This window comes from Scyliorhinus torazame, chromosome 5 (assembly GCF_047496885.1).
Source record: "Scyliorhinus torazame isolate Kashiwa2021f chromosome 5, sScyTor2.1, whole genome shotgun sequence".
Lineage (NCBI taxonomy): Eukaryota > Metazoa > Chordata > Chondrichthyes > Carcharhiniformes > Scyliorhinidae > Scyliorhinus > Scyliorhinus torazame.
In genome coordinates, this window is record NC_092711.1 from 259,399,014 (window position 1) to 259,471,102 (window position 72,089).

The 72,089-nt window shown below is 46.6% G+C and overlaps 2 protein-coding genes across 4 annotated transcripts; both read left to right on the top strand.

Annotated features, from left to right (window-relative positions):
- Positions 1–16,437: 16,437 nt before the first annotated feature.
- LOC140421077 (claudin-2-like) lies at positions 16,438–55,186 on the top strand. 3 transcript variants are annotated; one of them, XM_072505431.1, is made up of 4 exons: positions 16,438–16,548; positions 47,188–47,788; positions 47,867–48,011; positions 55,059–55,186. In XM_072505431.1, exons 2-4 carry the CDS (start codon positions 47,308–47,310, stop codon positions 55,066–55,068), a joined length of 636 nt encoding a protein of 211 aa, XP_072361532.1. In that variant the 5' UTR covers positions 16,438–16,548; positions 47,188–47,307; the 3' UTR covers positions 55,069–55,186. The 3 variants fall into 3 exon arrangements, with proteins under 3 accessions (XP_072361532.1, XP_072361530.1, XP_072361531.1); XM_072505430.1 differs by adding an exon at positions 46,075–46,267 and having other exon boundaries at positions 16,451–16,548; positions 47,188–48,011; XM_072505429.1 differs by having other exon boundaries at positions 47,188–48,011.
- A 4,656-nt stretch (positions 55,187–59,842) lies between these two features.
- On the top strand, positions 59,843–60,992 carry LOC140422774 (claudin-2-like). Its single transcript, XM_072507701.1, has one exon. It carries the CDS (start codon positions 59,976–59,978, stop codon positions 60,681–60,683), a length of 708 nt encoding a protein of 235 aa, XP_072363802.1. The 5' UTR covers positions 59,843–59,975; the 3' UTR covers positions 60,684–60,992.
- The last annotated feature ends 11,097 nt before the right edge of the window (positions 60,993–72,089 follow it).

Below are 72,089 nucleotides of genomic sequence, written 5' to 3' on the forward strand. Positions count from 1 at the left end.
CACTCATTGCAGGGGGGGGGGGGGGGGGGGAGAAACAAATGTCGTCAGCAGACGTTATGACACCAAGCATGATATAATTTATTTAAATAGGTGGAAATCAGGTTCACACACAGTTTACAACACCGATGGAGGGTGGGGGTAGAGAATATCTTAAACTGAGACCTCGCCGACGCAAATGCCGTATTTGGGAGCTCGTGAGAGTTAGCTGCCATTACATGATTTGCACCTATGGTTAACGCTGCCGCTAGGTCGAGCCCAGAGCGTCTGTCAGTATCTCTAAAAATGTTCATCTCCCACTCTGATTAAGGGCTATAATGGGTTTTCTGGTGGGATTTCCTCTGTTCACAGTAATAACGGAGCAGTCGGAAAACAAATTGGAATGAAGGGGACTGAGCCATTTTTGGTGGATGATGAGGCTATCATTACATGCATTTCCTCCCGATTACAAAAAGTATACAATATATAGTTTATAATACAAATCTGATCAACATCGGAGTGATGGGCTCTATATGAGGAAACTAAATTCATGGAAGAATTCATAGATAAACTCTTCCAGTTTCTGAATAAAGCCATTCAGCTCCAAGGATGGACTTGGATGTGGGTATGCCACATGATGGCAATTGAGGGCAGGGTACTGAATGCCGGTCATCTTCCTGCTACCACGCCAACCTGCTAGCCAACAGGGAAGGTATGGATGACCGTATTCCCAAAGGTCAATTGAAAATGAAATGAAAATCGCTTATTGTCACAAGTAGGCTTCAAATGAAGTTACTGTGAAAAGCCCCTAGTCGCCACATTCCGGCGCCTGTTCAGGGAGGCTGTTACGGGAATTGAACCATGCTGCTGGCCTGCCTTGGTCTGCTTTCAAAGCCAGCGATTTAGCCCTGTGCTATGAAAATGTAATGGGCAATTAAAGGATCCTTCTCACCGTCCGAGGCATATAGCCAGCAGGGCTGTTGGCGTGGGGTTTCCTCCGTCACATGGGGAAACTCGAAACCTCCCAGCGGTGGGGTGCTTCTATTACTTGGACACTCTTTGGCCCCCATGTGGCAATGGCTGCACCCACTGCAACAGTGCTACTAGCCTTCGCTAATTTCTCCTCTACCCTTGAGGGGATCTGTCTGACTGTCCCCTGTACTACCTGATCCCATTTACCTGGTTGGGAGAGCACAATCCTCTCATGGCATCCTTTTCTTCCAGGTAAACTACCAGCTATGGCCACTGCTCCTGGTGGTGCTGCTGAGTCTGTTGAGTTGCTGGCTCTCCAACGGGCTACCAGCTCTTGGGGATGGGCTGCTGCTCTTAATTGGGTTCAAGGTCCTAAGAGCAACCAATTGGTTTTCTGCTGTCTGTAAAATGTAGCCCCATGCCCCACAGAACACTGAGGCAGGGTCACCTGCCCCCACCTGGGGCCTGTTCGGGTGGTGCATGTTGAGAGAAGAAAATTCCAGCCTAAAGTTTTTTTTTTGCACTGGCTCCCATCAAGCTGCACCAGGACCCCATTGTGAAGATCACCCATGGTTTCATCTTCCAACATAGATTCACCAAGCGATGGGTGCAATCGCCAAAAGGACCAGTTGGTAGGAAGAATTAAGGAGGGCACATATAACTGAGAAAATAAAAATCAGATGGTAAAGAGGAGCAGAGAAATGTGGGAGTATAAACACACAAAGCACAAAAAGTAGCCATGTAGGTTAATATGCCCTTTAAAAAGAAACAAAGTACTGGATTCAACCAGAGAGGGATAGAATTGAAAGACAAAGAAGGTTAGATATGTTAAGAAATAAAAACAGAAAACTTTGGAAAAACCCAGCAGATCTGGCAGCATCTGTGGCGAGAGAAACATAGTTAATGTTTAGCATCCATATGATTCTTACTCTGAGCTAAAGAGAGGGAGAAATGTGATGAATTTTATACTGTATAACAGTGTTTTTCAAACTATTTTTCCTGGGTCCCACTTTTGCCGACACCAAACCCATGCTATGTTTGCTTACTTTAATGTGACAGGAGAGCCTGCTTGGTCCTCACGATCTCACTCCATGGGCTTTGCATCCGGTCTCGCCCAACCATCCTCCCTCAGGCTGGGTGAGACAGGAGGATGGAAGCACGCCCCTGGCTGCATCGGGGCAGAGTAACTCTAACGCATAGAAGGCAGGCATGCCCCCCTCTCTGTCTCTCTTGCTCCCCCTCCCCACAATGTTTGGGCTATCCATAATCATTGCAGTTTCACTCTCTCCCTGTCAATGTTCATCTTCCTACAAATTGCTCTGCATCTCCTATTATATATGATGGTCTTCATCTCCCCTTTTCAATGTCTCTCTTATGCATTGCAAGTCTCTTTTCTCCTGGGTTTTTCCTAATGTATGACTCCTTTTCCTGTTGTTCCCTCCATCGTCAAGAATTTATTTGTTTACCTTGGCTGGAATTGTCTGGACATTGTCATTCACTTTTCCCGTCAGCAGTGCACCCCCTCCAGCAGCATGTTCTGGGTTCAATGGGAAATCCCATTGACAAGCGGCGGGAAGATAGAATCCTGCAACCAGTGAACGGCGCGCTGCCGAGAAGCACATGACTGGGGAACAGGAGAATCCCGCCCATCTTTCTCATTCTGTTCCTATCTGGCCCAGTCACTCCCCCTCTCCTTGTTCAGCTCACTCTTTTTCTCCCGGTTCCCAAACAACTCTTTCAATTTGTCTCTATCTACCAACTTTGTTTTTCCTTCCCAGAATCAAATCTGTCTCAATTACTTCACTCAGCACTCTCATTTATCAAAGTAGAATTTGAGTTAAAAATGTATGTAGGGAGACGGATAGAGATATTGAGAAGTAGCGATATTGACAGAGAGACGGAAGTTAAACTATTCCCTTCTGATAATACTTAAAAACTCAAGAATAGAGTGCTTCAAAATCGGCCTACCCCATTTTAACTGCCTGTCATTCTATCTCTCACCTTATGGTGTTCAAAGCATTTTTGCCTGGATGTGGAATGGACAGAGTCACAGCAGTTTATTTATGGTAAGGCTGTGGTTTAAAAATTGGGATTTTTTGTTCTGTGGCACCAGAAATGCCCTTCAGCACAATAGCAGGGAAATGAGCCCATTGCCTCCAAGTGCCTAGTAATACATCTTTATTGAGAAAATTATCTTAATCATATGCTTCTGAAACAAAAGAGACTGCAGTATTGCTTGGCGATGTGAGTGGAAACAGAAACTGAATTGATATAAATCACAGACCTTTGTAACAAGGCGTCGCTCGCAGAAAAGGGTTACTTTCTCTCTGACATGTGGGCATCGTGGTTCACAGTTATGGGTAGATAACAGTATTGTGGCTGTTTTAGAACAGCGCGGCTGGATGTGGTGCTAATCGTAGAGCTTTAATAATAATAATAAATCTTTATTGTCACAAGTAGGCTTACATTAACATTGCAGTGAAGTTACTGTGAACAGCCCCCAGTTGCCACATTCCAGCACCTGTTCGGGTACACAGAGGGAGGATTCAGAATGTCCAAATTACCTAATAGCATATCTTTCGGGACTTGTGGGAGGAAACCAGAGCACCTGGAGAAAACCCACGCAGACACAGGTAGAATGTGCAGACTCTGTACAGACAGTGATCCAAGCTGGAATCAAACCTGGGATCCTGGAGCTGTGAAGCAACAGTGCTAACCACTATGCTATTGTGCCGCCCACTCAGCAACTTCGCCAGGATCTTTCAGGAAAACACAGTTCCACGATCCTTCTAACACCTGCCCGTGACCCACCCACGGGTCGAGACTTGCACTTTGAAAAACTCTGTTGTATAAGAGGAGTAAAAGCAGGTGGAGCAAAATACAAGGTCAGATACAGGTGGGAGCTAAGGCGAATTTTGACAAAGGTGTCATGGGAATAAGACAAAGCGAGTGCTAATGTAGTGTTAAAGGCAAAAGAAGGTGCTGATAGTGGCATAAATGTTAAGATTGCAGAATGCGTTAATAGCAGAAGAAGTATCAGCAGTCTATGGAAAAAAAAAGCAACTTAAGAACAAGAAACTGGTGGCCCTGGGAGGGGTTGGGGAGAAATTGGATTAATAATAGGGGTCAAGATGGAGCAGAGAGTTCATGGTCCGAATTTGTTGAATTCAATGTTAAGTCCAGAAGGGTGTAAAATTCTTCATCGGAAAATGAGGTGCTGTTACTCCAGTTTATATTGGGCTTCACTGGGGCATTGCAGCAGGCCAAGGGAGGCCACTGTGGGCATGACAGAAAGCTGGTGAATTGAAATGGTGAGTGACAGGAAACTCAGGGTCATGCTTGTGGACTGAGTGAAGATATTTCGCGAAGCAGTCTGCATTTAGTCTCCCAATGTAGAGGAGACCGCATTGGGTGCAGCAAAAACAGTAGACCAAATTGAAGGAGCTTTGATAGCAAAAGCACCAGCAGTGCTATGGAGCCAACTTTTGTGACTATATGCAACTTGAGAGTAATTCATATTTTGATGCAGAGTTGTTCAATTTTTCCATATTACTTTGTTCCACAAGTTTCAGACTGCCATTTGAGTGTTCTGAGTTCCAGCAGTGAACTCCTTTACTTTAACAGAATGCAATTGTGTTCTTATAATTTAGGCATGGCTGTTGCAAATGATTCTTTATGCAAATACTAAATCTGCAGACAATTGTCCTGATACCTCTCTGTTGAGGAATTAATTTGTCCTTGATTTAGTGGATAAAAATAATTGTTGCTCAGTCTGACTTTGGGGCAGTAAGAATAACCATTTGATGAAAAGAACACTGAATAGACAAAACTCACAACAGGGAATACCATATAATCAAGGTGAACAAGTAAATCACAAGTCACAGAAGTGTTCTAGCACAGAAAGAGGCCATTCATTCTATCATGTCTGCACCAGCTCTCCAAATGAGCATTATGACTTAGTGTATTGTTCTGCCTTTTCCCCATACCCCTACACATTCATTACTTAAGTAATCATCGAATACTCTCTTGAATGCCTCAATTGAAGCAGTCTCCACCACACTTCCAGGCAGTGCATTCCAGATTCAAACCTCTTGCTGTGTAATTTTCGCACATTCACATTTACTTCTTTTGCAAATCACTTTTAAGTCTGTCCCCGCACATTCTCCATCCTTTTACAAGTGGGAACAGTCCCCTCAAGATTTTGAATTCCTCTATCAAATCTCCTCTTAGCTTTCTCCACCCCAAAGGAGAGCAATCCCAACTTCTCCAATCTATCCTCATAACTGAAGTTTCTCATCCTTGGAACCATTCTTGTAAACCTCTTCAGCACTCTCTGCAATGCATTCACATTCTTCCCATAGTGTGGCACCCTGAACTATACACAGTACTCCAGGTCTCAGGTCCAACTAGTGTCTTGTATACATTCAGCATAACCTACTTGCTATTGTACCCAATGCCCCTATTAATAAATCCCAGAATACTATGTTTTATTAACTAGACACTCCATCGGTCATGTCACCTTCAATGATTATGCATGTTTACATCCAGTTCCCTCTGCTCCTGTACCCACTTAAAAATTTTACCCCTTACTTTATACTGTCTGTTCACATTCTGTTATTGAAAATATGGAAAGATGTGTCATTTGAAACATGGAAGTCTGGCAATACCTGGTCTGAGAGAATACAAAGCAAGATCCCATGAAGGGTTAACAGCATCTGCAAAGAGCAGGATTATAAAATGCAGATTCCTTCTCCCAAACAAACAAAACAGGATTTTAGTATGAAGCTAAAAACAATGGTTCACACCTTCATTGAAATAAAATCAGCAGATGGAAAAGAATGACTAGGGAGGCAAATATATGTGTCAAATTCTGCTAACACCAGGTAAATTAAAGAAAACTGGAGACTTATCAGTCTACGAGAAACATAATTTAAAGCCAAAATTATGAGCTGGGGACACAATTGGAAAATGAAACTATAGAAATGACAGGAACCAAACCAAAATTCACACCTCTATTGAAACCAAAGCATTTTTGAATATCACAAAGGAACTTCAAACATCACAAAGGAAACAATGTAATCAGAGACCTGGGGTCATGTCAAAATGAATACTTAGTCGTGTTAGAAGAATTTAGATTAAAAAGGTACCTTTTATAATCCAAGTGAAATAAAAGTTACTTTACAATAAAGTCACAAAAACCTAACAACTGTTAGAAAAATATGTAAACCCAGAGACCAGAGCAGGAACTACCAGAACTCAAGAGAGAAGCAGAGAAGAAACAAGAGAAGCAAGCATAGTCAGCTTACAGTCAGCTCAGTCATGGGATAAGACATAGCAGCCGAGCTAAAACAGCTAATACATCTAAGGAAGACTAGAATTTAAAGAGGAGGCAGAGTCAGCCAGCAGAGCCAGCTCGGTACATGGGAAAGGTACGACATAGCAACAGAGCTCACCAGCGAATACATCTAAAGAAGACCAGATTTTAAAAAGAAGATTGATTGTCAAGTTGGGCCTGAAGGTCCCTTCAACCAACCAGAAAGATCCAGAAGCAAGATCCTTTTACCTTTCTGTAAAGACAGTGATTGAAGCTTTTAAAAGAAAAAATATAATAATAAAATAACTTAATTTAACCTGAAATAGTGGTTATTCCAAAGTCTACTTTACTTACTTAGCAATGCGGGACCCAGGATCGATGCTACTAAGTGGTAAGTAATAAATCTTTGGTGAAGGTATGTGTTATACCGGGGGATAACTTGAAAATATAGTTTGACCCAAATAGCACCCAGCGAAGCCTACATCAGTCATGGAGTGAGAATCCCTGTTCACCATTTTGAATGTTGGCCCTTTTTGGTATAGGGGGACTTCCAAGAATAGTGGTGAGTTTTCAACAACAGTTCTTCTACCAAAATGCATCACCTCACACTTCTCTGTATTGAACTTCATCTACCACCTATCCGCTCACTCCACCAACTTGTCTATGTCCTTTTGAAGTTCTCCCAGTTTGCAAATGCTTCCAAGTTTTGTGTCATCCATAAACTTTGTAATTGTCCCTTGCACACCAAGGTCTAGACCATTAATAGCAGGAAAAGCAAGGGTCCCAATGCTGACCCCTGGGGAACTCTACTACAAATCCTCCCCAGCCCGAAAGATATCCATTGGCCATTATTCTCGGTTTCCTATTATTCAGCCAATTTTGTATCCATGTTGCTCCTGTCCCTTTATTCCATGAGCTTTAACTTATCTTACAAGTCTGTGGTGTGGCACTGTATCGAATGCCTTTTGAAAGTCCATGTAAACCACATCAACAGCATTATCCAAATCGACCCTCTGTTACCGCTTCGCAAATATTCCAGCAAATTTGTTGAACATGATTTCCTCTTGAGAAATCCATGCTGGATCTTCCTAATAAATGCACATTTTTCCATGTGACTACTAATTCTATCCCAAATAATTTTTCCTCGAAGCTTCCCCACTGAAGTTAAACTGTAAGTGCTGGGCTTATCCTTACAACCTTTTAGGAACAAGGATGTAATTAATGTCTCCAATTCTCCAGTCCTCTGGCACCTCCCCGATTCTAAAGAAAACTGGAAGATTATGGCCAGTCCCCCTGCATTTCCACTCTCACTTCCTTCAATATCCTTGGATGCATCTCATCCAGTCCTTGTCAACTTCAAGTACTGACAACCTATCCAACACGTCCTCCTTCTCGATTTTGAACTCTAGTCCTGGATAGCATCTACCTCCTCGGTAAAGTCAAACGCAAAGTAGTCATTTAATAACTCAGCCATGCCTCCAGCCTCCATGTGTAAATTCCATTTAGGCCCCTAATCAGCCCTACTCCTCCTTTTACTATTTATATGCCAATAGAAGACTTTGGGATTCCCCATTATGTTGGCTGCCAATTGTTTCTCATCATCCCTCTTTGCTTCTCAAATGTGCTTTTTCATTTCCCCTCTGAACTTTCTGTATTCCTCTTGGTTCTCAACTGTAATTTCAAATCTGAATCTTAGATGGGAAAATTATGCCCTTGCTAAGCTACTTAAATGGAACATTGTTGTTTGGATATTCGCTGGAAGCTTGGCTCACTCTCCTCGGCAGTCCCTCGAAATCAAGGATGATTTGCTTGCACTCTTGACTTGGTGGGTTGATAAATCCAATGTGTGATCTGCAGACTCTTGTCACCTGGGAGTAGGTGATGCTTGAAGAGGCGGGCAGATGAGGTACTTGGAGGTAGTGTATGCTCTGTGACACCTCAACTTCACTTCTGTCTGTGCTCCTGCTGAGGTGTCTCAATGTGATTGGTGCCTTTCCGAATAAACTTCTACTTTGGTCAGACAGAACCTGCGCCCGTGAGTAGGTTGGGCTGTTTGATTATTCAGGAATGCTTTGAGGACATCTGGAAAGTTTTTCTGCTGTTCTCCTGGTTGTCTTCTGTTACCATCGAGTAGAAAGTTTCTTCATAACTCTGGTGTCAGGCATCCGACTAACATGTTGCATCCAATGAAGCTGGTTTTGCGTGATTAGCGCCTTCCTTCATGCTGGGTAAGTTGACTTGCGAAAGGATGCTGCTGTTGATTGCCTTTCTTGCCACCAGATTTGGAGGATCGTACAAAGGCACTGTTGATGATACATCTCCAGTGCTTTGAGGTCCCTGCTGTAGATTGTCCAAGTCTCAGAGACACATAGGAATGCAGCGTTCAGAGCTGGCCAGTAAACCGTGACCGCAATCTTATGTTTGAGATCCTGGTCCTCGGGGGCAGGATTCTCTGATCCGGAGGCTAAGTGTTGATGCCCTTGTAAACGTCATTGCGTTTGACGACGGCGTCAACAGGAGCAGTGATCCTGCGCCCTACAGGGGGCCAGCATGGCACTGGAGCGACTCACGCTGCTCCAGCTGCCGATACCGGCTTCAAACGGGTGCCGCGGGTCACCGGAGAATCGGCGGACCGGAGTCAGGGCAGCGTCACGTGAATCGCGCCCGGCCCGGCGATTCCCTGACCCAGCCTGGGGTCAGAGAATCCCGCCCCCTTTTCCTCAGTCAGCCAGAGGTGAGCCGTTCCATTGGAGACAGTGCTGAATTTTGCTATCTATGGCTGCCTTCATCCAGTGGAGACTGCCAAGCTATGAAACATGGTCCACATTTTCCAGGATATTGCCATTGATCCTTATTAATGGGGTGGGGAGGAGGGGTAGGTGTTGTGCTGTGAGAGCAAGTTGGAAGAGGATCTTAGTTTTCTGTGTGTTTAGTGAAAGGTCCATTTTCTTCTATGCTTTGGAGGTGTTGACAATGTGCTGGAGCTCGGTTTGAGTTTCTGCACACACAAGTGCCATCTGCATACTGGATGAGAATGGAATGATTTTGGTTTTGGGTTGAAGGCAGCATAGGCAGAACAATGTCCCGTCTGATCTGTAGATTACCCACAGACATGGAGACAATTTTCCGGAGGTGCGGTACAGTATTGTAGTGAGGAAAATGGAGGCTTGTTTGACCCCAATCTTCACGGAGATAGGATGTGAGGAGATATCGTTGGTAGGAATCCCAGCTTGCACGTCATTATGGAAGAGGCTGAGGGTGGCATTCTGGCAGTGCTGGTAGTTTTTGAAGATGTAACATTTGGACAAGTTTAGCTACAGAACCAGGCAGGGCCTGGTAAAGAAAAACAAAACAGTTAGGATGAGCCAGTAATTAATCACAATGTTACATATGCATCAATGTCAAGTATACACAGGGAAAACCTGTTGAATTCTGTTGAACAAGGTTAGATGTTTAGAAGCACTGAACCAGATACATAGGTACATAGAGTCATATGCTCTAGCTTTTCTCTGATAAAAGGTTTATAGTTACAATTGTCCATTTCAGATTTGAACCAATATATATTTGGCCAGCTCTTCTGATAACCTGCAATCAGTAAACTAACCACAGTAATTCCACCTCATCACTTTCATGTACAACCTACAGAAGATGGTGGAAAGCTGGGCCCTTGTGTCTTTTGACTCATTTTTACTAGTAAGTGTTTTCTATTCTGTGGTTCGTGTTCCATCTCTTAGCTCACTGGCTTAAGGTTTTGGAAACCTGCTTCAAATCTAATGCAGTGTTTTCTGTACAATGCAGAAATTATAAGATTGAAGTAATGGAGCACATGACAGATGTCATTTAAACATGCAGCAAAAATGCTTGCCGCTGGATACTTCATTGAGGAACAGCAGCATTCATTTCACATGCTGTAATAATTGAACCATTCATGGCAATTCAACTGGAACAGTTTGACAAATGTGAATTAATCCACTTATGCAACTGGCTGCAAATATCATGATGTTAACTTGACCTTCAAACCTGATGGCATGCAAACCAAAAGCCCCTTTATATCAAGTTTGATGTCATGCCAATAACTAAATGTTCATACATTCATTTTTGCAATAAATAATGATTTATTGTACATGGTGGTTAAAAATGAAGTCTATTTGACGGTTAGCAAATAGATGTTTATGTAAAGATTTGTTGATAATGAACTCCATTATTTTGTTTAAAGCACTGAAACATTCTGTGCTATACTTTCTCCTTTGAGACTTGGACTGGGTGACCTAATGTTGACCATGAGTATTTAAAATTAAGGGTCAGCACTTCAGGACCAACAGACAGAATTTGTGTTCCCAGGTTTCAATCCCTCTAACAGGATGAAATGCAGGTCAGGAATCCAGAAATACCGGCAGTGTCACCCTGAGGTAAATTTGAAGGAGGCAACAAACTAAGTGGCCGCCACTGGGAGCACCGTCTAATTAGGACTTCAGGTAACCTCAGGGGTCTGGATAGCAAATGCAAGGCCCTGCAGCATTGAATGATTATCAGCGTCAATGTCAGAGATGTGGGCACTGTTGAATTATGGATGGTTGCACGAGGACACTTCTGTTCCCAGTTTCCAGCCTCAAATGGAGGATATGTAAAAGATCAAGAGGCTTAATTCAGCTCTCAACTGGCTTATTTGGCTACACTCCCAACCAATCCTGCCATCACCCCACCTCCTGCAGATTCTATGGAGGTGGGAACATTCCGTGGGGCAGGCCCAATGAGATTTCCCTACTGTTTTCAGGACTTTCCTCCTCGCCTTTACAGGTCCTTGAAAATTCTGCCCTTAATCTCCGTGTTTTTGAACAACAATCATTACCAAGCAGTCAATCCCGCATCAATGCTACAGAACATTCATCCAAGTAGGTCAAAAACATGAAGTACTATGGGCGGAAACTTACCAGAATTTAGCAAAGTGTCAGGCTCGGACTGAAAACTGCTGTGTAACTCTCCAATTGCACCGACCACCTTTCTCTCCAAAACATTGAGTCTCTTTAAAGAAGAAAATTGAGTGGCTGTGGTTTACGCTGTCACTCTGGTGTGGCAGGGCCTGACAGAGCAAGCAACTGATGCCACTGAGATCAGGCACCTCTATCAGCACTCTAACATCCCCCAGCCACCACCATCGAGGTATCGCCTCCCCACATCGGCGACAATCATTGCCGGCATCTCCCCCACCGCTTCGGAAGTATCGCCAGCAATCCCCTTTTTCAATACCTGCTCGTCCCCCCCCCCCCCCCACAAATAAATGAACCCCCCCAAATGGGGCTCCCACCAACATTCACCCCTGCTAACCTGTGCCAGGATGTTTACCTCTGCAAGAGGGTACCCGTGACAAATTCTCGTTTGCCGAAAACTATATTTAAATCAGGTCCTGCATCCGGAACCACTGAACATTGCTCTTCTTCTGTGCCCTCTTGTAATAGCTAGTTTCTCCACCTTTACTACATCAGCCTTCGATCCAGGGTTGGATTTCCTGCACCTGCTCCCGCTACCTGCCCCACAGGGTTCTGGTTGATCACTTACCATCGTTAAATCGACCATAGAAACAAGAAGCAGAAGGAGGCCATTTGGCCCGTCGAGCCAGCGCCATCATTCATTATGATCATGGCTAATTATCAAGTTCAATACCCTGATCCCGCCCCCCCCCCCCCCCCCCCCCCCCCCATATTCCGTTAGCCCCTTGAGTTATTCCTAATTCCTTCTTGAAATTGCACAACATTTGGCCTCAACTACTTTCTGTGGTAGCAAATTCCACAGATTCACCACTGTGGAGGTGAAGAAATTTCTCCTCACCCCAGTCCGGAAAGGTTTACCCCTTATCCTCAAACTATGACTATGACCCCTAGTTCTGGACTCCCCCACCTTCGGGGATAGTCTTTCTTAATCTACTCGGTCTAATCCTGTTAGAATTTTCTAAGTTTCTACGAGGTCCCCTCTCACTCTAAATTCCAACAAATATAATTCTAACCGATTTAGTCTCTCCTCATATGACCATCATGGGAATCAGCCTGGTAAACCTTTGCTGCACTCCCTCCATAGCAAAAACATCCTTCCTCGGATATGGACACCAAAACTGCACACAATTCTCCAGGTGTGGCCTAAAATTCCCTCTATGTATAACCATGTCTTTGGCTCATACTACATCTTATGAATTTTATAAAACTAGTTTGATCAAGATGGGATTACTCTGCCTACCACCCACCCAAATGTGTGACATAAATCAAAATGTGTCCTATTATGTCTACCCTTCATGCCATCTAAGGCAAGATCAACTTCCTTGATTAACTGCCTCACAGACAACAATTTTGGGGGTCAGGAAAATGCTCTCCAGGATACGTGGTGAGATAAAGGCCAAGAACCTTCCAGCTATTAAAAAATCTGTTTGACTGAATTGTATTTAAGTACATTAATATCTTTAATGGGACAGAATGAACATCATTCGTAACTGTTAAATGGGGGAAATATTTTAGAGATCGAGTTATTCTGATCTCCGGCTACAGCTTGGAACTTAGTCCTGGGACCTTGTTATAGGTATTCATGTCATGTATTCTTCACGCTAGCCTCAAACAACCTGACTGTATTCATTATCATTTGGACATAATAATCACCCTCGAAAGAAAGATTTAACTTTCAAGTCAGATTCATATTCTCAATGCCAAACACATTATAGTGTTAGCAACTATTCGAGTTGGTTGATTTTTGATTGAGGAGGCGCTGTCACTTCCTGTTGGCACCACTATCGAGTGTCTACATGGCAATCACTGCAAGTTCTTCAAATCAGATGAACCATGCTCAAACATAACTCAAGGAGAGCTTTGAAGCTGCAGCGTGCAGTTATTTTTTAATTTCAAAATGAATGTCAAACAATGAGGGGGAAAGCTGTAAAATCTAAAAGAGCAAAACAATTTTATTACAAAGTGACGTAACAGTACAACTTCTGAAAGTAATTTGGCTTTGAAGAATTATAAATAAATTAGGAGACGGCTATAACGGCAGGAAGGGCATCCAGCTTTAAAACCGCCTGTCAAATCCAAAAGAAGCTCTTTGTTGATATGAAGGGTGACTAGCTAGCATTGCAGTGACCCTATGTAACATGGGAAAAGAACAATAATTGTTAATTATTTTGAAATGTCAGTCTTTTCTGAGAGGTAGCACTCTCACCCGAGTCAATGTTCATGGGCTCAGAGACATGAACATACATTCTAGGCTGTCACTTCAGTAAAATACAAGCTGGTGCTGCAGTATCAGAAGTGCCCTTCTTTTGGATGATACATTAAGTTAAGATTCCATCAGTCCTTCGACACTGGATGTCTTTTTGTACAAAAGCAGAGGCATTTTCCCAATGTCTTGGCCAATATTTAACTCTCAACTAACGCCACTAAAACAGATTCTGTGGTCATTTATCTCACATTCATCTGTTGGATTTTGCTATGCAAAATTGCCTGTGATGTTCACCCATGTTACAAGAGTGATGATGCTTTACAAATATGTCATCTGGGACATCCTGAACAGGTGAAAGAATCATAGAATCTCTACAGTGCAGAAGGAGGCCGTTCAGCCCATCAAGTCTGCCCCCATACTATCCCTGTAACCTAACCTAACCTTTTTTGACACTCAAGGACAATCCACCTAACCTGTACATTTTTGGACTGTTGGAAAAAACCGGAGCACCCAGAGGAAACCCATGAAGACATGGGAAGAAAGTGTAAACTCCACAGTCACCCGAGGCAGGAATTGAACCCGGGTCCCTGGTGCTGTGAGGCAGCCATGCTAACCACTGTGCTGCCCTATACAAATCAAGTCTGGGTATGGAGACGGGAGAGTAAACAGCCTGAACATCTGCCCATTTTTGCCCTGTTCTAATCTTTTCTGGCCATGAAAAATACCTGTCCAAATACTCAAGGGAATATTTAAATAAGTCAGTATTATGGAGTGACTTCATATACCACTGATTCCATCACCATGTGCTGTTAGTCTTATTGAGGTTTGATTTGTGTAAGAAGGAGATTTCAATTTTAGCAGAGGTTTATTCCAAATAAAATTTGGCTGGTAGGCTTCAAGATTTCTTCCACCAGAAGCTTCTGCAGGCATGACAGCATCGCAATCTAATAGGAACAGCAGTGCTCCTCTACAATTCTCCCTACGAATAGTTGAAAACATCACCCTGAGCCTCACCAAAACAATTTACATGTGCTTGACCCATTAAGATTCTCCAGAGTCAACAGCGAGTCAGTTGGGTGGCAAGGCCTTAATGTTGGTGATACCAGGGTGAGGTCAACTTGGCAATTTCTGCTCTTAGTAATATTGATAGGATAAATGTTAGTTTGGATGTGAGGCGAACTTCCTGTTCTTCATCAAACAGCAACATGGAATCTTTAATATCCACCTGAGCTATCAATCTAAAATCTAACCTGAAGGACAGCACCTCTGACAATGTAGCACTCCTTTCGTCATCCCATCATAATATTCTCCTAATGCATGGTGTGAAATCACACTGGAATGTGGCAACTAGGGGCTTTTCACAGTAACTTCATTGAAGCCTACTTGTGACAGTAAGTGATTACCAAGCTTACACACAAGAGAAAGCAAGATGCGTATATAAACAACACAAAGTTGGATGTAATCACTCAGTATGGTGCATTATATAATCTGGGCTCTCTGCCTTAACCAACACTTGGTTGTGTGTTGGGTCACCTGTTGGGAGAATCAAACTTGCAAAACACACTGGGCGCAATTCTCCGATCTGGAGACTAAGTGCCGACGCTGGAGTGAAAAGCGGAGTGTTTTACTCCGGCGTCGGAGGCCGTTCCCAGACCCCGATTCACACTCCCCCGGGGGGCTAGGAGCGGTGCCGCATCATTTACGCGCGCCAGGCCTTGGCGCCATGTAAAAGCGGCGCCGCGTAAATGACAGGGCCGACGCCGCGACAATGACGTCAACCGCGCATGCGCGGGATAACCGGCGGCAACCCGCGCGGTGATGGCGGATCGATCTTGTGGGGCAGCGGAGGAAAGGAAGTCCTCCTTCAGAGAGGCTGGTGGGCGCCGATCGGTGGGCACCGATCGCGGGCCAGACCCATTTTGAGCACCCCCCCAGTGCAGGAACCCACCTCGCCCCCCCCCCCCACAGGCCGCCCCCCCCCCCCCACCCACAGCGTTCCCGCGGTGTTCACGCCAGCAGCGACCAGGTGTGGATGGCTCCGGCGTGAAGCCGTCATTTTGGGAAGGCCGCTCGGCCCATCCGGGCCAGAGAATATCGGGAGAACAGAGAATAGCCATTTTGGGGGTCCCGGGCGATTCTCTGGCCTGTGCCGCGCAGACCTCGACGGGGCCGTTCCCGCCGCTGGGGTGAGTCACGGGAGGGCGTTGGACCGGCGTCGCAAGTAAAAATGGCGCCCCAGGTGATTCTCTGAAACGGCGCGGGAGCAGAGAATCGCGCCCACTATGTACCAGCCCAAGGAGGTGCACCCCATCACACTACCAACCCATCTTTTCTGTTTTCAAAAATTCCATTGAGGATTTTGCCAATGCTGACAGGGTTTCATCTATTACCCATTCCTAGTTGCCTAATCAAGGCCGTGATGAGCTTTCTCCTTGGGTTGTCATGGTTCTTATGGCAAAGTAACTCCCACAATAGCCTTGGGTAGGGAATTCTAAGATATTGAGCTAGTGTTGATGAGGGTGAGTGTGATGCATGTTGAAGTCAGGATGCTATGTGACAAGGAAGGAATGTTGGAGGTGATGGTGTTCCAAAAACATGACTGCTTTTGTCCTTCCTGATGAAACAGGTCCAAAGTGAAAGAGATACTGTCAAAGTAATCTTGGTGAGTTGCTGCATTGTAACCAGTAGAGAGTGGTTTTACAGCCACACTGAGCCGATGATGTAGAGGGTGGATATTGAGTGCAGTGGTTGGGGCAGCAATCAAACAAATTTCCTCAAAAAAAAAGTGGTGCCTTATATTGATAAAATTTAAAATTTTAAACACTTACAAACTAAAATTGGGTTTTCATATGTTGATCTAATCAAAGAGAGGTAGCTAGGGCAACAAGGTGTCAGGCGAGCACCAAGAGCTTGATTAATAAGTACCAGATGAGCACTGGAGCGGAAACTAATATAACAGTGCCAAGTGAGCATGGGACAGGGAGTCACAGCAAAGAACAACGTTAAACACAGTTTGTGCAATAGTGGCAGAGTATACGGCAGAGTATACAGCAACCTTGGAAGTTGTAAGAGCTGGAAGGGTATTGAAAAAGGTAGGAATTAATGCTGGAAAAATTCATTTAAAGAATGATAAACTAAATTAAATTAAAGCTTGGCAACAATTCGACGCATGCAACAAGTGAATTGAAGCATTTAATGTTAGAGTGCATTGCTACCAGTATGACATGCTATAGTTTGATAGTAACTTACCAACCTGTCTGTAAAACTAACACGAAAACTCTCATTTTAACTTGGCGTGGATATCAGAGACTGAAGTGGGCGGCAATCCATCTAGTTAGAGGAGGTTTGAAGTACATTCTTGGCATGATGTTCGAGAGATTTTAACTCCCGGCCTCATTTGAATGTTCCAATACTGACTACTGCCCAAAGCTGATGGGGGGTTAAGTTAAGGCCAGTGGGTGGGAGTGTAAATCCGTGTTAGGGGGTAAGCAAGTGGGGGCAGGGGTTTGGGGGTTCAAACGGGCTGCTGATGGAGAGTCAAGGAAGTGGTCCAGTAATTGAGGAAAAGGGGAAAATGGATAAATTACACAATCAGGGAAGTACCCCGACTCCACCCAACCCAAAAGGAGCCTTAATATAATTGAGATACCTGGGCACATGTCAACTGTCTCTGGCAGATAGAGATTGTGTGGGCCTTCGGTAATACACGGTTAAAATAGCATGCATATCTAATTTCAAGCAAGCTAAGGTGATAGAGCTTTTGAAATGCACAGATTTCCCTTTTGTGTTCATTCAGCTCCCATCCACACCTGTTACATAGAGGAGGTTTAAAGTACATTCCTGAGATATGGGCCGGGATTCTCCAAAATTTGACGCCGGCGTAAACAGTGTTTCACGCCGCAACAACAGGCCTCTTGGCCCAATGATTCAGTGGCCCACAGGGGGCCAGCACGGTGCACGCAGCTCCGGCGCCGATACGCGGTCCTGCACTGCCGGCACGGGTCCGCACATGTGCGTGGTGGCCGTTTTCGCGGCAGCGGCGCGCAATATGGTGTAGCAACACAGCAGGCCCGCGCAGAGGTAGTTAGGTTCCCCCCCACCCCCAGATCGCGCGCACCCGCTGATCGGTAGCCCCCCGATTGCAGGCCTGGCCGTCGTGGAGGCCCCCTCCCCCAGAGTCTGATCTCTCCCCCCGCCCCCCCCCCCCTCCTCCCATCAGGATGGCCACCGCGGCCGCGAGCTTATGCCGGGTGGTACCATGGGCGAGATTCTCCGACCCCCCGCCGGGTCGGAGAATCGCCGGGGGCTGGCGTGAATCCCGCCCCCGCCGGTTGCCGAAGTCTCCGGCACCAGAGATTCGGCGGGGACGGGAATCGCGCTGCGCCGGTTGGTGGCCCCCCCCCCCCCCCCCGCTTGATTCTCCGGCCCGGATGGGCCGAAGTCCCACCGCCAAAATGCCTGTCACGCCGGCGTAAATTAAACCACCTACCTTACCGGCGGGACAAGGCGGCGTGGGCGGGCTCCGGGGTCCTGGGGGGGGCGCGGGGCGATCTGGCCTCGGGGGGGGGGGGGGCCCACAGTGGCCTGGCCCGCGATCGGCGCCCACCGATCCGCGGGCGGGCCTGTGCCGTGGGGGCACTCTTTCCCTTCCGCCTCCTCCACGGTCTCCACCATGGCAGAGGCAGAAGAGACTCCCTCCACTGCGCATGCATGGGAAGCTGTCAGCGGCCGCTGACGCTCCCGTGCATGCACCGCCCGGTGATGTCATTTCCGCGCCAGCTGGCGGGGCACCGAAGGCCTTTTCCGCCAGCTGGCGGGGTGGAAATTAGTCCGGCGCCGACCTAGCCCCTCGATGTTGGGGCTCGGCCCACAAAGATGTGGAGCATTCCGCACCTTTGGGGCGGCGCGATGCCCGTCTTATTTGCGCCGTTTTGGGCGCCAGTCGGCGGACATCGCGCCGTTTCCGGAGAATTTCGCCTCTCATGTGAACAACGGTGGCGGAACTCGGCGGTCGACCGCGGAGAATCGCCGTGGGTGCCGCTTTCAACGGCCCCCGACCGGCGCTGCGTTGACCGCGCGTTTGCGACTGGCGCCGATTCTCCGGTCACCAGAGAAATGCGTCCCGGTGTTGGTGCAGCGTGGCAGGAATTTGTCGTCGTCAACGGCAATTCTCCAATCCGCCGCGAGCTCAGAGAATCCCGGTCGAGGACACATAAATACTGCAATGTGTACAAATGTTCTGCTACTGAACTCCCCATTTTCAGTATATCCAGTCTGGATTCGATCCTTTTCAGAGCACATAAACAGCCCAAGCCAATGCCTGGAGTGACATTGCCTATGAATATAACTGCTTTATTACACTTTGGCTTTCTCAAACTTTCCACAGCCACCAATACCATTGACCGCAGTATCCGTCAATGTTTCCCCTCCATCATCCTGCTCCATCAAATTGAGCATACATGGTTCCATTCTTACCTAATTGAATGCAGCCAGCACATTTCACGCAATCACTTCTCATATCTCAATAATTCCTCATATCTCTCAATAATTCCTCATATTAGATTTGAGCCTTTACACTGAACTCCTTACTTCTTCTACATTTCCAATATCGTCCGGTTATTGAAAATTTCATACATATATTGCCTATTTCCAAACTCACAATCTCCAATATCAGCCTCTATCACCACCTTCAATAAATCATCCAAAATGTCACACATATCCTGCTGTGTAACACCAACTTTGTTTATCCAATACCCATGTCCTCACCTTGTATTCTGCCTCCGAACAAGTTAATAAAAAAATAATTGTCTTTATCTTTTAATCCCTGCATTCCCTTGCTACAAATGATCTCCTCAATTTACTCCTACCCTTCAAACTATTTTAGAATGAAGGGTATTAGCCAGCTCCAATCCTAGCCTCAAGACTCGGTAGCACAGTGGTTAGCACTGTTGCTTCACAGCTCCAGGGTCCCAGGTTCGATTCCTGCTTGGGTCACTATCTGTGTGGAGTCTGCACGTTCTCAGTGTGTCTGCGTGGGTTTCCTCCGGGTGCTCCGGTTTCCTCCCACAAGTCCCGAAAGACATGCTGTTAGGTAATTTGGATATTCTGAATTCTCCCTCTGTGCCGGAATGTGGCAACTAGGAACTTTTCATGGTAACTTCATTGCAGTGTTAATGTAAGCCTACTTGTGACAATATAAAGATTATTATTATTATTATTATAAGATGTCAGGATCAGTGATAATAAACAACAATGAATCCCTGGCTGATTTTTCCTTCTTCTTAGTCAAATAAATATCTGGTTATTTGAAAATCCCCACTGCTGTCTCAACTAAGCTGGATAAAATGTTTAAGATTAATGTGACCCAGACTATATACACAGGAAGATTTTGCGAACATATAAAAAATACTGGAGTATGTACACTGTGGGCTCAGAGTATAATATCCGTTTGCTAGCTACAATAAAAAAAAAAATCCATTTCATTTTAGAATTTAGCTTTCTATTTAATTTTGGGTAGAATGCCACTTAATTCTGGTTCTTCCAACCCAGTGTGTGTATCTTTCAATATGAAAAGAGCGACAGAGAAAATGACAATAAGCGATTTTCATTTCATTTCATATCAAAAAGAAAAGAAAGTGAGAAAGAATGAAAAAGAAAGTGTGAGAATGATAAAATAAAGTGAGAAAAAGAAAAAAGGAAAGATACTTTTCGAACACCGTTCATATTCTCAGGATATCCCAAGGTGTTCCACAATTAATTACTTTTCATAATTGTGTAATCATTAGAATTATGTAGGCAAATGTGGCAGGTAATTATCACACACAAAGGTCTCACATGCAATATGGTGAAAAATAGCCAGTTAAACTTTGTTTTTGTGCAGTGTTGGTTTGTGGATAAAGGTTGGCAAGAAGACCAGGCAGATTCCCCTGGCCTTCTTTGAATGATACGATGCATAGTTATCCCACCACAGAACATATACATCGATGTATTTTCAGACTGATTAGACCTGGAGTATTCCTATGTTGAAGGTGTTGGTTACTTTATGCCTACCGTTCAAACCCAACTGAAGTCTGTTAACTTGCCGGCACAAATTAGGCCGGAAGAATCCTATTATTTATATTCCATCTCTTGCCCCATCCAAAAAAACCATGGTGGTGGCATAGCTCTTATTACCAAGTCTCACTTCAACCTCCTCAACAATCATCCTCTTCCATTGGCTGTCCTCTGTATTCCAGCTCTATGAGATTGGCTTACGTATTCCCACTCCTTCCTATCAGAGTATAGCCAGTTTCCCTTTACAAGCACCTGCATACACACTTCTGAAGTGCCCAGAAAACTTTCCATGGCCCTCTCTAAGGTATCTGCATGCAGCCCCTCTCAGAGGCATCTTACAAGCATCCAGATCTGTGTTGGTAGCACTTAGCTTTACAGCTTTCTCACCTCGCCACTTCTTTCATTCCCCAAATCTGCTCCAACAAGCTGTGGATGCATGTCAATACTTCCGCCAAGTGAATAGCATAACAAAGAAAGCAGACGGTGGTTTACATGATCCTGGTCACATCCACCAGACATCACAAAGTGCCCTACAGCCAATGACGTACCCATGAGGTGTAGACACTTTTACAGTGTAGGTAAGCAGAAGCCAGCTGACAAGTCAAGCTCCTACAAATAGCAATGAAATAAATGACCATAAAATTTGTTTTCAGCATTGGTTGGCAGTAAAATCTTGACTGGCCAGGACACTGGGAAAACTCTCTTGACCTTCCATGAATAATGGTGTTGTATTTTTTACTTAAGAGGGCAGATGGGCCTTTGCTTAATGTCTCATCCAAAAGATGATGATGCAGCACATCTTAAAGAACAGAAGTGTCAACCTAGGTTATATGCCAAAGTCTCTGGAGTGAGATTTGAACACAACTTTCTGATCCAATGTGAGAGTGCCACCAACTGAGTCAAGTCTGCAGACTAAGACCTTCATAATTAATCTCCACCATAATATCTTCTCCCTCCCTGGTCATTTGCTCAGACTATATAGAGCAGCACGGTAGCACAAGTGGATAGCACTGTGGCTTCACAGCACCAGGGTCCCAGGTCCCCGCCTGTGTGGCGTCTGCACATTCTCCCAGTGTCTGCGTGGGCTACAGGGATAGGGTGGAATGGAGGGCTTAAGTGGGTTGGTGCAGACTCGATGGGCTGAATGACCTCCTTCTGGACTGTATGTTCTATGTCAGACAGAGTGAAACCATCACTGCCTGTTCAAACCAGAGCTATGCTTTAAACTCTCGGTCCCAAACATCATCAGGAGCAGTTCCATCTCCATAATATTATCTTTGTCTGCCTTTGGCTCATTATCACCATTGACAAAACTCTTATTCGAGCCTCTGGTGCTTTTAGTTTTGCTATCTGCAACACTTGGTTTGCTATCTGTATTTAATCCATTCTCGGTCTTTAATCCATTCTCCATAAAAGTTCAACTGGTCCAAACACATTCGGCACTAACTTGACCAACACAAGTTCCACTTGCCCATGCTCATTTACACACATTTTCTCCATCGCCAACACATTCAACTCCCTTCATTAAGCCTGCCTTAAGTCTCTCATATAGCCTTTGGTTTCTTTGACTGACCTTCTCTACATATTCCTTCCCTACGTCCATAATTGGTAGTGGAGATTTCAGGATTGGCCCTATTCTCTGAAACTCCTTCTCTAAATCCCCTTATTCTCTCTGCCCTTAAAAGCCTTCTTAATCTGTCTTGATGGCCAAGTTTTTGATCAATTTTCCTCACTCTCCATGATGACTTTGACTACCCATTTATTTCCTTCACTCTGTGAACCCAGGTTATTAAAAATGTTTACTAGCACTCATTAAAGAGGCTGCACAGCACTTGGTGGCCTTTGCTTCAACTGATGTCCTTTCCGCACAGTGTCCAGCTGTTTGAGTGTAAACAGATTGTTGATGTCAATTTCAAGCTTTATTTAAAGGGATACTCATCAGTTAACGGTTCATAATCATTGCTCCTGAAACTGTGAAGATGATATCTCAAGTATACCAGCAAATCTTCTACTACCTCTGCCACCAAGAAGGACAAGGGCAGCAATGCATGTGAACATTACTACCTTCAACTTCCCGTCCAGGCCGCACACCATCCTGACATGAACTACTGGCTAGATTGAATGATGAGGGCAGGCTCCCCACATCCAAGCATAAATGTCAGTGACAAACCCATCTCTGCTTGGCCAGATCACCCCACTTTAATTTTTTGGCTGATGGTCCTTTAATTATAATAAGGCAAGGAGTCCATCACTCCTCGGGAAAATGTCCTACCTCAGAACTGCTGGTTAATCAGAGGCTGCCAGTAGTGACAGCATCACCAGGAATGGTGGCCACTGCTGATACTGTAGCTAGGCCAAGCAGCAGACATTCAGCAATGGATCTGGACCTCCAAGAATTACTGACAGACCTCAGCTGTAGAATTAAGGGTTAATGGTTTATATCAATAAGACAATTATGTTTAATGATGCGTAAGCATGACATCAGGTCAGATGTTCAAGAGGCTTTAGAGAGCAAGACACAGAATAGTTTGTGTCCATAGAACCATGTACTCACCATGAAATCAAGTAGTGTAGATAAATAGTTGCCAGAAAAACTATTAACAATCTCAAGTGACTTACAATACAAAAAGCCTCAAAGCACCGGTGGGGGAAGTGAGTGAATGATTGGGGGGGGGGGGGGGGGGGGGGGAGTTTCCAATTGGGACTGGGGATCCAGAAATGAGGCACTGCCCTCTTTTCACTGAGCAGCAGCCCATAGATATAAACGGCCAAGTTACACATTGGGCACAGGCCTCTTCCATCATCTGTAATGTCTCAGTGACAGCAAGATGGGGCTGTTAAGTGGGCATTAATTGGCTACTTAAGGGTCTCAACAAGGCCTTGTCCAGGCACCACACCCGACACCTCCCCCACCACTTTCCAAATTGCGGTGGGGCAGGCAAGCTGATTGCCTGTTCAAAAGTAAAGGCCTACAAAATCCAACTCCATATAATCATTCCATTGTTGCTGGTTCAAAATCCTGGAACTCCTTTCCTATCAGTACTGTGGGTGTACCTACATCACTTCAATTAAAGTGGGTCAAGAAGGCAGCACGCCTCCATCTTTTCAAGAGCTGTTAGGATGTGCAACAAATCCTGTGCAATACAAGTGGAACCGTAGGTTCATATGTCAGGCTGTATATGTTAGGCTGAGGAGCCAATGATCTGAAGCTACTGTCTATGGGATGATGACTGAATGCCTCTAAATCAGAATTCCCTCTAGAATTAACAGTACCCGAGCACCATGGGCCACTGGTTGACTTGGGATAGCGGACGGTTGATGCACATTGTCACTAAATTCAGGGCTGGCGCGCAGCCAGCCGGGTGCCCTCTCTTCCATTAATGGACAGTATATTCACTGGGAAACTTTTGCTAAATTATTCATGGACATGTTTACATCCCAGAAAATAATTTCAAGAGAAAGAAGCACGTTAGGGGTGATTGTGCCCACCTGTCTCATGCTAATTTTCATCTAAGGCTCAAGAATATCAGTGAAGCCCATTTCTAACTTCCGAAACACAAGCCTGCCTCCGAACACCATTCCCACAATATTGTTGTCTCTGAAAAGCATGAGTGGAATGGTGTCTGGTTTTGCAAGCCACAATGCAGTGTAGGAGAGAGGTAGGCTTCTTGGGAACTGCAACCCAGCTCCCAACATTATTTTATGCCCTTTAAACTTAATTCCTTTTCTCTTCTCAATTACAGATGGTATATTTTCCATTTAAAGGTGTGAAATGGTAAAGTAGTGGTACAGCCACAGGACTAATGATCCAGTGACCCAGGCTAATGTTCTGACATCACAGGTTCAAATCCCACCATGGCAGCTAGTGGAATTTCAATTCATTAATAAATCTGGAAAATATAACTTCTCAATAAATGATGACTAGGAAATTACCATTGATTTTTGTAGGAACCCAACTGGTTCACTAATGTCCTTTAGGGAAGGAAACCTTAGGGTGTTACCTGGCTTACATTTGACTTCAGGTCCACAGTAATATGGTTGATTCTTATTGGCCCTCTGAAATGGCCCAACAAGCCAACAAGTTTAAGGGCAATGAGGGATAACCAACAAATGCTAGTCTCGCCAGTGATGCCCACATCCCATGAAGGAACAAAGAAAAAACATAGAGTAGAGCACATGTTTTGTTTTTAAACTTTCAACAGCAGGGAAATGTTTTTCAAAAGTATCGATCTCTCGGCATTTAGATCGCAGTCCAAAGCATAACAGGAGAGTTTCCCATCACATTCTTCTGTGGTTTTGAATGCAATATGGCATTTTTTTCCCCAATGGGAAAAGTACTCTCATGCATCTCAAAAATAATGCTGGTCAATGTAATGGTCAACATATCTTTTCAGAACAAGAGTTATATGATGAATTACTATGGTTAAAAAACACCTATGTTACAATGCAGCATCTAATTGAGACAATTGACATTGTCAAAATATTTAATACTTACTTGTCAGAATGTTCCAAACCTGCACCAACATGTGAATATACCAGATTGGAGGAAATCAAATTCCTGACAGGGCTCACAATGGTGGCCCTGACCTCAGGAGGCATGTGCGGTATTGTGACCCAAAGCCTTCCATACCTTCAAAAATAACATGCGGCTGGGAAGGCACTGAAAATGTGAAATTATTGCAATAATGTCTAAGTTTAAACATTTGGCCTGACCCCATTTCGCCTCCATCACTAGACAAAGACCCCACCCATTATCTTTGCAATATGTCTCTTCTGTTGAATGCCAGTTCAAAAAATATATATATATATATTTTCCAAAATCCATAGTGAACCACATGCAATGCATTTCCTTGGGAAATAGTGAAACAAGCGAAGCTGCACAACTCGTGGTAATTCGTGTCCGGGAGAGCAAATGAGGTAGCATCTGGATCCACCAGAATTTGATCACCTTTTAACTGCACAGCAGACTGCAGCCGGGTGGGATGGGAGAGGGGTTGGTGCATTCTCACAGCATTTAGAAGTGAGTTTGAGGGTGTTTTCAGGTGCTTCAGAATTCGCATCAGATATGTCTTGGTGTTCAATAGAATCCAGTGCCTACAGCAGTGATGAATGTTGAAACTCCGCATCAGTTGGTGATGTCCTGCTTTGCTAGTAGTTTTAGTGATTGAAAGTTTGGGGAAGGCTTTATCAGCAAAAAAGAAAAAAAAAATTATTAAAGTACTGAAAAATGTCAGGTAACATATGGGAGAAAAATGCATATTCGATGGAAGGACAAATGAGTAGTTAAACTTGATGGGGTGAAATTCAAGAATATCATTGAAGATTTTCCTTTGCTAGTTTTCTAAGTCTATTTGCCTTTCAATGGGTCTGAGCAGGATCACTGGCACGGTGCAATAAGTAGCACAAATAAATTGTTACTTGTAGGCAAACCTCTTTTGCGAACATTGGTTGATACGATTAAGAAGCTAAACTTGTTGATGTAGCAGGAGCATGTGATGGAGATTAGGGAAAACATCTTTCCCACAACAAATTAACCTTTTAACCACTAAACTATTTACATTGCCATTTTAAGAAGCCGATATCAGGAAAGTCTGTAATGACTGTGATTAATATAGAGCTACAAATCAAGGTAAAAAAATACTTGTTAAAATATTTTATTAACTTTGTGTATTCTGTATTACTGTATATATGGAACAATAGAGGATCTAGAAGGATAAGCAACATCACTGATCTACACATAAAGAAAGGATTTTAAATCGCTTCCACTAATCATGAATTAACGCATTAAAGGAAAATATTTAACCAAAATCAGAAACTTACATGCCAACATTTATGGATTTGTAAGCACGTAGCAATTTACAACTTTTAGCAATTGTGATTCTTCCCTTGTCTAACTTGCTTCAGAAAATCTTTACTTCCAATTTCTTGGGCACAGATGATATTGAATACAGTACTTTGGTTTGGTATTCATTACGAACGGATAGTATAACCTTGGCAGTGAACCTCAGTTGCTGCTTTGGTACTACCGAAAACTGTTGTCCAGAGTCTCATTTAGAAATTTCAGTTTACTTACCGAGATCCGGCATGAGGTAAGCAAAGCTTGTTCTCTCTTTTGTCCGGGATTGAAAAGTAAACTAGTGTCAATATATTTGGAACGAACGATAATTATATTTGGCAAGTTGTAAGCTAAAGTATCCAGGAGCAACAAGCTGCATAATCCATTAAATTGTACAGGTTTTCATTAATTTTTCAACAATGAGAGACCATTGAATTGCATACTGGAGATCCCTTGATAGGGGCACAGAAATTAAACCTGGCAAAGGGACAGTTTGGGAGGGGTATCAAGAACGACAGCTTCATGCAAAAAGCCATCTGTAACTTGAATAGGCATCAAGGTAGGGTGATTAAAAACAAAATTCTTAGAATCATTCCAGAAACAGTGACATGATGGGATGAGTGCATTTTAATGAGTCAAATTAACTAGGTGAAAGATTTCATAGAATTTACACTGCAGAAGGAGGCCATTCGCCGAATCTGCAAAGCTTATGGAAAGAGCACCCTACACAAGCCCACACGTCCACCCTATCCCAATAATCCCACCCCACCTTTTTGGACACTAAGGCAATTTAGCATGGCCAATCCACCTAACCCGAGGGACCCACTTTTCAGGCCTCTAACCCCTTTTTGGGGAATTAGAACATAGAACATAGAAAAATACAGCACAGAACAGGCCCTTCGGCCCACGATGTTGTGCCGAACCTTTGTCCTAGATTAATCATAGATTATCATTGAATCTACAGTGCAGAAGGAGACCACCCGGCCCCCCCGAGCCCGCACCGGCCCCCGGAAAGAGCACCCCACCCAAACCCAACACCCCCACCCAACACCAAGGGCAATTTTCATCCCTTTTCATGGGTATGGCCCCCCTGAGGCCTCAGTAGTGCCAACCCAACACTGACAAGGTACCTAGGTGCCAGAGGGAAAGCCAGGATGCCCTGTCCCTGACCACCCAGGGGTCTCCAATGGCCTGAGACCCCCCCTCAGGTGCCATTACGCCTGTTCCATGATTGTGTGACCAGTGCTAAACATGCCATGGCAAGGTCTCCCAAGCAGGGGTTGTTCATTCCCGGACCTTGGGAGAATTGTTGCCGACATATTTAAATGAGCCCAATGCCTCATTTAAATGCGTATCTGACAATAAACAAATAAATAAACTGGGCGAGATCCAGATCGCAAAGTCTTGCGAGATTGTGTTAGATCTCGTGAGGCATTCCAATGTCGCAAATCCTGTGGGAGGCCTCTTGAAAGATTAAACAGCCTTGTGGTGTCACCGAGTAGGGCGCAACAAGGTCATTCGGTCGCGCCCAATGGGACAGCTGGAGTGATGAATAAAAATATTGGGCTGGATTCTCTGATTTTGAGGCTATGTCCAGAGGAAGAGTCTAGTTTTACAACAAAAAAGTCGGCAGTGCCCCCGCACTGATGCTCTGTTCGATGGAGGGCTTGCAGCTGCGTCACATAAATCCCTGGCATTCCCGACATAAACGGCTGGAGAATTGCCGGGTCCGTAGCCGCGCACGGCGACGATCTGCAGCGGTCGCGCCGTACACATGGCTCAAGGCTGCGCGCAGACCTGTCCTGCCAGATAGTGCCCCCCTGTAGCCCCCCCTCCTCAGCACCCCTAGACAAACCCCCACCAGTTCCCCCAGACCCCGCCAAACAAAATGGCACCCCGCCCCCGACTGTGGCAGTGCTGGACTCAGTCCCCAGCCGCCACGTTGGTTGACGAAAATTCAGAGCGCACATGTCCCGTGCGGTCATTGACTCAGCCGATCAGGGAGGAGCATCTGGGGAGAGCCTTTAGGTGACGTTCTGAGACCAACCCAATGGCGTGCGGTGTACTCACTGATGACGCCAATTTGGAGGGAGTCAAAAGGGATTCTCCGCCCAATACGATTTCGGCGTCGGGTAACGGAGAATCCCGCCTCCTGTAATGTTTAACAAAATTTGTGGTGAAACTGTTGAGTATAAGTTCATGAGAAGCATACTTAAGATAGCTTAGCATCAACAGTATTCCTATATATCTAGACATTGCTTGTATTAAAGCAAGCAATATCGTGTTGTTTCAGGAAAGCTTAAATTTCATGAAGGTTCTCACTGATCTCCGACTTCAGGGCTTTTCAGTCAATTTACTGGAGTAGCACAGGAAATTCAACACTCACAGTAGAAAATAAAATAAATGGTTAGACTTAGCAATCTGTTCTCCATGATGGAGGCTTGGCTGTGTTAGTACATTATTTAAATTGAAATGTTAGTTTGCAGAATTCTTACCTTTGCGTTAGAAGGTTTTGGATTCAAGCTCCAGCCCAGGACCGGAGCACAAATTCAAGACTGACACTGTCAGAAGTCTTTTGGATTATGTTGAATTGCAGTGGATATAAAAAGCCTATGGCATGGAGAGTGGAGGCGTTATTCCTGATGTCCTGACCAATATTTATTCTCCCGTGAATATTACATTACAAAAGCAGATTATGAGCTGATTATCACATGGTTGTCTGTCAGAAATTGCTCTATGAACGTTAGCTGCTGCTCTTCTTACTTTATTCATTCACGGCATGTGGGCATCACCGGCTTTGAGAAGGTGAATACAGTACTTTGGTTTGGTATTAGTTACGAACGGATAGTATAACCTTGGCAGTCAACCTCAGTTGCTGCTTTGGTACTACCAAAAAACTGTTGTCCATTCAAGTTGCCTTCTTGAATGACTGATGCAACTGAGTAACTTGCTAGGACATTTCAGAGGGCAGTTACCAGTTAACCACATTGATAGGTTTTTAATGACTATCAACAATAGTTCTATGGTCACCATTACTGAGACTAGTTTTTAATTCCACAGATTTAGTAATGGATTTTAAACTCCATGGGGGGATTTGAACCTATGTCCCCAGAGCATTAGCTCTAACCACCAAAATGGCCAGTGCCAAAACAGTGCCATGTAATCAGCATGTGGCTGGATCGGTACTTTTGGGCACTGACTGTTGTGTTCTGTGATCTTGTCTTGCAATGATTCTACAGAACTGCTGGTGACTTAACCAGAACAATGTTTTATTGATGTACACATGGTAAGGTAATGATCAGAATGCAATACAGACCAAGTTATCATGGAATCATGTACCCTTATGAGCCTTACAATCTTCTGCTGGTGGCCGGATGTCACCTAACTGGTGCCACCTGCTGGTGGGAGGTTGTACTGCTGAGTACACGTGATATTATCTGCAGGCATATCACCACCTCTGTCCTGACCTCAGCAGGGCCCACAAATCCTGCCTAAGGAGTTATTAAGTTAGATGGGGGCAGTTCCAGTTCTCAACACTACATGGAGAGCTCCAGGTGTGCCCACAGAATTTATAATGGTCCACCATTAAAGGCCAGAAAACAGGTTTAACCATAGCCATAGCATTTACAGTGCAGAAGGAGGCCATTCGGCCCATCGGGTCTGCACCGGCTCTTGGAAAGAGCACCCTACACAAGCCTACACGTCCACTCTATCGCCATAACCCAGTAACCCCACCCAACACTAAGGGCAATTTTGGACACCAAGGGCAATTTAGCATGGCCAATCCACCTAACCTACACATCTTTGGACTGTGGGAGGAAACCTGGGCACCCGGAGGAAAACCACACACACACACGGGGAGAACGTGCAGACTCCGCACAGACAGTGACCCAAGCGGGAATCGAACCTGGGACCCTGGAGCTGTGAAGCAATTGTGCTAACCACTTTGCTACCATGCTACCCTTTACTGACCAATCAGGGATGGCGGGTGGATGCCAAGTGCTTTTGGGACAATACAAGGCCCTCCAGCATTCAAAGCCCCATTGATTAAGGTGAGAGCTGCCTGTGTGAACATGGACCATACGAGGGACAAGTGAAATTAGTTAATTTAAAAAAAAATAAATAAAGTAAACAGCCAAGATCCTGGAGGGGGGGGGAAAGAGAGAGATAACTTCTACAGACCTTGCCCAGTGGCTCTAGCTGTGGCCAGGCTGCCATTATGGTTCTGATGGGGATGGTTCCTCGTGTGATCCATAGGCACACTAAGTGTATATGCGATTATGTATGTTGGGCACAATCGCATGGCTTCATCACAGCCGTCTTGGGACACAACAAGGCTGGTAAGTCTTGTGAAGAGGCCTCTCATGAGATAGTGATGCTCAGGTAGCCTCGCGAAATCAACAAGATCTAATAGGTTGCCCATGCCGGGGATCGGGCCTGTGGGTGTACTGCCCTTATGGAGGTGGGGTGAGGGGGGCTCCAGAACCCCATAACAGGTAAGTTGGGGCATTCGGGGAGGGGGGGGGGGGTCCAGAGATCACAGTGGGGGAGGGGGGGGGGGGTGTTGGAGGTCAGGGTGGTATTTAAAAATGCTCATCAATGCAGTTCGCAGTGCAGGAAACGGAAGTAAGCGCAGCCTTGGTGGAGCGACAGCAGGTGCAAATTGCACCAAAAATGGGACTCAATTCTTAGTGTATGACAGGTTAGGCGTGGATAAGATATTCCCCCAAGCTGGTGAGTCTTAAACCAGGAATCAGGGGCGAAATTCTCCCCCAACGGCGCGATGTCCGCCGACTGGCGCCAAACACGACGCCAATCAGACGGGCATCGCGCCGGCCCAAAGGTGCGGAATGCTCCGCCTCTTTGGCGGCCTAGCCCCAACATTGAGGGGCTAGGCCGACGCCGGAGGGATTTCCGCCCCGCCAGCTGGCGGAAATGGCGTTTGTTGCCCCGCCAGCTGGCGCGGAAATGCGGCGCATGCGCGGGAGCGTCAGCGTCCGCTGTCAGTTTCCCGTGCATGCGCAGTGGGGAGAGTCTCTTCCACCTCCGCCATGGTGGAGGCCGTAGCGGAGGCGGAAGGGAAAGAGTGCCCCCACGGCACAGGCCCGCCCGCGGATCGGTGGGCCCCGATCGCGGGCCAGGCCACCGTGTGGGCACCCCCCGGGGTCAGATCGCCCCGCGCCCCCCCCCAGGACCCCGGAGCCCGCCCACGCTGCCTGGTCCCGCCGGTAAATACCAGGTTTGATTTACGCCGGCGGGACAGGCAATTTCTGGGCGGGACTTCGGCCCATCCGGGCCGGAGAATCCAGCGGGGGGTCCCGCCAACCGGCGGGTCCCGATTCCCTCCCCCGCCCCCGCCCAATCTCCCGTATCGGAGACTTCGGCGGGGGCAGGGGAGGGATTCACGGCGGCCTACGGCCATTCTCCGACCCGGCGGGGGGTCGGAGAATGACGCCCAAGGAGTAGGCTATTTAAGACTGAGAGGAGGAATTTCTTTACACAAAGGGTTGTGAATCATTGGAATTCTGTACCTCGAGAGCTGTGGAAGCTTAGTCATTCAGCATGTTCATCGAGAGATGTCGGAAGACTAATGACATGAATGGATAAGGAGATTGTGTGTTAAAGTTGCATTGAGGTAGATAACCAGCCATGATCAGAAACTGTGGTGGAGCAGGCATGATGGGCTGAACGGCGTACTCTTGTTCCTCTGTTCTTTCAGACCCCTCCACCTCCAACCTACCATGTGGGCTGCCTGCACCTGCATAAATGGGGCTTAAAAGACCTATAATAATAATAATAATCTTTTTATTGTCACAAGTAGGCTTACATTAACACTGCAATGATGTTATTGTGAAAGCCCCTGTATACTGTGAAAAGCCCCTATGTACTATAATTGGTCTAAATTAGCTGCCACTTGCCCGTAGACAGCTGATCTGTCCGCGAGTCGCCCTCATTTAAAATGGCTCAGGGTGGGGATCAGGCAGCGTACAGCAGTGGGGGCCACTAGCAGCTACCTGCCTCCAATCTGGATCCTGAACCTTCAAAAAAAAAAAAAAAAATCCAGCCCTTGATCGAAGCCATAAACTGGTTGTAGAAATTTGCACAGATCATCTAAAGCTTTCTTCGTGAATTTATCGGTGAAGGTTCAGTCCCTCACTTTTACCCTTGTAAGCAGCATTGGGTATGCAAACTTATATAAGGGGATAGTGGTGGGTTGACTACATCCTTCAAGAGTGCCGTAGTCTCTATTGACCCCGGTGGGTCTGCTCTTCCACTAACACTGTATACATCTCTGGAAACCAATGTTCACATCGATTTTTTTTTATTGTAGGTGGTAGTCATAAAGTTGCCAGTGATTAGAAAGAAGTTTAGAGTCCGCTTCAGTAGCTAAGAAGAGGAAGGAAATTCTGAAAAATATTCAGACCAGGGGCTGGTTCAGCACAGTGGGTTAAACAGCTGGCTTGTAATGCAGCACAATGCCAGCAGCGCGGGTTCAATTCCCGTACCGGCCTCCCCGAACAGGTGCTGGAATGTGGCAACTAAGGGCTTTTCACAGTAACTTCATTGAGACCTACTTGTGACAATAAGTGATTATCATATTATTAGACAAAATTGAGAGATGGTAAATGTTGCCCAATGGAAATTATTGGGAAGTGACATGATCTCATTGATAAGGCTGTCAGTTAGATAGTGCACAGCGGGGGTAGGATTATGGGAATTCTGGCTATCTGAATGGAAACCTTCTGCTCGTTGGTTGGGTGGGAGGCGGTGTCTTTTTGATGTTACTGCCCTCTGGTGGATTGTCATCTCTCTCTGCACCTCCTGATGGCTTTTCCACTGAGTAAGGCACGACCCTCCTCTTTTATGGACCAATTTGAGAACTCCCCTTGTCCACATTTAAATTCACCATAAAGCTACAGGACAGGCAAATGAATGGCTTCCAAGCTGGGGCTTTAGACTTCAGAAGGGAGCGCTCCAATTTGTTCCATGTCCCTAGGAACATTATTCCCCTCAAGTGAAGTTGCATCTCCAGCTGCACACTTCTGTGTTTTTCAACTGGGGAAAGCATTCCATTTAATGTCGGAAAGAAGATTCCTGCTAGCCATACTTAAGCTTTCCTTTCTGGGTTTAAAAACCTGCTCTCCTTCTGGCTCTTCAACTACATGGGGAACTCTCTGGAATATTCTGTGAATGTGTTTTAGATTCTTGTGGACATTCCAGGACCGTTTTTGACTTTACTGCCCTAGCTTTGGCCTTGGTATATTTAAACTGCCCTTGCTTAAAGCTTTAGGATGCTATTTACCCCTTTTTGGGCATGTGGACCGACCCCAGCTTTGTGCTCTCCTGCAAATATCTGCTGGCTGATGTTGGCCTCTTTGCTGCCAGCCAAATTGTTTCTGAGGAGGGAATCGATTCCTGCCACTTGTAGTTCAGGGACAATTCTGATCATTACAGATCTAAAACAAGGTCACATGCTAGATGAACCCAAAGGAGGGTGGCAAACTCAAACCCTCCTTCCACACCACTGAGGCTTTCCGGGGGGGGGGGGGGGGGGAATCAGGGTTAGATTTACATTTCCCTCCAGGATTATGGATTGGGTGGCCCCTGTGTCCTAGGGCAGTAAAATGGACTTGCTCACATTTTGGGATGGGAAGAGGACACTGTTCCTGTCAAAACTCCAGAAGCTCACTGGGACTTTATCTGGCTCAAGTACACATCGTGCCATGCCCTTTAACTGGTACTTTATGTAGTGAGAGTCACCACCTGCTCTGCTGCACTACTCATTAGAGTGTCCTTCAAGGAACTACTCATATGGAGCTCCATTAGGACAACAGCCTTTCCTCACAATCTCCAACATTCATGTCTGGAATAGCCTATTTTATTGCTATAAGAACACATCAGTCTCCAGGAATTCTCCTTTCGGGTTTCAGGAGTGTTTCTCGCACCCTCCTTTGGGCTTTCTTTTCTCGATGGGGGCCTTTTACTATCCAGATTTCCCTCCTCATTTTTCCAAAGTTCTTGGGAATGATTTAGAAAGAGCCTCCCCACGTTTACAGGCCTATGGTGTGCTGTGATAGCTGCTTCCCCAGTTGAGGATTCCCTGCTCCTCCAAGCACATCTCAAGGTTGCAAGGTAAGCAATTTTGAAATTCCTTGAACAATTTCAACTCACAGCTCATCATAAATGCCTGGTTCTTAGGAATCGTTTTTTAAATAACTATTTTTAGTCTCCTCCTTCATATTTTGAACAAATAATTAACAATAACAACAAATGCAATGGCAATCCCCTAGCCAACAATCCCCTCATCCCACCCACAAACAGCTCCCAACATTTTGAATACAAAACACCAATGAAAAAGAATCATTAATTTATACATTCCACCCTCCCCAACCACCCCTCCTAATGTTTAATGCCATCCAATTTGTGAAAATGCATGATTAATAAAACACAAGAGTTGTAGAACCCTTCCATCCTCCCTCTCAATTCGAACTTTACTTTCGGGTGTTAGGAACTCCATCAGGTCCTCCCACCACGCTGATGCACAGGGCGGAGAAGCCGACCTCCACCCCAACAGAATCCATCTTTGAGTAATCAGTGAGGCGAAGGCCAAGACATCTGCCCCCGCACCCGCTTCCAACCCCGGCCGATCTGACACCCTGAATATGACTTCAGGGGACCTGATTCGAATCTCACATGCACAACCTTGAGATTATCCTAAAGACCTCCCTTCAATACCCCTTCAGTTTTGGGCAGGACCAGAACATATGAACGTGATTTGCCCCCCACCCCCACCCCAACAACCATCCTCTACCCCCTCAAAAAGTCGGCGCATCCTCGCCCTGGTGAGATGCGCCCTATACACCACCTTCAGCTGTATCAGCCCCAACCTCACGCACGAAGTTGAGGCATTCACCCTCCCAAACATCTCACACTACAACCCCTCCTCCATGCCCTCCCCCAACTCTTCCTCCCACTTTGCCTTAATCCCATCCAGTGATACCTTGCCTTGGGCTGCATTCTCCACCCCGCCACATTTCCGTTTCACCCCTCCGGCAGGATGCTTCGTTACGCTGGCTGGTCAACAGTGTTTCCCAACGTGGAGCAGCCCCACGCCATCAGGAAACCCCCGGGCTGCTGGCAAAACGGAGCATCCCACCGGCAGAGAATCCAGCCCCTTATCTTCTCCCAGAATAACCCAAATCGCCAAAGGGACACCACCCCTTTCTCCAATCCCCTTGCCATCAATATATCTTCCAACAGTGTGGGGACCAGTGCAATCGGAAAGCTCTGTACCTCCTTCCTGGCAAAATTTCGGACCTAAACATCTCCCCAGCTCCTCCAACTTTGCAAACCGGCCTCCCAGAAACAAATCCTATCATACCCTCACCTCCCATCTCCGATAATTCCCAACCCACCTCCCAGCTTCAAATCTATGATTCCCTCAAATCGGCATTTCCCTTGACCCCACCCACAACATAAAGTGCTGGCACAACTGCCTCCAGATCCTGAGCGTTGCCCCTACCACCGGACTCCGAGGCCAACGGGAGTGGCGCTGTTGCCAACGCCATCAACTACGACACCCTACATAGACTTTTTCTTCGGAATCGTACCCATCATTCAAATGGGATTTGCTTCAAATTGTGTTCAAATTCAATGAATGTTTGTGTGGGCTTCTTTGGAACATTCCAGAATTGTTGGCAATATGCCTCTGGGGCTAACTCAAACACTTGCGGTGGCAGCAGTGGTCCGCTCAGGATTTAAGGATGCATCATGAGGCAGCTTAGAGAAGATCACTTAGGTTTCCCTGACAGCTCCCTTGGAATTAAAAGTGTCCTGATCTCCAATAGCCATTTTATCTGCCCTGCTTTTTTCTCAAACGTGGCTAAAAAGGACTCACCAATACTCTCTGATGTGAATACTGGAGGGCCTCGGAGAGTGGTTACGGGCTAGAGAGATAGGAGTGTTACCAGGCAATGAGCAATTCTCCCTTACAGCTTCAAATTGTCTGCTCTCTCTTTGAACTGCGAGCTCCAGTTTTCAGAGTTGACATTCTTCTCTCTCTTTCTCACTCCCTTGTATACATTTCACTTGCCGCTCCTGAAATTCTAGTTGCAATCTGAGCTTTTCCAGCTCAAAAATTGGTTCGCAGAGGGGATTCAGAGTCATGGTTGAGCTCTACATTCAACTGCTCTATCCATAACACAAGATCCATATGTTCTACCAACAGCTGGATTATTTCACTTCTCTTCAATTTGCTGGGCAATTTTAACTGTACTTCCCGAGTTACAGCTTTCACTTTGAGATAAAGCCAGGGGAGTCCAACTCCTTAAAAAGTACTTTATTTCAGCAACAGCATCAGACATTCACAGGGCCTGGTTACCTTCCACCAGGTCCTCATTTCTCTTTAGCTGGTGTGGTAAACCACAGTATTGCACTGTATGGACATTGTATTGTGCATGTCCAGGCTGACTCCGCCTGTGGCTCCTCCCCTCAGTCTTATGTACAAATGGTGGCAAGTCTCCACCTCCAGACCCAGTTCAGGTCCAGAGGCAGGAGGCTTGCTGTTTAGTGTATTAAAGCCTCAGTTACAGTCATCACTTCTGGTGTGTTATTGATGGTGTATCAGCTGGCTCTCCAGCTGCCTGCCTTTTATGCTAGTGCTGGGTTAACTCAGTCCAATTGAGCACAGGGAACAATTATCCCAAGCTGGATGAGTCCGGTGCAGGTTACTACAAGTTTATTACACCCCTCCCCCCCTGAAAATCCCTCGCAAGGACGACCATTGAGGAGGAGAGGACCAAACGGATGCAAACCCCACAGTGGCCAGACAACAAACTTAGTTTGGATAAGGCACCACCGAACGGGGAAGCAGGACGGGCCGTCATGTACTCCACCAAACATTACATCCAGGCCGACACCCTCACCAGTCACACAGGAGGCAAAGCTGCCACAGCTGAACCCAGGGACGGCACACACCACAGCATCAGACCCATCAACCCAAGGCAGCATGGCATGCCTTCCAGCCACAGAGGGAACATGTGGGGGGAACCTCAGACAATGTCCCATAACTCTCAAGCACCCCTTAATCAGGCACTAGGGCTCCATGCAAGCTGCCACAGGACCAGAAGTCGCATATGGAATGTCCAGTCAGTTCAATACCAGGTCACCAGGCACAAAACTTGCAGTTGTACAATAAGTCAGCTCACAGGCAAAACATCACTGTTGCAAATCCCACAGTCCAAGCAGTCGCAGAACAGTCTTCCAAACACAACTCCATACTCACGACCAGAATGATGTTCAAAAAGGGTGCCAGCAATTCAAGAACAGACTCCCCAGTGGACCACTCTGCCAGCATCAGGAACAACAGCAGACAGGGACAGACAAAATGCTACACGACCGACAACAGAAGTCACTCAGAAGATACCGCACCCGGTACTGCCAGACACATCAGACTCCAGATCACTCCCAGCAGACACATCAGACTCCAGACCACTCCCAGCAGACACATCAGACTCCAGATCACTCCCAGCAGACACATCAGACTCCAGATCACTCCCAGCAGACACATCAGACTCCAGATCACTCCCAGCAGACACATCAGACTCCAGATCACTCCCAGCAGACACATCAGACTCCAGATCACTCCCAGCGGACACTGCCAGACACATCAGACTCCTGATCACTCCCAGCAGACACACTTCACAAGCCAGCAGCAAAAAAAACAAAACTCGACCGGGCACTCACCTTCCATGACATTACAGGCTCCAGAAAAAAAAACACCACAGAAACAAACTCTGTGTCGTAGTCCACTCTTTTGTTAAAAAAAAATAGCAATAAAGGCGGCGCCGCATACACGACACAGCCGGCGCCGCAGAACTGGCATCGCCCGCGCATGCGCAGGTTGGCCGGTGCCAACCCGCGCATGCGTGGTTGCCGTCCACTCCGAGTCCGCCCCGCAAGAAGATGTCTGACGGATCTTGCGGGGCTGCGGAAGAAAGGAGGTCCTCCTTCAAAGAGGACGGCCCGACGATCGGTGGGCACCGATCGTGGGCCACACCCCATTTCAGGCCCCCCCCCCCCAGTGCAGGAGCCCCCCCCCGCAGGCCACCCCCCCCCCCCCAGCGTTCCCGCGCTGTTCCCGCCGGCAGCGATCAGGTGTGGACAGCGCCGGGGGGAACCCGCCGTTTTGGGCTGGCCGCTTGGCCCATTTGGGCCTGAGAATAGCAGGGGTGCCGGAGAATCTCCATTTTGGGTGTCTCGGGCGATTCTCCGGCCTGCGCCGCGTGGAACTCGACGGGGCCGTTCTCGCCGCTTGGGAGAATCGAGGGAGGGCATCGGACCGGCGTTGCGGGAAAATTTGCTGACCCAGGCGATTCTCCCAACCGGCGCGGGAGCGGAGAATCCCGCCCAGGTTTTCCCCCTTATGGCATTCAATTCAGATTTACTTTGTCTCTTAACTTGGCCTCTGGTCAAATTTAAATAGATTATTGTGGACGAGCCCCAAATTCCTGTTATGCACAGGAGGGGGTTTAATTTAAACAACCCTGATTTCTCCTCTCACCGCGCGTCCATAAACAAAAATTGGTTTTGGATTTTGGACTTTCCCCTGCATAAGCAGTGGCATTTTTCCCAATTCCTCAGTTTTGGTGTGATCCAGTTTCCATTAATAATCATACAGCAACCTCAAGGTAGGGTGAGCTCAGAGGGTTAGTTTATTTTCACCCACTCAAAATGCAGGAGGGGGTGTCTTTAGGTAGCCCTCTGTGTATTCATAAAACAAATTAAGGATAGAGAAAGAAAGGTTGACAGGGAATTTATTTTCATGTAAGCCCAGAGGCCGGAATCACCAGTCTGATGGTGAATTCCTCCACAGATGTCAGCAGGCTGAACTGATGCTCGATAACTCACTTTACCAGTAGAGATAACTTCCACTATTGGGTACGTATGCATCAGTCTTGTAGATGATGGTATGGAAGCTCAGAAGTTCCAGTGGAAACTGTGTGAAAGACGTAGGCAGTCAAATTTGGACAGAGCCCCTTTTCTGAGCTGTTGCTTGGTAGATGGCAGGCTGATTAGCAGCAAAGCAAGACAGTATAACTGGTTCTCTCAGCTAGGGTGCCTTGTCAAATGTCTCCACATCTCCTCCTTATCTGTGGCGAAGAATGTATATTTCTTGGTCTGAGTTCCTGAGATAGTTGAGAATTTGAAAGGAAGATTGCAGGGTCCTTTGTCCTAGCAGATGACCCAGCTCTGGTTGGCCAGGCTTTGATAGGAAATGGAGCTAACCTTTGTATAATTACCTTTGAATTTAGTCTCTTCAGGCCCTGGGGATGTTAGACTGGCTTCAGACATAACGAGGTCCAAATTACTTCAATGCTGCCAGGTTAACTCGCATTGTTCAAAGGTCACAGCTGATATGGCTTCAGTCATTTTAAAATGTCATTGTCCAGTTTTGAAGTTTTAGGAATTAGCAATGATATACCCCTGTTACATGGATCAAGGTCTTGAAGACAATGTTTTCCAAGTTAGGGAAACTGGTGGTGAGATGACAAGAGTTATCAAGGAGGGGAGCACAGTGATTGAAAGATTATCCATCAGTTGTGGAATAGAGCTCTGGAGGAGGATAAAGATAGTGGACATCATATAACTGTGATAGTATGCATTAGGGGTCATGTGGGACTGTGAAGCCGTGATGCCATTGGCTGACAGATCCCGGGTCCTGATTGGCTGTTGATCTCTAGCTCCGCCCTGAAGGCGGAGTATAAGAACCAGGAGTTCTCCCCGCAGCTCCAGTCTGTTGCTGAACTGCGGGGAACAAGTCACGCTTAAAAAAGCCTCATCGACTTCATCTCTATTCGTCTCTCGTAAGTCATTGTGCGCTACAATTTATTAAGCGTGCTTAAAGGACTATGGCGCTCAGGATCGCCCCGGAATGCCTGCGGATCAGCCCCCACGCAGTGAACTCAGCAGCAGTTTTTAAACACTGGCAAGCTTGTTTCGAAGGCTACCTCCGAACGGCCCCCGGCCGGATCACAGAAGACCAGAAACTGCAGGTCCTGCATTCGAGGGTAAGCCCGGGAATTTACCCTCTCATAGAAGACGCAGAGGATTTCCAGACGGCGTTCGCAGCACTAAAGAGCGTCTACGTTCGCCCAGTGAACCAGGTATACGCACGCTACCAACTCGCAACGAGACGGCAAAGTCCCGGAGAATCGCTAGACGAATTCTACGCCGCGCTGCTAATTTTGGGACGGGCCTACAGCTGCCCGCCGGTAAACACGACTGAACACACGGACATGTTAATTCGCGATGCGTTTGTGGCAGGTATGAACTCTCCCCAAATCCGCCAAAGACTGTTAGAAAAAGAGTCGCTAGGCCTCTCAGAGGCACGGGCCCTTGCAGCTTCCCTAGATGTGGCCGTGCAAAACGCCAGCGCATACAGCCCCGACCGCACGGCAGCCCCTTGGGCTCCGTGGACCCCCGTCGCGACAAACCCCCCCCTCACAGGCTTGCGCGGTTCAGACGCCAGGTCATCCCGGGGGGGCCCGCTGCTATTTCTGCGGGCAGGCGAAACACCCCCGGCAGCGCTGCCCGGCCCGCGCAGCGATTTGCAAGAGCTGCGGCAAAAAGGGCCATTTCGCGGCTGTGTGCCGGTCCTGGGGGGTCGCCGCTGTCCCCGGAGAAGAAAGAGTCCAGCGCATCCCAAACACTCCCCAACCCCCCCAGCGCCCCATATGCGACCCGCAGGCGCCGCCATTTTGGGTCCCGGCCACCACGAGGGGAGGATGGGCGCCGCCATCTTGTGACCCCCCAGCCATGTGCGATGCATGGGGGTGGCCATTTTATCCACCCCCGCCGCCATCTTGGGACCCCCCCAGTCATGTGCGATGCATGGGGGCGGCCATTTTGTCCACCCCCGCCGCCATCTTGGACGACAACAAAGGACCCCAGCATCGACGGCTCCATGGGGTTCGAAGAAGACGCTGAGACACTGCGACCACATCTGGCCTTGGTGACGCTGGACCAAGCACGGCCCCGGACGCTCCACGGTGCTGATCAACGGACACGAGACACCATGCCTGATCGACTCCGGGAGCACCGAAAGTTTCATCCACCCCGACACGGTAAGACGCTGTTTCTTGACCATCCGCCCAAGTATGCAAAAGATTTCCCTAGCTGCAGGATCCCACTCCGTACAGATCAAAGGGTTCTGCATAGTGACCCTAACGGTGCAAGGGAGGGAGTTTAAAAACTACAGGCTCTACGGCCTTCCCCAACTCTGCACGCCCACATTACTGGGATTAGACTTCCAGTGCAACCTGCAGAGCCTAACATTCCAATTCGGCGGCCCAATACCCCCACTCACTATCTGCGGCCTCGCAACCCTCAAAGTTGAACCCCCATCCTTGTTTGCAAACCTCACCCCGGATTGCAAACCCGTCGCCACGAGGAGCAGACGGTACAGCGCCCAGGATCGGACATTTATTCGGTCCGAAGTCCAGCGGTTGCTGAAGGAAGGCATAATCCAGGCCAGCAATAGTCCCTGGAGAGCACAGGTGGTAGTAGTAAAGACAGGGGAGAAGCAAAGGATGGTCATAGACTATAGCCAGACTATCAACAGGTACACACAGCTAGATGCGTACCCTCTCCCCCGCATATCCGACATGGTCAATCGGATTGCCCAATATAAGGTCTTCTCCACCGTGGACCTCAAGTCCGCCTACCACCAGCTCCCCATCCACCCAAGTGACTGCAAGTACACAGCCTTCGAGGCAGATGGGCGACTATACCACTTCCTAAGGGTCCCATTTGGCGTCACAAACGGGGTCTCGGTCTTCCAACGGGAGATGGACCGAATGGTTGATCAACACGGGTTGCAGGCCACGTTCCCGTATCTCGACAACGTAATCATCTGCGGCCACGATCAGCAGGACCACGACGCCAACCTCCAAAAATTCCTCCAGACCGCTAAAGCCTTGAACCTCACATACAACAAGGACAAGTGCGTGTTTAGCACAAACCGGCTAGCCATCTTGGGATATGTAGTGCGCAATGGGATAATAGGCCCCGACCCCGAACGCATGCCCCCCCTCATGGAATTTCCCCTCCCCCACTGCTCCAAAGCCCTGAAACGCTGCCTGGGGTTCTTTTCATATTACGCCCAGTGGGTCCCCCAGTACGCAGACAAGGCCCGCCCCCTAATACAGACCACTACCTTCCCCCTGTCGACAGAGGCTCGCCAGGCCTTCAGCCGCATCAAAGCGGATAGCGCAAAGGCCACGATGCGCGCCATCGACGAGTCCCTCCCCTTCCAAGTCGAGAGCGACGCCTCCGACGTAGCTCTGGCGGCCACCCTTAACCAAGCGGGCAGACCCGTGGCCTTTTTCTCCCGAACCCTCCACGCCTCAGAAATCCGCCACTCCTCAGTGGAAAAGGAAGCCCAAGCCATAGTGTAAGCTGTGCGACATTGGAGGCATTACCTGGCCGGCAGGAGATTCACTCTCCTCACTGACCAACGGTCGGTAGCTTTCATGTTCGATAATGCACAGCGGGGCAAAATTAAAAATGACAAGATCTTAAGGTGGAGGATCGAGCTCTCCACCTTCAACTACGAGATCTTGTACCGTCCCGGAAAGCTGAACGAGCCGTCCGATGCCCTATCCCGCGGCACATGTGCCAACGCACAAATAGACCGTCTCCAAACCCTCCACGAGGACCTCTGCCACCCGGGGGTCACTTGGTTCTACCATTTTATAAAGTCCCGCAACCTCCCCTACTCCGTGGAGGAGGTCCGTACAGTCACCAGGAACTGCCACATCTGCGCAGAGTGCAAGCCGCACTTTTTCAGGCCGGATAGAGCGCACCTGATCAAGGCTTCCCGTCCCTTTGAACGCCTCAGTCTGGATTTCAAAGGGCCCCTCCCCTCCACCGACCGCAACACATACTTCCTGAACGTGGTGGACGAGTACTCTCGTTTCCCTTTCGCCATCCCCTGCCCCGACATGACAGCGGCCACAGTTATTAAAGCCCTCAGCACCATATTCACACTGTTCGGTTGCCCCGCATATATCCATAGCGACAGGGGGTCCTCCTTCATGAGTGACGAGCTGCGCCAGTTCCTGCTCAGCAAGGGTATAGCCTCGAGCAGGACGACCAGCTACAACCCCCGGGGGAACGGGCAAGTAGAGAGGGAGAACGGCACGGTCTGGAAGACCGTCCTACTGGCCCTACGGTCCAGGGATCTCCCAGTTTCACGGTGGCAGGAGGTCCTCCCGGACGCTCTCCACTCCATCCGGTCGCTGCTGTGTACCACCACTAATCAAACGCCTCATGAGCGCCTCCTTGTCTTCCCCAGGAAGTCCCCCTCCGGAACGTCGCTGCCGACCTGGCTGGCGGCCCCAGGACCCATCTTGCTCCGGAAACATGTGCGGGCGCACAAGTCGGACCCGTTGGTCAAGAGGGTTCACCTCCTCCACGCGAACCCGCAGTACGCCTACGTGGCGTACCCCGACAGCCGACAGGACACGGTCTCCCTGCGAGACCTGGCGCCCGCCGGCAACACGCACACCCCCCCCGACACCGATCACCCTCTCCCTGCCACCGGCGCACCCCGCGGCCGCCCCCTTCCCGGGAGGATCGGTCCTCCTCCCAGGTCCGACCAGGAGTGAAGCAGAAGCAGACACCGTAAAGCTCCCGGAGGCGACAACGCTGGAACAAGCACCACCACCACCGGGGCTGAGGCGATCGACAAGGAAGACCAGACCGCCCGCTCGACTCGTGGCATCGGTGTAACACAAGAATGTTGTGGGACTATAACGAGAAGGTTCTGTTCCTCTTACGAATATTGTAAATAGTTCACAAACCCTGTACATAGCCCAGTGTAGGGCACTGTAATGACATGCAAAAAGTTTTTTCCTCCCAGGACCAGCCTTGTAAACCCCTACCACCATGCGAAGCACCACCCCGCCGGGGTGAATGTGGTAGTATGCATTAGGGGTCATGTGGGACTGTGAAGCCGTGATGCCATTGGCTGACAGATCCCGGGTCCTGGTTGGCTGTTGATCTCTAGCTCCGCCCTGAAGGCGGAGTATAAGAACCAGGAGTTCTCCCCGCAGCTCCAGTCTGTTGCTGAACTGCGGGGAACATGTCACGCTTAATAAAGCCTCATCGACTTCATCTCTATTCATCTCTCTTAAGCCATTTAGCGCTACAATAACTAGTGTCTGAAATTATGGAATTGAAAATGGGGAGGAAGGGGATCTTGCCTTCAATTGGACAGATGATAGGAAGGAAATAGAACTTGATACGAACCCTGCAACGAAGAGCCAAATTATATTCACGTCTCAGCAATAGCATGGTAGATGTGAGACAGAGATGGATAAAGTTTAAGGGTTGAAGAAAAGCATTTTGGTAGAATATCAGATGAGGAAGAAGAAGCTTTGAGGAATTGGCAGCTATCGAGGTTTATGGTGTTCAGGGTAAAAGCAGGTATTATTCTTAGCCAAAGGTGGTAGCTTCAGTTTCATTAACATTAAGGGAAAATGCAACTTCTACAGCTCTTAAGATCAGACAAAGAAAAGGGACATCAGTGCCATCATGTCTTGATGTGGAGATGCCGGCGTTGGACTGGGATGAGCACAGTACGAAGTCTTACAACACCAGGTTAAAGTCCAACAGGTTTGTTTTGATGTCACTAGCTTTCGGAGCGCTGCTCCTTCCTCAGGTGAATGCAGAGGTCTGTTCCAGAAACACATATATAGACAAATTCAAAGATGCCAAACAATGCGAGGAATGCGAGCATTAGCAGGTGATTAAATCTTTACAGATCCAGAGATGGGGTAACCCCAGGTTAAAGAGGTGTGAATTGTATCAAGCCAGGACAGTTGGTAGGATTTTGCAGGCCAAATGGTGGGGGATGAATGTAATGCGACATGAACCCCAGGTCCCGGTTGAGACCGCACTCATGTGTGCGGAACTTGGCTATAAGTTTCTGCTCGGCGATTCTGCGTTGTCGCGGGTCTTGAAGGCCGCCTTGGAGAACGCTTACCCGGAGATCAGAGGCTGAATGCCCTTGACTGCTGAAGTGTCCCCCGACTGGAAGGGAACATTCCTGCCTGGTGATTGTTGCGCGATGTCCGTTCATTCGTTGTCGCAGCGTCTGCATGGTCTCGCCAATGTACCACGCTTCGGGACATCCTTTCCTGCAGCGTATGAGGTAGAGCATACAGTGGGTGCCATTAGTGTACACATGCAACATGTTTGCTTGCTTACACATAGATACATAGAAGCTAGGAACAGGAGGAGGCCCTTTGGCCCTTCGAGCCTGCTCCACCATTCATCACGATCATGGCTGATCATCCAACTCAATAGCCTAATCCTGCTTTCTCCCCATAGCCTTTGATCCCATTCTCCCCAAGTGCTATATCGAGCCGCCTCTTGAATATATTCAAAGTTTTAGCATCAACTACTTCTTGTCGTAATGAATTTCCACAGGCTCACCACTCTTTGTGTGAAGAAATGTCTCCTTATCTCTGTCTGAAATGGTTTACCTTGAATTCTCAGACTGTGACCCCCTGGTTTTGGACACACCCATCATTGTTAACATCTTCCCTGCGTCTACCCTGTCTAGTCCTGTTAGAATTTTATAAGTCTCTATGAGATCCCCCCTCATTCTTCTGAACTCTAGCGAGAACAATCCCAGCCTAGTCAATCTCTCCTCATTTGACAGTCCCGCCATCCCTGGAATCAGTCTGGTAAACCTATGATGATGGAACCAGTGGGCAGTATTGAAATGATGAAGAAGTGGTGACCAATGATGGATCTTCTGAAGGGAGAAGAATGTAACTATAAAGACATCCATCAAAATGGTTAAAGGAGATGTAAGAGTCATTTTCCTGATCAGGTTTGGGACTGCAGATGAGGTAAGCTCAAACCAAGAGTCTCAAGACTGTCTCTAAGTTGTGCCTCAGGCCTAAATTGCATTTTATGGATGAGCTTTTTGGCGTCTCCACAAAAAGCTTGCGAATAAAGGTCAGTTAACGGCATTCATGCAAAAGTGGTCCACATGTGTTTTTTAGCTGCAGACTGCCAGCAAATAAGGTAAACTATTTAGAAACACTTACATGATTGTGCAGCTGTGCTCCCCCCCCCCCCCCTCCCCCCCCCCCCCAGCTCTGCTGTGGTGCCAAAGACCATCATTGAACCCAATTCTCTCCCAACCTGATCACCTTCTTTCCTCCCAATTGCTTCTCCCCACATCGCCAGAACTTATTTTAGCGCAATTTAAATTCTCTCTTCTGGTAAGTAGTCTGTGGGCACCCAGCATTTAAGAAGCAGTAAAAATAGGACGAAAAAAGTAATAAGCTTGTGCTGGAAGAAATAGAGGGTTGGGAGGAAGTGTGCACCAGACTCTTTTGGGGGAAGCAGTGAGTTATTAGTGATCTTTGCATGTATTAAATTTCAATCTAGTTTTCCTATGCTCTAAATGTTGTGATGTTTGATGTGGCACCTCTTTTGAATGTAACAAATGGAAATCCACTTGTTCAAATGCTGAATGGAAATTGTATTATGTAAGTGGGCAGGAATCATCTCAGACTATGTTCAATATGATGAGGGTAGCTAAAGTATAGTTAAATGAGGTACTGCTAGCCTCGCTATAATAAAATGCAAGCAATAATTTTAAGACTACTTCTTTGAAAGTGAAATGAAACACCCACTGCACTCTGTGGAACTTCAATAAAGAAAATTTATTGTTTGCTAAGCTTAGGTGCTGCAGGGAATTAAGAGCCCAAGGTCATTTCTTCACCAGTTATCAATAAAACTTTAATCTTTATGGTTTCAGATAGACACATGAAGCCAGGTGACTAACGGGAGTAACAGGCATTTGAAGCAGCATTTTGTATTGGAAGCATGCTGTGTGGATGCAAGATCTACTTCTGAGTAAAATCTTGTGAGATTGACAATGGCTAACTCTGCCATGCAATTGGTAGCCTTGATCGTGTGCATAATCGGCATGGTTGGGACATTATCAGCTACTATTATGCCCCACTGGAGGATCACAGCACACATTGGAGCAAATGTTGTAACTGCTATTATCTATATGAAAGGGTTGTGGTGGGCATGCGCCATGTTCAGCACCGGCGTCTTCCAATGTGAAACCTACAATTCCGTCCTGGAACTCCCACCAGATCTCCAAGCTGCCCGTGCTATGATGGTCATCTCAGTTGCTCTCTCATTGCTCGCTATAACAGTCTCCGTGGTTGGCATGAAATGCACTGTATGCGCCAAGGATTCTCCAATAAAAGACAAGGTGGCTGGCACTGGAGGAGTTTTATTTATCGTGGCTGGGCTAAATGGATTGGTGCCAGTGGCCTGGACAATGAATGAAGTGATACTGAATTTCCACAACCCATTAATTCCAGGCGATCTCAAGTTTGAAATCGGTGAGTCCTTGTACTTGGGGGTCGTTGCCGCTATGCTGACCGTTATCGGAGGAGTCATACTGTCCCTGTCATTTATAGGTAGGAGAATTGAGCCGTACAGTAGACGACCATTGTCCTACCAGAATCCCGCAACCAACCGTTCAGCTCCTGCACCATCGGCTGCGTCTCTTCATTCAAAAGCGGCAAAAGCAGAATTTGACTCTTACAATCTAACTGGTTATGTGTAGGTTTAAATTGGCATTGTGTGGATCACAGTGGAATTACTTCACAGAATAGTTATAAAGATTATTCTTTATAATAGATATCTCTCTTTGAGGAATTATTCACATAATTTTGTTGCATAGACCTTTGCATGATAAAGATTAAAAATTTCCTCCACCAATTGTGCATGCAGATGATTATGTACGGTTTCAAAAATAACTGCTATCTCACTGTTTTTGAAATTGTAAAAGGTAATTTACGAGGACTTCAGTTTAACTGTTTATTTAGAATGGAGCTTGAAGTAGTATTATTTCTGCAATTCATAAGATCCTGCTTTCACTGTAATTATTCACGGTAGCACGGTAGCACAAGCGGATAGCACTGTGGCTTCACAGCACCAGGGTCCCAGGTTTGATTCCCCGCTGGGTCGCTGTCTGTGCGGAGTCTGCACGTTCTCCTCGTGTCTGTGTGGGTTTCCTCCGGCTGCTCCGGTTTCCTTCCACAGTCCAAGGACGTGCAGGTTAGGTGGATTGGCTGTGCTAAATTGCCCTTAGTGACCAAAAAGGTTAGGAGGGGCTATTGGGTTACCGGGATAGGTTGGAAGTGAGGGCTTAAGTGGATCGATGCAGACTCGATGGGCCGAATGGCCTCCTTCTGCACTGTCTGTTCTATGTTCTATTCTTACATGGAGATCTGGTGGGTAAATAGCTCTGGAGACCTGATTAGCTTAGTTTAAGTGAAACGTTAGTCTTAGATTGAACTTCATTTCATTTTCCAAATGAAAACAATGGACTTTAGATTTTTTTTATGGAGATGGGGGCAGGGGGGGGGGGAGTCGGGCGGGGGGATGTAAGGGTGAGAGCATTGGACAGAATCCTCCCACCTTTAAAGGTTTTTAAAGGGGTTCAAAAGCAAGGCCAACCCCCAGTGGTGAAGCCTGGATGCCAAGTTGCTCTACCTAACTTGGGAAGGCCAGTTAGAAGGCTGCCTCTATAAGAGCCATCGAATTAAAGATGCTAGCGGACCAGGCACCTAGATTGCCTACTGGGAGTTGTCCTGCTGGCAGCTCCACTCGGAAGACAAGGGCGCCCTCTGAAGATGTGTGAAACTTTAAAAATTACTTGTGCCCATAGCCGTCAGGCTATCACTGTGGAGGTGGCAGGGATAAATAAAGGAGGCCTCACTGGCTACCCATGGCATGCTGCCTGAATAGCTGATTCCAGAGACTTGCCAGTCTTTACCCATTAGGTGGGGCCCATTATTGCTGGTAAGATCCCAGAAGAATTCCCAAACCTGCCCCAAGTGGTCAGTTAATTGCCACTAACTGGCTACCTGCTGCTGCCAGGTGATAGCCGCTTCCATTCTGGCACAATCAGTTGACTACAGGAACACATTAGTTGGCCGGCCCAACTGTTATTCTGCAAATTCTCACCCTTCTCACCCGCTTCTAAATCCACCTCTGTGCAGCTGCTAGGCCCTATCCATGATGTCTAATCCACACCTGTGCAACACAATGTGCGTATATCTCATCACTGACACAACAGCAGAAGTCAATGGCTTCCACCTCTCTGGAAGACAGTGGACAGTGCTCAACCAAGTTTGCACAGGGCAAGGAAGATATGGTCACTTGCTCCACAAGTGAAAGATGAGAGTAGTCCTGCAGCGTGGCTATGGCCATGAGTCCCAGGCCATGGAATACATTAACCTATTTACTAAATCTGTTGCTGGAGGCATTTCATTGCTCCACTCAACAGCTTAAGACCACTTGTATTATGTTTTTCCCATCATATGAAATTAGTATTACATGACAATTAAAAACATTTTTTTCAAATACCCTCCTGTGATAGAACATAGAACATTACAGCGCAGTACAGGCCTTCAGCCCTCGATGTTGCGCCGACCTGTGAAACCACTCTAAAGCCCATCTACACTATTCCCTTATCGTCCATATGTCTATCCAATGACCATTTGAATGCCCTTAGTGTTGGCGAGTCCACTACTGTTGCAGGCAGGGCATTCCACGCCCTTACTACTCTCTGAGTAAAGAACCTGCCTCTGATCTGTCCTACAGCTATCTCCCCTCAATTTAAAGCTATGTCCCCTCACGCTAGACATCACCATCCGAGGAAAAAGGCTCTCACTGTCCCCCCTATCCAATTCTCTGATCGTCTTGTATGCCTCAATTAAGTCACCTCTTAACCTTCTTCTCTCGAATGAAAACAGCCTCAAGTCCCTCAGCCTTTCCTCATAAGATCTCCCCTCCATACCAGGCAACAGTCTGGTAAATGTCCTCTGCACCCTTTCCAACGCTTCCACATCCTTCCGATAATGCGGCGAACAGAATTGCACGCAATACTCCAAATGCAGCCGCACCAGAGTTTTGTACCACTGCAACATGACCTCATGGCTCCAAAACTCAATCCCTCTACCAATAGAAGCTAACACCCTTCTTAACTACCCTCTCAACCTGGGTGGCAACTTTCAGGGTTCTATGTACATGGACACCGAGATCTCTCTGCTCATCCACACTGCCAAGAAACTTACCATTAGCCCAGTACTCTGTCTTCCTGTTATTCCTTCCAAAATGAATCACCTCACACTTATCTGCATACAACCCTATTTCCCACCTCTCAGCCCAACGCTGCAGCTTATCGATGACTCTCTGTAACTTGTAACATCCTTCCGCACTGTCCACAACTCCACCGACTTTAGTGTCATCTACAAATTTACTCACCCATCCTTCTACGCCGTCCTCCAGTTCATTTATAAAAATGACAAACAGCAGTGGCCCCAAAACAGATCCTTGTGGTACACCACTAGTAACTGGACTCCAGTCTGAACATTTCCCATCAACCACCACCCTTTGTCTTCTTCCAGCTAGCCAATTTCTGATCCAAACTGCTAAATCACCCTTAATCCCATGCCTCCGTATTTTCTGCAGTAGCCTACCATGGGGAACCTTATCAAACGCTTTACTGAAATCCATGTACACCACATCAACTGCTTTACCCTCATCCACCTGTTTGGTCACCTTCTCAAAGAACTCAAAGGTTTGTGAGGCACGACCTGCCCTTCACAAAACCGTGTTGACTATGTCTAATCAAATTATTCCTTTCCAGATGATTATACATCCTATCTCTTCTAAACCTTTCCAACATTTTGCCCACAACAGAAGTAAGGCTCACTGGTCTATAGTTACCGGGGTTGTCTCTACTCCCCTTCTTGAACAAGGGGACAACATTTGCTATCCTCCAGCCTTCTGGCACTATTCCTGTAGACAATTACGACATAAAGGTCAAAGCCAAAGGCTCAGCAATCTCCTCCCTAGCTTCCCAGAGAATCCTAGGATAAATCCCATCCAGCCCAGGGGACTTATCTATTTCCAGAATTGCTAACACCTCCTCCTGATGAACCTCAAGCCTTTCTAGTCTAGTAGCCTGAATCTCAGTATTCTCCTCGACAACATTGTCTTTTTCCTGTGGGAATACTGACGATAAATATTCATTTAGCACCCCTCCTATCTCCTCGGACTCCAAGCACAACTTCCCACGACTGTCCTTGACTGGCCCTACTCTTACCCTAGTCATTGTTTTATTCCTGACATAGCTATAGAAAGCTTTAGGGTTACCGTTGACCCTACCTGCCAAAGACTTCTCATGTTCCCTCCTGGCTCTTCTTAGCTCTCTCTTTAGGTCCTTCCCAGCTAACTTGTAACTCTCGAGTGCCCTAACTGAACCTTCATGTTTCATCTTTACATAAGCCTCCTTCTTTCTCTTGACAAGTGTTTCGACTGCTTTAGTAAACCACGGTTCCCTTGCTCGACCACTTCCTCCCTGCCTGACAGGTACATACTTATCAAGGACACGCAGTAGCTGTTCCTTGAACAAGCTCCACATTTCCATTGTGCCCATCCCCTGCAGTTTTTCTCTCCACCCGATGCATCCTAAGTCTTGCCTCATCACATCATAATTGCCTTTCCCCCAGATATAACTCTTGCCCTGCGGTATATACCTATCCCTCTCCATCACTAAAGTAAACGTAATTGAATTGTGGTCACTATCACCAAACTGCTCACCTGCCTCCAAATCTAACACCTGTCCTGGTTCATTACCCAGTACCAAATCCAATATGGCATCTACATACTGTGTCAGGAAACCCTCCTGCACACATTGGACAAAAACGGACCCATCTAAAGTACTCGAACTATAGCGTTTCCAGTCAATATTTGGAAAGTTAAAGAGAGAGATAGGGGCACACACACATAGATGGATAGTGTGAGAGACAGATAGGGACACACAGACAGAGGGACAGAGTGAGAGAGAGATAGGGACACGGACACACACACAGACAGAGTGAGAGAGTGAGATAGAGACACACACACTGAGGGACAGAGTGAGAGAGAGAGATAGGGACACACACACAGAGGCAGAGAGTGAGTGAGAGAGATAGGGACACACTCAGAGGGACAAAGTGAGAGAGAGAGATAGGGACACACACACAGAGGGACAGAGTGAGAGAGAGATAGGAACACAAACTCAGAGGGACAGAGTGAGAGAAAGCGATAGGGACACACACACACACACATACACACAGAGGGAGAGAGAGAGAGAGGGACACACACACAGAGGGACACAGAGAGAGTGAGAGATAGGCACATACACACACAGGGACTGAATGAGAGAGAGAGATAGGGACACACAAAGGGACAGAGAGAGAGAGACAGGGTCACACACACACACACACAGACCGAGTGAGGGAATGAGATAGAGACACACACACAGAGGGACAGAGTGAGTGAGAGAGATAGGGGGACACACACACAGACGGTCAGAGTGCGATAGAGAGGTAGGGACACACACACAGTGGGACAGAGTGAGAGTGAGATATAGGGACACACACAGAGGAACATAGTGAGTGAGAGAGATAGAGACACACACTGTGGGACAGAGTGAGAGAGTGAGATAGGGACACACACACACAGAGGGACAGGGTGAGAGAGAGATGGGGACACATACACAGAGGGACAGAGTGAGAGAGAGAGATAGGGACACACACAGAGGGACAGTGTGAGAGAGAGTGAGAGAGAAAGATAGACACAAACACACACAGAGGGACAGAGTGAGAGAGAGTGATTCGGACACACACACATGGGACAGAGTGAGAGAGAGATAGGGACATACAGACAGAGGGACAGAGTGAGAGACAGAGATATGGACACACAGACAGAGGGACAGAGTGAGAGACAGAGATATGGACACACAGACAGAGGGACAGAGAGAGAGACAGAGATATGGACACACAGACAGAGGGACAGAGAGAGAGACAGAGATATGGACACACAGACAGAGGGACAGAGTGAGAGACAGAGATATGGACACACAGACAGAGGGACAGAGAGAGAGACAGAGATATGGACACACAGACAGAGGGACAGAGTGAGAGACAGAGATATGGACACACAGACAGAGGGACAGAGAGAGAGACAGAGATATGGACACACAGACAGAGGGACAGAGAGAGAGCGAGCGATAGGGACACACACACACACAGAGGGAGGGAGAGATAGGGACACACACACACAGAGGGAGAGAGATATAGGGACACACACACAGAGGGACAGAGAGAGAGTGAGAGATAGGCACACAGACACAGAGGGACAGAGTGAGAGAGAGAGATTGGCACACACACACAGAATGACAGAGTGAGAGAGAGAGATAGGGACAAACACACAGATGGACAGAGTGAGAGAGAGATAGGGACACACACACAGGGTTTGCTTATTTTTGGAAGAAACATATGAAAATGTAGGGTTAAAAGAAAACCCGTTAACCCATTAAAGTGAGCAGTTTACCACTGCTCACTTTCCAGCCAGCAACTTCATGGTGAATGTTCTCCATGAATGTTCCTCTTCTACCTGATTTAAGCGATTGCTCTAAACAATTAGCACTTCAGCAACAACATTTATCCACTGCCTATTTAAACCTGCTCTTGTTAAAAAAAAAATGATCCTCTCTGTTGCCAAGTTCCTGGTTGAATTTAAACATACGTTCTGTTTAATATTCAATTTTATATACACTACTGTCATCCATAGGGTTAATGTATTATAAACCCAACTTCACTTCTGAAGTCCTGGAAGTGTTGTCAAATGCTGGGGAGCCAGTGTAAAAGCTCCTGAATGGATTTTCCTGCCCTACCTCCCAAGCTGTGCAGCCCTGCTGTTCCAGAACCAAATACGGTCGTTTGGTTAATTTCAATTAATGCTTTGATCATGTTTTCTAGTTTCAAGATTCTGATCATCTTACAATGTGGGAATGCCAATATCCCACCTTGATTACTCTGTGTAAATAGATAATTGAACAAAGACAGATGAAGGTACCTACATGGGAAATCTTAAAATGTTTTTTATAGTTGGTAATCAAAAGTAGATTCATTTTGTGACAATTTTATTCACCTTTTAAATTACATAACACCTGAATGCAACAGTGTAACATCAAGTTTCTTGAACTGGCCACCTATGATATTATTTATACACTGTTCAATAAAATGGTGTGTTATTGGAAAGCAGTCAAGTAATTTTATGGATAATTGTTGTATTTTATCTCAATATTAAACATTACTCAGGTAATAAAAGTGCCATTGGAGAACCGGTTCAGTGTGTAATTGAACTGCATGTACAATAATGAGTCATACAGGCTATGGAGTTCAATCCCTGCTCTGCAGGTTTAGCTGGTCTCAGCCAGGGCGACAGTATGGAAAATGTAGCTGAGAGAAACTCAGCTGGACTCATGTCCATGATTGGCATCCAATTTTTCTCTTTTGTGAAACAGCATCGGTGCTCATACTGGGGGATGACAGGTTAGGCTGTTCTTGTTATGCAGTCTGGCAATATTTACTGCTGAGAAGCACATGTGAGAAATAGCTATTTGGTTAATATATTGCAGAGACCTTGTGTTAACGACCTTTGCATGCCAGCCTGAAAGTTAATTGAACAGCTGGTAATACTTGATGTATGTTTTTTGTATTAAAACTAAACATTTGATTAAATATCGAGGCAATTATGTGTCCATAGATTCATATGAAACATCACAGAATCATAGAATCCCCACAGTGCAGAATGAGGCCATTCAGCCCATTGAATCTGCACCGACTCTCCAAAAGAGCACGCCACCTAGGACCAACACCACCACACCATCCCCACGACCCCACCCAACGTTTGGACACTAAGGGACAATTTAGTATGGCCAATCCACCTAACCTGCACATCTGTGGGAGCAAACCAGAGGAAACCCACGCAGACAAGGGGAGAACGTAAAAACTCCATACAGACTGTCACTCAAGGTTGGAATCGAACCTGGGCCCCTGACGCTGTGAGGCAGCAGTGCGTCATAAATCACTCAGACTTTGGGTGGCCTGTGGTGACGAATGTGGTGACAAATATCTTCAAAGGCAAGCATAACATTTTCCAGGGCATCTATTATGCTACTTGTATTCTATGATGATACTGAACCATGCTTTATTCACTGGAATTCCCATGTCACAGTGACATGAGTTGACTATTCAACCATTAACTCCTTGACTATTACTCAATCATCTTCTGTTCAATCCACTACAATATATTAGAAAAAAACAACAAGTTATGGCTCAATCTAATTTGGACATTATGTAATGTTCTTATACATTAAAGATGTACTTTGACGCTGTATTTGTTCAGTAACATTTCAACAGCACAAATGGAATTCTCACCCACCAAAAGCGCGCCATCTCAAAACTCGCTTTTCTGGAGCTCAGAGACTGAGATGTTCTCTGTTTACTACGGTAGTTTTAGAAACTCAGCCAATGACTGTGTCCCCATGTTCTAGATTCCCCAGCCAGGGGAAACAACCTCATGGTGTCTATCCTGTCAATCCCCTTCAGAATCTAGAATCTTTCAGTGAGATCACCTTTCACTCTGCTAAACCCCAGAGGAGATGGAGCCAATTTACTCACCCTATCAACATCTGACAAGCCCCTCAACCCAGGAACTAATCTAGTGAACCTTTGCTGCACTTCTAAAAACAAGCAAACAAAACAGTATCTGGTTGATAATATAGATTTTGAATCCAGGCTATCATTCCCAAAACTTATCAGTGCAAAATCACCAGCGGGTTGCAGCATTTATTGTGAGTTCTAAACCAGTGAGCATAAAATATGATTTGAAATATTGAAAATCATAATGTTCCTTTTTTCCAATCATGAGAAAAGAAGCTTTAAGATATTAACTTAGGAACATTTTAAAGTGGACAAAAATATTTTATCTTAAAGCTACGGGATATTCTGTTGTTGCTGTTGGTTTGTTTATCAGGTTGCATTGTAAAATGTAACAAATGTGCTGTGTAGTTTTACGTTTGTAACATTGGAAATGGGCAATTGTGAACAACAATCTTTTACTGATTGCAATAAAATATTCAAAACATTTACTTTGTCTTACACTTGTAATTTGATGTGGAGATGCCGGCGTTGGACTGGGGTGAGCACAGTCAGGAGTCTTACAACACCAGGTTAAAGTCCAACAGATTTGTTTTGATTCACTAGCTTTCGGGGGGACTGCTCCTTCCTCAGGTAAATGAAGAGGTAGGTTCCAGAAACATATATAGAGACAAAGTCAAAAATGCAAGACAATACTTTGAATGCGTCTTTTGTACTTGTAAAATACTTGTAATTTGTATTAGCTAACATGTATTAGCACTGACTTAAATTGGTGTTGATGCAGGTTCATTGAATCCGTTCCTGTTGCCATGACTGATAGATCTGGGATAGGCTGCACACCCTACATTGAATTCCTGCATTGCTTCCTTAAGTCAGATAGACTCTGGGTTGGGGGTTCTCAAGAAATTTTCTATCAGTGGATGGATTAAATAAAGCTACAGGACTGCCAACGACAGTCAGGTATTCTGCCAACTCCATCAGTCATATTGACTGAACTAAATCAAACAGATTATGAGTGATTGATCGTATCCAGATTATCTCACTCATATGCTGCTAACACTGGTAATCAAATGGCAGACATCTAAATCACTGCATCTGTAAGACATTGGGTTGGCACATTATTTGGCACTGAGTTTTAAGGTTTAATCTATGTCAACTGAGCTCATGCAGACATGGATCACATAGCACAGGAGGATTCCACATAAAGGGTGCCATTCTCCCAAAAATACTTTTGGACAGCTTTGGTGGAGTGTTTTGTGCCAGCTTTTAGGATGAGATCCAGATCTGAATTCACCCACGCTTGATCATTTTTCTAGGGTTTTGGGACTATCTCACTGGTCAATCCCACACTTAGAATTGTTTTCTGCAGTGGGAAATTAAATTCACCTGCCAGACCGACTCCTCAGTTTTCAAGGCGCATCATTTTGAAAGGGTGTCCTGATCTCAAAGTGAGCTTGAGTGTCCGCCACACCACCCACCCACACAATGTAACAACACTCAGGCATGTGTAACACCCCCAAGTCTTGATCCCAAGGGCCAAGCTCACACCATCAATAACTGTTAGCTTGAGTCTCCCCCCACCACACGGGCATGAGGGTGATCCTTCTCCATACCCATCCATCCTCGTGGGCATCGAAGCATTCCCCCCGCCAAGTGGGTGATCCCGCTATGGGGTCGCTGAAAGCTATCCTACCTTTGAGGCCTCCCCTTACAGTCCTATCCCTTTCAGGATCCTCCCCTTCAACCCCCAACCTTCATGATGCCCCTTCATATCCCCACTTTACCCCCACCGTTCCTACTCCCTTAAATGGGCATAGCCCCTCAGGCCACACTCTTTGGCACTGCCAACCTGGCACTCAGGCACTGCCCTGACACACTGGCAGAGCCAAGCTGGCACTATCAGGGTGACCGGGTGCCAAGCGAAATGCCAGGTAACTGCCCTTTCCCGTCTCCGAGCACTCGGGGGCACAATGGCTGCTGAGATCCTCACAGAGGCCATCGTGCTTGGTCTCTGCTTGTTGAGACCAGTACTAATCGGCACCCAGGTGAGGCCTCATCGGTGCGGCCAGTGATTCCTGGGAGCCAGGAGAATGTTGCTTCAGTCCAGCCGCGCATATCTAGATTAGCATAATGGCTTATTAAATATGATTATTTGGATCACGCCCTTCCTAATTTTGCGGGGCATCGCAAGTCGGGTGACCCGTGCGTGGTTCAGCGACCGGCGCAAAGCCCGTTTTGGGCCTCTCTCGTGATGTTCCCGGTGTAACTGGATCAGTGCCGGGCGCAACTCGGTGGGAAATTCGCACCCTATGAGTGTAAAAGGCTCATTAGGCTTCAGAATATATATAAATTGGGGGTCCCTTGTGGTATACTTGAAGTGTTTCCAATTTCACACACAAATGGATAAAATGTCTGCTGCACATGCTTTCTGCATTTCGATCAGGTGATAAGAATATCCCCTTTAAAATGTAGTTGTGTGAAGCTATTTTCTAAGTGCAGGGTCCCTTTACATTTCTGCATGATTTATTAATAGAGCAAATTCTATTGGCTGCTTTATGGCCATACGCCTGTGTAACAGATCAGAAAATTGGTGGCAAATAGCCTGTAGGCCTAATTTATAAATTTATTTTGGTGACTGCAGCTGGGATACTTCCTCCAAGCTCCCAGTAAACCCCTTCCACCTCGTCCTCACCTCCCCAACTCCCTATGCTTCAACTGGAGGATTTCCCATTTTACCAGCATCATGGGTTGTAATATGGTGACGACTTGACAAATGAAACTTGCCAGTTGAACGATCATGAGGTCCAGGCTTCAAAATCATCCGTACCTCAGCACAGGTGTGTGTAGGTGGAGTAGTGACTCAAACAACTTCATGTCTGCTTTGAGAACTCCTTTAAAGTTACAACCAGCATGCCAAACATTCTTGTTGAAATTGATAGTTGAAGGACAAATGCTGAGATATCAGGACAAGATGCCTCTGCTGTTTCTTGGTGGGATCAGCAGCCAGTCATGCAAAGAGAAAATAATACTCTCTCTTCTTCATGTAATGTGGACATTGTGTCACAACAGGAACGCATCAGAGCTGTTGCCTCGATAATGGGCACTGCTGTGCTAAATGATATTTTTGTAGTCAGATATCATCTGGATTTTAGTTGAGTGCAAATATTTTCTCTTCATAAAGGCCAAGAGGTTAATATGATAAGCGCTAGCTGATGCCTATTCCATTTGGACTTGTGTGAACGTTTTCTACTCTTTCTCCTATTCTGAACATCTGATGCTTATTTCTCATAATAACGATGATGAAAGTGCAATACCTGCAAACATGCTGGTTGTCACTTCCCTAATGTATGTACATGGAAGAATGCCGCGTGTGGCAGAGGAGTCCTCGATTGGCCTGGATGGGTGTGATATGAAAGCTTAATGCTAGCCTTTCCATTTACAGTTAGGGGCTGGTTTAGCACAGTGGGCTAAACAGCTGGCTTATAATGCAGAACAATGCCAGCAGCGCGGGTTCAATTCCCAAACCGGCCTCCCCGAACAGGCGCCGGAATGTGGCGACTAGGGGCTTTTCACAGTAACTTCATTTAAGCCTACTTGTGACAATAAGCGATTATTATTATTGTTATATTATTACAGGATGAAGAGTCCCTGATAGAGATGTCGTCAGATCAAGAATCAGCAGATGACAGGCCATTCGTGGATGGAGATATCAAAGACAGTAATCTTGTCATATTATATATCTATATATAGGTACATATTAAATGAAACATCAATTCTACACTTTGTGGAGGTTCAATTAAGAAAAGTTATAACTTCCTAAGCTTAGTTGCTGCAGATAATTAAGAGGCCAAGGTCACTTCTTCGGCAGTCACCAATAAAACTTTAATCTTTATGGTTTCAGATAGACACATGAAGCCAGGTTGCTAACGGGAGTAACAGACATTTGAAGCAGCATTTTGTATTGGAAGCATGCTGTGTGGACGCAAGATCTACTTCTGAGTAAACTCTTGTGAGATTGACAATGGCTAACTCTGCCATGCAATTGGTAGCCTTGATCGTGTGCATAATCGGCATGGTTGGGACATTATCAGCTACTATTATGCCCCACTGGAGGATCACAGCACACATTGGAGCAAATGTTGTAACTGCCATTGTCTATATGAAAGGGTTGTGGTGGGCATGCGCCATGTTCAGCACCGGCGTCTTCCAATGTGATACTTACAACTCTGTCCTGGAACTCCCACCAGATCTCCAAGCTGCCCGTGCTATGATGGTCATCTCAGTTGCACTCTCATTGCTCGCTATAACAGTCTCCGTGGTTGGCATGAAATGCACTGTGTGCGCCAAAGATTCTCCAATAAAAGACAAGGTGGCTGGCACTGGAGGAGTTTTATTTATCGTGGCTGGGCTAAATGGGTTGGTGCCAGTGGCCTGGACAATGAATGGAGTGATACTGAATTTCCACAACCCATTAATTCCAGGCGATCTCAAGTTTGAAATCGGTGAGTCCTTGTACTTGGGGGTCGTTGCCGCTATGCTGACCGTCATCGGAGGAGTCATACTGTCCCTGTCATTTATAGGCGGGAGAACTGAGCCGTACAGTAGACGACCAATGTCCTACCGGAATCCCGCAACCAACCGTTCAGCTCCTGCACCATCGGCTGCATCTCTCCATTCGAAAGCAGCAAAAGCGGAATTCGAGTCTTACAATCTAACTGGTTATGTGTAGGTTTAAAATGGCATTGTGTGGATCACAGTGGAATTACTTCGCAAAGTGATTTACACCACTCTCCTTGAGGAAATAATTTAAAGAGGTTTGTTGCGAAGACCTTTGCGTGATGAAGATTATATTGATGAAGAGTACACAGAGAAATAACTTGGCTATCTCAAGATATTGAAATTGTAAACGGTAATTTAGGAAGACTGCGGTCTTACTGGTGATTTAGAAAGGAGCTTGAAGTAATGTTTCTTCCATTCATAAGATCCTGCTTTTCCTGCAAACCATTCTTATGTGAGCACAGTACGAAGTCTTACAACACCAGGTTAAAGTCCAACAGGTTTGTTTCGATGTCACTAGCTTTCGGAGCGCCGCTCCTTCCTCAGGTGAATGAAGAGGTCTGTTCCAGAAACACATATATAGACAAATTCAAAGATGCCAAACAATGCTTGGAATGCGAGCATTAGCAGGTGATTAAATCTTTACAGATCCAGAGATGGGGTAACCCCAGGTTAAAGAGGTGTGAATTGTACCAAGCCAGGACAGTTGGTAGGATTTCGCAGGCCAGATGGTGGGGGATGAATGTAATACGACATGAATCCCAGGTCCCGGTTGAGGCCGCACTCATGTGTGCGGAACTTGGCTATAAGTTTCTGCTCGGCGATTCTGCGTTGTCGCGGGTCCTGAAGGCCGCCTTGAAGAACGCTTACCCGGAGATCAGAGGCTGAATGCCCTTGACTGCTGAAGTGTTCCCCGACTGGAAGGAAACATCCCTGCCTGGTGATTGTTGCGCGATGTCCGTTCATTCGTTGTCGCAGCGTCTGCATGGTCTCACCAATGTACCACGCTTCGGGACATCCTTTCCTGCAGCGTATGAGGTAGACAACGTTGGCCGAGTCGCAACGTTGTCTACCTCATACGCTGCAGGAAAGGATGTCCCGAAGCGTGGTACATTGGCGAGACCATGCAGACGCTGCGACAACGAATGAACGGACATCGCGCAACAATCACCAGGCAGGAATGTTTCCTTCCAGTCGGGGAACACTTCAGCAGTCAAGGGCATTCAGCCTCTGATCTCCGGGTAAGCGTTCTCCAAGGCGGCCTTCAGGACCCGCGACAACGCAGAATCACCGAGCAGAAACTTATAGCCAAGTTCCGCACACATGAGTGCGGCCTCAACCGGGACCTGGGATTCATGTCGCATTACATTCATCCCCCACCATCTGGCCTGCGAAATCCTACCAACTGTCCTGGCTTGGTACAATTCACACCTCTTTAACCTGGGGTTACCCCATCTCTGGATCTGTAAAGATTTAATCACCTGCTAATGCTCGCATTCCAAGCATTGTTTGGCATCTTTGAATTTGTCTATATATGTGTTTCTGGAACAGACCTCTTCATTCACCTGAGGAAGGAGCAGCGCTCCGAAAGCTAGTGACATCGAAACAAACCTGTTGGACTTTAACCTGGTGTTGTAAGACTTCGTACTGTGCTCACCCCAGTCCAACGCCGGCATCTCCACATCATTCTTATGTGGACAGCTCAAGAGGCCTGATCAGCTTAGAAATATCTTTAGTGTAAGTGAAAAGGCAGTCCCAGGTAGACAAAGAGTCATCCAGACTCGGAAACATTAACTCCCTTCTCTCTCCACAGCTGCTGTCAGACCTGATTGTCCAGCATTTTCTCTTTTTCTTTCAGAGTCCAGCGTCCACTGTAATTTGCTTTTATATTATAGACTCGGGTGGAACTGCATTTCATTTTCCCAAGCGGAATCAACGGATTTTACTTTTTTTTTCAGGGGGGAGGAAAGGGGCAGTTTAAGGGGAGGTCATTGGACAGAACCTACTGCCTTTCAATATTTTCTGTGGGGCTCGAAAGCAGGTCCTAACCCCATTGGTGATGCCTAGCTGCAGGATTTCTCTAGCGGGGGCCAATTATGAGGCTGCCTCTAGGGGAAATCTCGAATAAGGATGCCAGGTGGACCAGGCACCCAGATGGCCTACTAGGAGGGCCCACAGAGTTGTCCTGCTGGTGGCTCCACTGGGAGAGACAAGGACCCCACTGATGATGTATGACATTTTCAAAATTATTTGTGCCCACAGCTGGCAGGCTATCACTGTAGGTGGGGGGAGGGGGGGGCAGCGATAAATAAAGGAGGCTTCACTGACCATCTATTTCCTGCTGTTGGAACCCTGTGTCCAGGGAGCTGCTGAGCTTTACCATGATGTGCCAGTTGGGTAGTACAGTGGCACAGTGATTAGCACTGCTGCCTCCCAGCGCGAGGGACCTGGGTTCGATTCCAGCCTTGGGTGACTGCCTCTGTGGAGTTTGCACTTTCTCCTCTTGTCTGCGTGGGTTTCCTGTGGAAGCTCCACTTTCCTCCCACAGTCCAGAGATGTGCAGGTTAGGTAGATTGGCCATGCTAAATTGCACTTGGTGTCCAGAGATGTGGAGGTTAGGTGGGGTTACAAGGTTAGGGTGGGGGGACTGGGCCGAGGTAAGCTGCTCTTTCAGAGGGTAGTGCAGAATTGATGGGCCAAATGGCGTCCTTCTGCATACATAGATAGAACATAGAACAGTACAGCACAATACAGGCCCTTCAGCCCACGATGTTGTGCTGACCATTTTTCCTAATCTAAGATCAACCTAACCTACACCCCTTCAATTTACTGCTGTCCATGTGCCTGTCTAAGAGTGGCTTAAATGTCCCTAATGACTCTGACTCCACCACCTCTCCCGGCAGTGCATTCCATGCACCCACCACTCTCTGTGTAAAGAACCTACCTCTGACATCTCCCCTATACCTTCCTCCAATCACCTTAAAATTATGTTCCCTCGTGACATCCATTTCCACCCTGGGGAAAGGTCTCTGGCTATCCACTCTACCCATGCCTCTCATCACCTTGTACACCTCTATCAAGTCACCTCTCTGCCTTCTTCGCTCCCTCAACCTTTCTTCATAAGACATGCCCTCCAGTCGAGGCAGCATCCTTGTAAATCTCCTCTGTACTCTCTCCAAAGCATCCACATCCTTTCTATAATGAGGCGACCAGAACTGGACACAATATTCCAAGTGTGGTCTAACTAGAGTTTTATAAAGCTGCAGCAAAACCTCGCGGCTCTTAAACTCAATCCCCCTGTTCATGAAAGCCAACACACCATACGCCTTCTTGACAACCCTATCAACCTGGGTGGCAACTTTGAGGGATCTATGTACATGGACCCCAAGATCCCTCTGTTCCTCCACACTTCCAAGAATCCTACCTTTAACCCTGTATTCAGCATTCAAATTCGACCTTCCAAAATGAATCACTTCACATTTATCAAGGTTGAACTCCATCTGCCACTTCTCAGCCCAGCTCTGCATCCTGTCAATGTCCTGTTGTAATCTGCAACAACACTCAACACTATCTACGATTCCCACAACCTTTGTGTCATTGGCAAACTTACTAACCCACCCTTCCACTTCCTCTTCCAAGTTATTTATAAAACCACAAAGAGCAGAGGTCCCAGAACAGATCCCTGCGGGACACCACTGGTCACCGACCTCCAGGCGGAATACTTTCCATCCACTACCACTCACTGTCTTCTTTTGGACAGCCAATTCTGTATCCAGACAGCCAAATTTCTCTGTATCCCGTGCCCCCTAACTTTCTGAATGAGCCTACCATGGGAACCTTATCAAATGTCTTACTGAAATCCATATACACCACATCTACTGCCTGACCTTCATCAATGTGTCTCGTCACATTCTCAAAGAATTCAATGAGGCTTGTGAGGCATGACCTGCCCCTCACAAAGCCATGTTGACTATCTTTAATCAAACTATGTTTTTCTAAATAATCATAAATCCTATCTCTCAGAATCCTTTCCAATATTTTGCTCACCACAGACGTAAGACTGATGGGTCTGTAATTCCCAGGGATTTCCCTATTCCCTTTCTTGAATAGGGGAACAACATTCGCCTCCCTCCAATCATTCGGTACTACTCCAGTGGAGAGTGAGGACGCAAAGATCATCGCCAACAGTGCAGCAATATCCTCCCTCGCTTCCCATAGTAACCTTGGGTATATCCCGTCAGGCCCAGGGGACTTATCTATCCTGATGCTTTTCAAAATTTCAAGCATATCCTCCTCCTTAATATCAACCTGTTTGAGTCTATTAACCTGGTTCATACTGTTCTCATGAGCAACAATGTTCCTCTCTCTAGTGAATATTGAAGCAAAGTATTCATTTAGGGCCTCCCCATCTCTTCAGACTCTAGGCACAAGTTCCCTCCACTATCCCTCATCGTCCCTACTCTCACTCTGATCATCCTCTTATTTCTCATATAAGTGTAGAACACCTTGGGGTTTTCCCTAATCCTTCCCGCCAAGGCTTTTTCATGCCCCCTTCTAGGTCTCCTCAGTCCATTTTTGATATCCTTCCTGGCTACCTTGTAACCCTCGAGAACCGAGTCAGATCCTTGCTTCCTCAACCTTACGTAAGCTTCCTTCTTCCTCTTGACTAGAAAATCCACTTCTCTTGTCATCCAAGGCTCCTTCACCTTACCATTCCTTCCTCATCTCAGTGGGCCAAAACTATTCAGCACTCACAGCAAGTGCTCCTTTAGCAATCCCCACATTACTGTTGTGCATTTCCCCAAGAACAATTGTTCCCACTTTATGCTCCTCAGCTCCTGTCTAATAACAGTATAATTTCCCCTCCCCCAATTAAATACCTTCCCGTACTGTCTGTTCCTATCCCTCTCCATGACTATGGTAAAGGTCAAGGAGTTGTGGTCACTGTCACCGAAATGCTCTCCCACGGAGACATCTGACACCTGGCCTGGTTCGTTGCCGAGCACCAAGTCCAATATGGCCTCCCCCCTAGTCGGCCTATCTACATATTGAGTCAGGAATCCAACTGTACACACCTGACAAAATCTGCTCCATCCAAACCATTTGCACTAAGGAGGTTCCAGTCAATATTAGGGAAGTTGAAGTCACCCATGACAACAACTCTGTTACTTCTGCACTTTTCCAAGATCTGCCGCCCAATCTGTTCCTCTATCGAACCATAGAACATACAGTGCAGAAGGAGGCTATTCGGCCCATCGAGTCTGCACCAACCCACTTAAGACCTCACTTCACCCCTATCCCCATAACCCAATAACCCCTCCTAACTTTTTTTGGACACTAAGGGCAATTTAGCATGGCCAATCCACCTAACCTGCACGTCTTTGGACTGTGGGAGGAAACCAGAGCACCCGGAGGAAACCCACGCAGACACGGGGAGAACGTGTAGACTCCGCACAGACAGTGACCCTGCTGGGAATCGAACCTGGGACCCTGGCGCTATGAAGCCTCAGTGCTAGCCACTTGTGCTACCGTGCTGCCCATGGAGCACCACAGTAATTGTATTGATTGAATGGAAGAATTCCCAAACTTACCCCAAGTGGTCAGTTAATTGGCTACCTGCTGCTGCCAATTGGTAGCTACTTCTATTCTGGCAAAATCGGCTGAATACAGGAACACGTTAGCTGGCCGGCCCAACGTGCTATTCTGCAAAATCTCACCCATTCTAAAACTACGCATTATATCTAATCCACATCTTTACAAGGCAATTGGCAGGATCTTTCAGACTTTCTGAAGTGCAGGGTGGGCTCCCTGGCGGCAGGATGGGTGAGCCACGCAAAATGCCATTGGCGGGACTGGGAGATCCCACCAGCAGCTGATGGAAGCCACCTCCGTCACAGAAAAATCCTGCCCATGAATGTGTGCACATATCGTGAAGAAACAGCACCTCATCATTGCCTGAATCGCAGAGATCAATGGCTTCCACCTCCCTCGAAAACAGTGGACAGTGTTCAACCCAGTCTTCACAGGGCAAGGAAGATATAGCCACCTGCTCCACAAGTGGAAGCTGAAGGTTGTCCCTTAGAGTAATTATGCCCATGAATCCCATGCTATGGAACACATCATGTTAACCTACTTGCGAAGATCTGTTGGGGAGACACTTTGGGCAGGATTTTGCTAAATGGGAACAAAGTCCCAGAGTAAGCACGTTTAGCAGTTTGTTACTCAGCGCTCTCAGTGCCGAGAAACACAACACTGAAATGGTACTCGCGTTCAATAGGGGCCTCAGTGGGGAACATGCGGCCGAGGCCGCACATAGCCCCGTTTTGTGCACTCAGGAGTCCCAGCAAGCGGAAGCGAGTATAGCATGAGATTGGGACACCATTTGTAAATGCGTTCCCGAACACTGGAGCCCCCAAAGCAACCCCCGACCCGCCCAAGCCCTAACACACTATGGGAGGGTCCAGCTCCCCAGCCCCACCCCAACACACGCACAGAGCACCCACCCAACACAAAATGCCAGCTTGGCACCTTGGCAGTGGCTCCATCAGTTGGCAGTGCTACCTGGGCACCTTGGCAGTGCCAAGGTACCACCCTGCCCAAAAGGCATGCACCTGGAGGCCTCTGATCCCCTGGGAGACCGCCATGAGTGCCGTTCTGTCTGGCCCCCATTTGTGGAGACCAGTACGGAACAGCACTCACCCGAGATCTCTGACACAAGGAGATAGATCCCCCTCGCCGGGTACCGCAGAAATCTGCACATTAAAGTGAGACAAACTCCTTCATTTTAATATGCAGCTTTGTTAAAAAGTGATCTCGCCCCACGATCTCGCGAGGCGTTGCGAGCCGGGTAGATCCTGGGAGTGGGATCTCCCAGCTTCTAGCGGCCATACTGCAGAGCAGCAAGCTGCTTCTTGGTTGCAGCGTGGTCATTACATTGCGCTATTCATTTCTCTACTCAACAGTTTAAGACCACTCATAGACAGCTCATTATCAGCTTTTCTATCATGTGGAAGTAGTATTACATGACAACTTTAAAATATATTTTTCCAGATGTCTTCATGAGATAGGGTTTGGTTGTTTTTGTAAGGAACATACCAAAATGTCGGATTAAAAGGAAGTCCATTTGACCGATTGGAGGGTCTCGTTCCAGTATCATAAAGCTCCCTTTCTAGCTAGCAGCTCATGTTGAATGTCCCACATGCATATTCTTCTCCTATCTGATTTGGGAGATTGCTCTGAACAATTAGCATTTCAGAAAAAGTATTTATCCACTGTCAATTTAAACCCACTCTTGTTAAAATAAATTGATATCCTTTGTTGACAAGTTCCTGGCTGAATTTGAATGTACCACATTTACCCTGTTTGTATGCTGTTTAATATTCAATGCTATGTACACTAACTACTGTCATACATATGGCTCCATGTATTATAAACCCAACTTCACTTCTATTTTTAAATAAATTTAGAGTACCCAATTCATTTTTTCCAATTAAGGGGAAATTTAGCGTGGCCAATCCACCTAGCTTGCACATTTTTGGGTTGTGGGGGCGAAACCCACGCAAACACGGGGAGAATGTGCAAACTCCATACAGGCAGTGACCCAGAGCCGGGATCGAATCTGGGACCTCGGCGCCGTGAGGCCACAGTGCTAACCCGCTGCGCCACCGTGCTGCCCAACCCAAGTGTTGTCAAATGCTGGGGAGCCAGTGTAAAAGCTCCCTACTGGATTTTTCTGGCCTATCTACCCAAGCTGTCCACTCCTGCTGTTCCAGAACTAAAAGTTATTGTTTGGTTAATTTCAATGAATGCTTTGATCATGTTTTCTAAATTCAAGCATCTGATGATCTTACAATGTGGGAAAGAGAATATCCCACCTTGATTAATCTGTGTAAATAGATAATTCAACAAAGACAGATGAAGGTATCTTCATGGGAATGCTTAAAATGTTTTTTACAGTTGGTAATCAAAAGTAGGTTCAGTTTGTGATAATGCACGGCAATTAATAATCTTTCTGAGTTCTGTGCTATCTGAATGTAACAGCAGAACATCAAATTTATTGAACTGGTCACTTATGATATTATTTGTACACTGATGCAGGTGTTCAATAAAAATGGTGTCTTACTAATGATTATTACTAAAAATGGTTATTACTAATAAAAGTGCTATTGGAGAACCGGTTCAGTGTGTAATTGAACTGCATGTACAATAATGAGTCATACAGGCTATGGAGTTCAATCCCTGCTCTGCAGGTATAGCTGGTCTCAGCCAGGGCGACAGTATGGAAAATGTAGCTGAGAAAACTCAGCTGGACTCATGTCCATGATTGACATCCAGTTTTTCTCTTTTGTGAAACAGCATCAGTGCTCATACTGGGGAAGACAGGTTAGGCTGTTTTAGTTATACGGTCTGGCCATGTTCATTGTTTAGAATCACATGTGAGAATTAGCCACTTGGTGAGATATTGGAGCATCATTGTGTTCTGAAATTGGTATGCCAGCGTCAAAGCTTCTTTGAAGAGCTGGTAATACTTGATCTATGATTTTGCACTAAAACTAAATAATTGACAAAATCTATATGTTTCATTTTTGAATCAATAATGTGTCCATAGAATCGGATGGCCTGGATATTCGCAACATCGCAGAGCCTCTCGGTTGTTGTGAAAATGGCGAATGGAATACAAAATTAGTGGACCCGTCCCAGAACACAACACCTACTTTTTTCATGGTGGCAGATCGTGTTTCTCTCTTGCATGTTTCTTGGAGGCAGCTGCCCATTTAACTCATGTGATTTTGGTGAAGTAGGAATGTGGAATACATTGTTCGCTGGTTAAATCTGGTAAAGCTGGTCTGAACTTTGTGGATTCTTTCTATTGGTGTACTCTTTTGGAGAGGTGAAGGTGTTCGTTTGGAATTTTCTTTGAAGTTATATTTACTGCCCCAGAAGTGGCAAAAGCTTAATATGAACCTTTTGCTTTACACCAGACAGAGTAGGAGGGTGGGCTGTTGGACTGAACAGAGTAATATTATTTCCTCTATGGACATGAGTATGCAAGTGCCAGGAAGAACTTTGCACTTGAGATGGGCACATTGCGTTTTGTGCAAAAGAAAATACAAGATGGACATGGTACCATCACAGAGGTGTTGGGTGAAAATATTCACAAGTAGACCTTAACATGAGGAAAGGAAGCAATTTATTATTGCAGAGCTCTGGGAGAAAGGTCCTAGACCATGGTCTTGACGGCACACTTTCTCTCAGAGCTGCGGTTTTCCTGGGTTAACATACACTTTCAAAAGCAGAAATAGTTCGCATTCTCATTTACATACAGCCAATCAATTCTCTTAGTATCGCAGTTCATTTCATATATAGTTAATCAATTCTTTACACAGTATGTTACATTCATCTAATCAATATGTTGCATGCGTGATTACATAAGGTCAGTCCTGGATGCCCTCTAGAGACCCCTTTCTCTCGTAGTGGCTTGGTGAGCTTCTTCTTCTGCAGTCGTTTTGACAGCTTAGAATAACAGCTCCTGCAGTCGGTGGAGCATCAGTGTGAGATGGACCTCAGCATGCCACTTTCATTTAAAAAAAAAATATTTAGAGTATCCAATTCTTTTTTTCCAATTAAGGGACAATTTAGGGTGGCCAATTCACCTACCCTGCACATCTTTTTGGGTTGTGTGGGGTGAGACCCACACAGATACGCATGATGTCTTCATTATCACTGGTAAGAATATATTTTGTAATATTTCCATTCTTTTTTGAGATTTGTAGTGTGCAAGTATACATATGGTGATGAATGTAGGAATTTCAGCTATATTGCAGTTATTCCTGAGTGCTGACTGTTTTTAACAGTGGGTTGAGAGCTGAGATGTTTTGTTTTGTTTGAGTAGGAATAAAGAAAGCGGTTAAGCGTTATTGTATTCACTGCATTGATTAGCAATTACTTAAGGGGTAATTGTGAGCTATCTTCTGGTGTGATGTTGCAGCTACGTGTTAGTAATAAAGTTTGTTTCAATATACCATATCCCTATTTCATCGTGAAATCACTCCTGGAGCGAGATAGCCTTTCCTCACAATCTTGCAAAATTAAAATTAAATATCCTGACCCGTATCCTAGCCACTGCTGGAGTCTGGTCCAGAATTGTAATAATACATGTATTGAAAAAATACTCAAATGTGATATTTACAATGTGAAAAGTGTAAGCGTGGTGAACCTATTAATGCTCGAGGCACGATGGCAGCCTGTGCTCACGCACACTCCTTTGAAGTGGCTCCCACACCCCTGTGTCGGAGGCAGACTGCTCACTTCCTGGTCTAGATGGCGCTGAGGTGTGTGGTGGCCTGCCTCATCTGCCGGCACCCTTTGAAAAACGCCTTTCACAGCATTTGCATCTCTGCATGGGAAGACATGGACACCAGCACCTGTGGGGCAAGTGAGGTTTCTGGCAGAAGGGCTGGGGAGGTGGAAGATTAGGAAGGTGCTGAAAGCTCTCAGAGCCTTTACCCTCCTCTGTGTCCTCCACAGCCTGGGCTGGCCTTCAGGTGAGGCTGGCGGGGCTGCCTGCTGGGTGGGCGGCTGTCGTCCGTTCTAGCAACCACTGTGCCAACACTGTTGCCTGTTCAGGGCAACCTTATGTGTTCCAAGGATATCAGTGTTCATACTCTGAGCAGACTGATCCAAGCTACTGAGGGAGGTTGCAGCATTTCCTGGTCGAGACATTGCTCTCGCTCCACTCCGAGTGTTTGCTGCATGTGTCTCTCCATGAGATTGACCAGTCTATCAACATAATCAGAGCTCAGGCGATGGAGCCCTTGGGACAATGTGAAGTTCAAGATGGTGGTGGATTCCTCCATTCAGTCCTAGATCTCCCATTGCTTCAGGCAAGACGAGCTGTGGTCCGCACTTGTTAACACTTTTTCACTGACACTTTCACTCTCAATCTCTACATCATCACAGCTGCTGATTATCAATGTGATGTGCCCCTAAAGATAATTCCTGAGGCTGCATATCCATGCTCACTGGAGAATCAGAATCAGAATCAGAATCACAGAAACAAATACAGTGCAGAAGAGGCCCTTCGACCCACCGGGTCTGCACTGACATATGAAAAACATCTGACGACCTACCTAATCCCATTTGCCAGCACTTGGCCCATAGCCTTGAATGTTATGGCGTGCCGAGTCCTGATCCAGGTACTTTTTAAAGAATGTGAGGCAATCCACTTTTTCCACCCTCCCAGGCAGTGCGTTTCAGACCATCACCATCCTCTGAGTAAAAGTTGTTTTCTTCAAATCCCCTCTAAACCTCCCACCCCTCCATTTGAACTTGTATCCTCTCATAACTGACCCTTCAACTAAGGGGAACAGCTGTTCCCTATCCGCCCTGCCTTTACCCCTCATAATCTTGTACACCTCGATCAAGTCACCCCTCAGTCTTCTCTGTTCCAGCGAAAGCAACCCAAGCCTAAGAAAAATAATAATCTTTATTAGTGTCACAAGTAGGCTTATATTAACACTGCAATGAAGTTGCTATGAAAGTCCCCTAGTCGCCACACTCTGGCGACTGTTCGGATATA

Bases quoted from the DNA above. Each gene is read 5' to 3' on its own strand.
- LOC140421077 (XM_072505429.1), top strand. From the start codon at position 47,308: ATGGCTAACTCTGCCATGCAATTGGTAGCCTTGATCGTGTGCATAATC.
- LOC140422774 (XM_072507701.1), top strand. From the start codon at position 59,976: ATGGCTAACTCTGCCATGCAATTGGTAGCCTTGATCGTGTGCATAATC.